At 43.6% G+C, this 72,089-nt stretch overlaps 4 protein-coding genes across 4 annotated transcripts in view; 2 read left to right on the top strand and 2 right to left on the bottom strand.

Annotated features, from left to right (window-relative positions):
• The window catches only part of msrab (methionine sulfoxide reductase Ab), a 31,235-nt gene extending 16,880 nt beyond the window's left edge, over positions 1-14,355 (bottom strand). The window contains exons 1-4 of the mRNA XM_071910202.2: positions 14,216-14,355; positions 6,373-6,441; positions 5,956-6,075; positions 2,607-2,711 (exon numbers count right to left, since the gene is read on the bottom strand). Of these exons, the coding sequence (XP_071766303.2) occupies positions 2,607-2,711; positions 5,956-6,075; positions 6,373-6,441; positions 14,216-14,288 (367 nt within the window). The 5' untranslated portion in view covers positions 14,289-14,355. The remainder of the gene's footprint in view (positions 1-2,606; positions 2,712-5,955; positions 6,076-6,372; positions 6,442-14,215) is intronic.
• Positions 14,356-34,042: 19,687 nt separating this feature from the next.
• Positions 34,043-43,314, bottom strand: ythdf2 (YTH N6-methyladenosine RNA binding protein F2). Its single transcript, XM_071910199.2, has 6 exons — positions 43,163-43,314; positions 42,914-42,938; positions 41,514-41,593; positions 38,256-39,953; positions 36,041-36,106; positions 34,043-35,646 (listed from the first exon to the last, which is right to left on the bottom strand). Exons 1-6 carry the CDS (start codon positions 43,187-43,189, stop codon positions 35,623-35,625), a joined length of 1,920 nt encoding a protein of 639 aa, XP_071766300.2. The 5' UTR covers positions 43,190-43,314; the 3' UTR covers positions 34,043-35,622.
• Positions 43,315-50,688: 7,374 nt separating this feature from the next.
• vgll2b (vestigial-like family member 2b) lies at positions 50,689-55,338 on the top strand. The gene is made up of 4 exons (XM_071910217.2): positions 50,689-50,775; positions 51,274-51,616; positions 54,135-54,581; positions 55,295-55,338. The coding sequence occupies exons 1-4, from the start codon at positions 50,689-50,691 to the stop codon at positions 55,336-55,338; spliced, it is 921 nt and encodes a 306-aa protein (XP_071766318.2).
• A 5,587-nt stretch (positions 55,339-60,925) lies between these two features.
• On the top strand, positions 60,926-65,532 carry ctsl.1 (cathepsin L.1). Its single transcript, XM_071910204.2, has 9 exons — positions 60,926-60,997; positions 61,323-61,431; positions 61,758-61,900; positions 62,204-62,401; positions 62,604-62,795; positions 63,897-64,062; positions 64,235-64,340; positions 64,727-64,830; positions 65,305-65,532. The coding sequence occupies exons 2-8, from the start codon at positions 61,332-61,334 to the stop codon at positions 64,824-64,826; spliced, it is 1,005 nt and encodes a 334-aa protein (XP_071766305.1). The 5' UTR covers positions 60,926-60,997; positions 61,323-61,331; the 3' UTR covers positions 64,827-64,830; positions 65,305-65,532.
• The last annotated feature ends 6,557 nt before the right edge of the window (positions 65,533-72,089 follow it).

Below are 72,089 nucleotides of genomic sequence, written 5' to 3'. Positions count from 1 at the left end.
GGGTCTTTATGCAACATCCCAGGGAAGCCAGCAGATTGAGACTAGTGTTGCTGAATATGGAAAGAGGGCACACAGCAAAGGCTGCTGGGAGTTTCTGATTGGCTGCTAATGTTGCTATCCAGGCCGGGATTGGTGGAGCTGACGCAGCCCGACATCACGTTGTCGGGACTAAACCCTTTTGAACTGAGGCAAAGCAGAGAGGCACAGATCTCAAAACACATACACACACATACACACACACGTGCACACACACACACCCCACATATACGCATAAAGGGAAGAATTGCATGCAATTGAATATGCATCTTTACGTGATATTTCCACACGTACTCCAACATATATATAAACTAGGATGGGCTGTGTGTGTGTGTATGTGCGGAGAGACACAGAATGCTAATATGTCTGGGCTCGTCTCCATATACGAAGAGCTCTCGTGAATCTGTGCAGTTGCAAAAAAAAAAAAAAAATATAGAGTGAACCTCCTTAATTTCTCCATTCTCTTTTAAGCCCGGCTCAAAGGTGGACAGAATAAATTGGAGCTTAAGCACGCGTGAAGGCACAGCCAGCGGGCCTGTTTCCACCACTCCACGCCACATTTGTCAAATCAGAGGAATTTCTGCTACACGTGAACCCAGAGTCAGAGTCAGAGAAGAGAGAAAAACGGCAGGGATTCACATTTAAGTCAGGCGAAGGAGTAACACTACCGGAAAAAAAAAAAACTTCTGGGGGGGAAAAATGTAGAATTGAGTAAGGTTATTTTTGAATATGTCGTCTGTTTTTAAGTGTAACAAAAAAAAACAGAAAAGAAACGCACACCGACAACTAGAGGAGTGCATAGACAATAAGCTGCATGCTATTAATAAAACATGAGATGAGACAAGGCAGTGAGTCAGGGGAAATGCATGACTACTCTTTTGGCCTCAGTGCCTTTGCCCCGTGGCGTGTCGGCTCCACTCTGCCTGTGCCTTTGCCCGTAGTAAGACGTGTCCCTGCCCTTGCCTACGGTGAGCAGGAGGATCTAGTCCGATTGGGACGATGTGGTTCACGGGCGAATCTCGATACTCAATAGTTTCCCCTTCCCCTGCCTCCACTGCCTCCGCTGGTGTGAGGATATGAACAGGTGACATGAAAGATGGAGAAACGTATGAAAAATGTGCGGTCGGATGCAGGAGGAGCCGAGACTATACAGCATGGTATAGTAGTGGTACATGCACTAACATGGGTGACATTTATATTTAGGTCACACACCAGTGAGTGTATGAGAGAGCGATCATGACTGATGCAAAAGAGATGACGGAATCGAGGCGGGCAACGTCACTGTGTGTGTGTGTGTGTGTGTGTGTGTGTGTGCATGCCTGTGTAAAGGCTGAAGGTCGGGCCTATGAATCTTTGATCCATCTCTTCCCAAATCACCCTCATCCAACTTGTCATGCCCCTCCCTGTTCTATGTGAGTGAGCAGAGTACCTCTTTGCCCGTCCTCTCTCTCTCTCTCTCTCTCGCACACCCTGTTCCTCGTTCCCTCACTCTCTCTATCTCTCTCACCCCCCCACCCACCCCTCCATGCCCTCCCGGTGCATTAATGCTCTTACATCACCTCCTCCAGTGAGCAGAGAAAACAAGAAGAGATGGAGAGATGGAGTGAGGAGGGTGTGTGTGTGTGTGTGTGTGTGTATGTGTGTGAATGGAATAGAACTATAAAAGTTGAGATTTTATTGAAATTAAGAGATTTTATTGAAATTAAGTGCTGCTTGGTGAATCACTTGTATGCCGAATTTTCCAATTGCTCCTCATAAGTAACAAGTAAATGCTGTAGATGTTGTACAAAGTGTGTGTCATTTGGTGATAAATAAGAAAACATTAACTTGTCAGACTTTTTATAGAGCTTGGCGAAATGTTCTCTCCATGAAAATGAAATGTATTGGTCCAGTAGCCTGCCAACTTTTAACTAACCGAATCCAATATGGATATCTTATGATAAATTCTTAAAGGTGATAAAACATAGTATCTCAATGGGAATCACAAGTTGGACAACCTTACAAAAACTTTACAGCTCTCGCCTTGCAATGTCTTGAAGCCACAGGTCTGCAAATCACTTTTTGAAACTTTTGAAATTCCCTGCAAAACATGAGAGCGCGCAGATTCATCATTTGTAGCTTCTATTCCATTCATTCATATATTGACTTGCCCATTCAGAAATCTTTTCTGTGAATTCAACTTTAGGACGCAGCAGTGTAAATTCCAACATGCACGTTCTCAGGTGTTCTGCTGCTACAGTACCTTCATTTAGATTCCTCCACTGCTTTACAACAGACGGACTATAGAGTACATGCCACGCACATGCTCTAACACAGAGAGGGATTTTTTCAGTTGGGGCTTGAACACGCACCACACTGGTGTGTCTCTCCATGGATGGCTGGATCTCAGACACATTAACACTGTCTGGCATTGGCTTACACCCATGAGACCTCCCCCACCACGACGCACACACAGGCACACGTCTGGGCATCATCCTTCTGCTCTAATACACCCTGTGCCCCTCGGGACGGGTCTTGTGTGTGTCTGTGTGTGTGTGTGTGTGTGTGTGTCTGTGTGTGTGTGTTGCTACCTTGCGTAGGGTCGTGGCTCTCCCAGAAGCGCTTGAGCAGTTGCTCCAGGCTGATGTCTTCAGGAGAGAAGACCACCCTCACCACCTCAGTGTGACCCGTCAGACCTAATGGAGCCACATATACACACACACACACACACACACACACACTTGTGTTAATCAACATTAAATCAAGTGGTCTGTTAGTTTCGCTTATGATATCGGCTTGACTCATCGCTCCCCCTCCTCACTCCACTCTTTAATTTATATTTTCATGGTAAATGCTGCATAATGTTTGACGTAACAGTTAACACCAAAATTAACATAATTATGGCTGCACATTTTATCAAATCGTCAAAAATATTTAGCATGAAAGAGACTCAAAAAGCCATAATTAACAGCACTGCAAATGAGACATTATGAACAGTGTGTGTGTGTGTGTGTGTGTGTGTGTGTGTGTGTGCATGTGCCATGGGTAGCAGACGTTCAGGTTGAATCCACTGAGAGCTATGTTATTGCTCACGGCACCATGGGGGAGAGAGACAGAGAGAGATTCAGATAAAGAGAGAGAGAGAGAGAGAGAGAGAGAGAGGGAGAGAGAGAGAGAGAGAGAGAGAGAGAGAGGGAGAGAGAGAGAGAGAGAGAGAGAGAGAGAGGGAGAGATAGAGGGCACAGTAAATGTTTGGAGCTTATGGTGGAAGTTGCCAAAAGCACACAGGCACGGTGAGGGGCGCCTCTCTCCTGCCTGCAGCTGCCAGGACCCCAAAGCTTCAACAAGCTGCCTGCAGGCATTTTGAGACTGGGGGCTGCTTAAGGTTTCACACACGCGCGCGCACACACACACACACACACACACACACACACACTCAATAGAAAGGATAGGCTCACACATATATCACACATACACACCTATGCCAAATCTACACGTATGCCAAATGTAAATACTGAGGCGGGTTAGCTGAGGCTTGTATCAGTAATAGTGACCCAGGTGTGAACCATCCCCTTCTCTCATTCACACACACATACATGCATGCGCAGTTCTTACACAGACACACGCACACATGCGCATGCACACACACACACACACACACACACACACACACACACACACACACACAAACACATAGGTGTATCAGGTGTGTTGCAGACAATAGGAGAAGCGATGCCAATTTCATGCATCTGGCTGGAGACCCACTTTCAGCCTCTAACTGACACGCTCACTCCTCCAAAGGACGATCTCATGCCAAGTGAAAATGGAAGATATCAGCTACTTGAACAGTTGTTACCTAAATAAAGAATGGGAACACGTCAGTGGATATTGGTAGTTTGGCAAGAGTGAACAGCGAAAAGTCAGTGTGTGCGGGAACTATTAAAGCTGCAACATGCAACTTTGTTTATATTAAAATAACAATAAATAAATAGGATATATTAGACATTATTAGTCTGTGCCTATCTGTAACCCTGTGTGTATATGCCTAAATCTCCCCATTTAGGACGTTTTGGGCCATATACCATTTTTGTGGCATTTTTGTGGTTGTGGTTAATAAGGTGAGGCTAGCAGCTACAGTGCAGGGAAGTCATAGCAACAACAATAATGGCAGAAAGCATTAAGAACAGATAGAAAAGGCCTGTTCAAAACCACTGGTGAACATGGTAGGGATTCAGTGTCTTGCTAAAGGACACTTCAATATGGCGGACGGTTGAAGGACAGTCTCCCAACTCACTATGCCAGAACTTTTTTTCTGCTGTTGGATACAAAATGCCAAGCGCACGAGCATGTGGATTTATCTGCACGTGGCATATACTTTCCTATACACTCCTTCAACTCTACTCTTGATTAGACCTTTCGTACTGCAAATGTGTGCACACGTTGGTGCAGTGGGCTTATGCTGTGCTGTGAATTAGTTAGGGTGGAATATGTTCGGGGCTGAAAAACATGTCTCCTTCCCTCCATCTCCCATACGGAACTGTCTACATGTCTGTCCTCTCAAGATAGGACGTTGACTGCCTATTCTATTTCTGTCTGTCAGTCCATCCGTCTGTCTGTTTGTCCCTCCATCCTCCCCTGGCTCTGTTGACAGTTCCATCAGCCCCTTGCTTCCTTCCTTCTGTCTGTCTGTCTGTCTCTCTGTCTGTCCAGCCGTTTGTCTGTCTCTCTGTCCTGCCCTGGCTGTGTTGACAGCTCCTCGGTCTCATACCGTCGCAGTGTTCTGCTCCGTCATGGCCAATGGAGCGACGCCTGCACTCTCTCAGCCGATGGACAGACAACCCTCCTCTCTCGCACTTTTTCCTTGGATTTTCTTTCCCCTCAAAAGTTTTTTTTTTTTCCCCTCCCGTTCCCTCACTTGCTGCAGCTCTCAATCTGTCTGTCTCTCTTCTGTCATCTGTCTCCATCTCCCTCCTCCTCTCCTCCATTCTCCACAGTTCCCCATCTTGTTGTTGGGGGGCTGACAGAGAGAGAGAGAGAGAGAAAGAGAGAGAGAGAGAGAGAGAGAGAGAGAGGGAGGGAGAGACTTAGACAGATATAGAGAGACAGGGAACATACAATCCCTTGAAGGGCTCAGCTCAGAAAGTCTGCCAGCCAAGCCAGAAGCGTCCTTCCCCTCCTCTTCTAGTCCTCCCATGCTGTGCCTGCGCCTAAACTCCTTCCCAGCTTGCATTCCTATGCCCTCAGCAATGGAGAAACCCCAACTTAACAGCTCAAGACTCCTAAAACACAAAGGAGATATGTAGGGAGCAAGAGAGAGCTAGATATCTTTCTCAATATATCATCACCCGAAATCCAGCAATTGGAATCTCATGCTGAGGAAAAGGGAAGAGAGCGATACAGAGACACAGACAGACACACAGATAGACAGACAGACAGAGATATTCAAATTCTTTGACTGGAAATGAGCACAATTCAAGCATCTCTAGCGTAATGTTCGCCAGACCTCAGTCTCGGGGAGAGAAGTCCATTTATGGCGCTTCATACACGGTAACCTCTGTAGTCAAAAAACGCCGCAGTACAGCGCAGTACAGCACAGTACAGAGCCCAATCCTTACAAGTAGGTCATGGGAAGGGGAGGGGGGGGGATTGCAGCCCATCTGGAGCAGTGCATTCTGAGTAGTTGACTGCAGATGAAGGGAAGGCGGCTGGAGGATGAGAGAGCTGTACTTAAAAAACACCCTCTCTATCTCTAGAGTTTCTCTCTATCTCAATTTCTTTGTGTTTTTGGGTCTCTCGCACCCTGACTGATCTCACTGTGAAAGGTCCTGCCGACTCACTTCGCCTCCGCACAGGAAGGGAGCCTGATTGGTGTATACTGTGTGTAGCAAAGTGGAGAGGGTGCGCATATGTGCAAATGTGTGCATACAGGGTGTGTAGTACCTGAGCAGACCTCCTCGTAGCTGGGGTTGGGTGTGAAGCCGCCGGCGTAGCCCACCTGTGTGGAGAAGACTCCTGACAGCCGCCAGAAAAGCCTCTCGACTCCCCAGAAACAGCCCATACCTGGAGACTCACAAACACAGCACGCAAATGCATGCACACACACACACGCATGCAAGCACGCAAGCACGCAAGCATGCACACACGCAAACACACACACACACACACACACACACACACACACCATGAATGCTTCTGTACTTTCTTACCATCTACAGAGTCTCCAGCATTTTGCCAAAATGTGTCCATGACCAAAAACTGGTAATACAAGATTAGGGTTCAGATTTGGGTTATTTCCCATGAAAAGACTCAGTATGACTATGAAATAAATCTTTCTGCAGTGTGGTTATGGGGTCTCACCAAACATGATGGTCTCCATGCCTTCTGGGAAGGGCTCCACTGTGGGGTTTCCATTGACTGCATGCTTCTCTGGGAGGGGAAACAAGGTGAAATGAGTTCAGACCCTGAATCATAACAGTGTGTTTCAACATTAAAAAGCATGCAAGTCTAAAGGCCCATTAGCAGCTTCAGCTAGGCTTCACAGGCCTGCACTTGGCTACAGGCTGACCTAAACCAGCGGATCAGAGCCAGAGGCTTCTGTGCTGGAAGACACTTAGGAGATTACAAGGCTTTGACCGCCATTCTATCCCTGCTGTCCTCTCTTCAATGCCCACAATTAAACACAATCAAATAGTTATTATCTGATCTGTCCCTATCTCTTTGAATGTGTGTGTGTTTAGCGCTAGGCTTGGCACCATCTGGTGTCCACAAAGCAAAACAATAACAACACACCAAGCAGGTCAGGGGCGCCCTCCTGTATGACCCCGCTAGCTGGGAATGGCCCGGCAACTCGACCCAGGGCCGCCCTAATCTGTGCCATGTTAAAAATACCCAATAAGTAAAACAAACTGTACGCATACTGGATTGGTGAGAGGTGGCGGGGGGGGGGGGGGGGGGGGGGGGGGGGGGGGGGGCACTCTGCTGCCAACTGTGCTGTGTGGAATTAGAGCGCTAAAAAGGAAAGAAGTGTGCGTGTGTGTGTGTGTGTGTGTGTGTGTAGCCCACAGATGTGAGAGGTGGATTAGTGCTTAAGAAGACTGAGGTGACTTAGCGTGTAAATCTCCACTGAGCAAGGCTGGTTTGCACTGCAACCACTAATATTAGTCTACGGATAAAAAGGCCACGGGGTACAGTATGAACACACACACACCACACACACACACACACACACATGCACAGCTTAGACACATACCAATAATGCACGCTTGCTAAAAGTTCAATGTGTGGTTTCTCTCTGGTCAGTCAGTGCTGTGATGTGTCACATTGACCTTAATACAAAACAATCTCTAAATTGATATAGACATAATATTTTATTACCTATAGCCCTAGGCCTGAGTGATGGATGAAACCCAGAGTCACATGCAGTTTATTGCAGTTGATTTGGAGCAATCATTGTAAAGCCAGTTAGTAATGAAGCAACACTCTGACAAGCCAAAGGTTTTTGATAACAGACAAAACTGTTGGTTTTTTTTATGGATTAACAGACTGCAGTAGCATGAAGGTGTCACAGAGGCCTTGCTGCCCTCAGGCAGTCCCTTCCTGCCCTCCTATTGTGTGCCAATTCTGTCTTTGTACAAGCAGGTTGCTTGGCACTGCCAGGTCATGTTCACGGGCACAGAGTCAACTGCAATCAAAGTATATTTGTGTCAGTGGCTGTACTGGGTAAATATTCTCAGTCCATAAGGGAGAGAGAGAGAGAGAGAGAGAGGGAGGCTTGGGAACTGCAGAAATCTTCATCTCTCCCTCTCTCCTTATCGTTCTGTGAATCTTGTTTTGTCTCTATCCTTTGCTCGCTTTCATTCTCTTGTCCTCTCTTTCTGCCCATAGCGATAAACAGTACTGAAGTTGCCAAAGGACAGAGAGAGAGAGAGAGAGAGAGAGAGAGAGAGAGAGAGAGAGAGAACGAGCGAGCGAGCGAGAGACAGTTAGTGTGCGATAGAGGGGGAGGAGGAGGAGGAGAGATCAGACTGCCAAAAGAAGAAAAGGAGTAAATAGCCAGTGAGAAGCAACAGATGAGGGTAGCAGAAAGGCAGCAAAGGATTCTTTTGGCTTTCAGACCACCATGCCTTCGGGCGCTAAATGAAAAGACCAGGCACTCCATCCAAGACGGAACACAGAGAAAACAAACAAACAAATAAACAAATAAACAAGAAAAAAAAAAGAGAAAATGAAGAGAGCCAAGAACACGCCGACACAGCGCTGTCCAGAGAAACTTACTGTGAGCCAAACCTCCCCACCCTCTTTTCTCTCTATCAGCTGTTCTCCATCTTCACCTCACACTTTCCTCACACCATCTTCCCATCATCCCTCGCTCTCTCTTTTTTTTTTTTTTCCAAATGTGTGCACGCACGCGCGCACGTAAGCACACGATCACTCACACACACCAACCTCTGCTGTGGGTATTTCTCCCATGGAGCAGCTGGCAGAGGTCCAGGCAGTGCCAGGCTGGCTCCTTTCACTGTGCCTAGCCCAGCATTCCCCCCTGCCAGCCCAGCGCCCACACCCCACTCTGCCAGAATTACCCCACCTAACACACACAGCCACCAAGAAAGAACTGGCTGAATACCCTCACTACGCTGCCTCACTACGCCAGCAAAAGAAAGAAGAGAGGACGACAAAAAAACAAGCAGGGAGGGTGACTGACTGAGCTTACAAAGGAGGAAAACAGGCTGAATATGGGGGAAGGATTCGTGTGAAAAGGATTTTTTTTTTCAACTTGGATGAAATATGGGCGTATTTTCTTTTGTGCGCCTTTGTTTTCGAGGATATCTGAAAAGCGCAGTGCAGGCTATACAGTACGGCGGGACTGAAGCGGAATACTTTGGTCACCTTTTGTTGCTTTTAGCATGGTGGCTGCAGGCGGCTGGACCAGCACCAAAACATCGGACCCTGCGCCCTACCACTCTGCTTTTATCATTGTCACCATCGGTCAAGGGCACGGCTATCTATTTGTTGCTTAGCGGATAATAACGTCCAGTTTGGCTTGGTTCGGTGGGTATTTAGTCTTTGTTACCCTCCGGTTCTGCCCGTGGTCCCGCGTTTCTCACCCGCAAAACAGAAGTCCAAGCGCTGCTGCCCCCTCATGCAGAGACACGGGAGAGACACCGTCCCTGGACGCCAAAACTGGTGACGGAAAGGTCGAATTCCAGGCTGCTCTGTTTATTTCCTTCCAAAAACCATTCTCTCCCTTTCCCTCTCTCTTCCTCTTCCCCCCTCTCTCTCTCTCTATTCCTCTTCCTAGCTTCACACAGGTTGGCAGAGAGTCAGGCACGAGTCGTCGGAGGAGGCTGATGCTTTATAGTGGTGCCAACTACCCTCTGCTGTATGGGAGGATGGGTAGGGGCGAGAAAGAGTGGGGCAAAGGAGGGGAGGGGAGGGAAGAGGCAAGGCTGGTGGGAGGTGGTCTGTTTTTAAGGACAGAGTCAGGGGTAAGTAAAAGAAAGAAGTGTGTGCTACAAAGCCAACGGCTGCTGTGGCCTTAAAACAATCAACCAAACTTGGCATTATCACAGCTGTGCTTCATATATATTTACAGCTTTATCTATTCAGGGTGGGGGAGACAGTCTAGACTCCGGAGAGTAGAACCTCCAAGCCATCCATGCATTCCATACATACTGTATCCTAGCAACGGAAACAGTTGCTATGGAGAAGACCTACTATAGCACCGCCCCCATCAGCCCCTTCCAGCAAGATGGAGGAACATCCTGTTTGGGCCTGCTCAAATATCTGCACTCCAAGGCTGATTTGAGGGGGAACAAAGGGGGATAGCATCCATCTTGCCAGCACAAATGATTAAATGCATCGTCTTTTTAACTATAGATTAAAGGAGATTTGTACAAGAAACACAATTTTCCTGCTCACCATCCCCCTGCATGTGTGCATGAGCACATATCTTCTTCTCTCTACCAAGTATCCTCTCTTTGTCTCTTTCATTTGCATTCGTTCTTTCTCCCTTCAAAGAGGTAAATTGAGCTCAATGCAAAAGGCAAACCTGCGAGGGCATTTGGAGACAGGAAACCGCCAAGAAATAATGCCAGCAATATATCTTCGCAATGAAACTGCTTTTAAGAGTTATAGTCAACCATGTTACAAAGATTGATTTTGGTCAGCTGACCTCCCCCATCGTGTTTGGAAGAAATATTGGCAGTCTATCCTGCACTGACTCAAAATAATAGCTCCTGTGCCCCTACCATGTAGCAATCTGCCACTGGATCACTCTCACCAAGGTCAGAGAGTACATTACAGACTGGAGAGGGGAAGGGAGCGGTGCAGGACCAGGACGTCTTAACAAGGAACAAGGAGCTTCTTTTAGTGGGGCTAGAGGGCCTGAAGCAACTTCCAAATCATTGCAGCGATCATCACAGTAGAGAGGGACATTGTGTGCACACATAGGCACACGCACACACACACACAGGCTGGGACTACACAGGGCAAACATAGAGTCGGTCCTTGCAATTTCTAAATTAAACATTCTTACTGGCCCAAACACAGAAGCATACTATTCCAACGCAAAACACACACAAATACACACATACACACACACACACACACACACTCTAAACCAAACCCATCCCCACCTAAGCTGCCCCCCGCGGTGAAAGGGGTGGAACAGATTTCCGCCATGCGGTGTCTCCGAGCTGCTTCGACAGACGGAGCAGGAATTTACGACGGGGCGGAGCCTTCATGCGCATAATGCCCAGATGGGCCCCTGGACGCTGCAGCACCGCTACCTCCCATACGCGCACACTCAGCTCCCACAATGCACTGCGTGGCCACTCCAGGCAGAGTGGGTGATGATTGGGAGCACCAGGTTCAAATCTCACCATGTTTCTCCTCTGCCGCGCACTTCTACGAACCCTCCTGTCCCAAAATAGTATAATGAACAGCTGAATGAAAGGATGAGCAGAAGAGAGACAGGCTGAGACGAGATGGAGAGGTTTAATTCTGATACAAAGTGATACAAAGTGGGGACGATTGAAATGATAAATAGGGAAGGGAAGGAAGGTGGAGGATAGCGTCTTCTTAGCAGTGAACAGATTTAGCCCAATCCATGTTAATCTCTATCCACAGGTGCTAGAGGTGAAAAGGCTAACATAACAGAAACATATGTTTCAGATTTAACAATATAATTTAAACTGAGAAAATAGAAAAATCTAATACAATAAAATAAAATCGTCACTCTAGACTAACAACTGAAGCCTGTTAATAACAGCAGTAACTTAAACGCTGTATTTTCTGTAAGTACTGGTAAGTCTCAGTCTCTGCTCTGACTTGATCCTTACAGATTTGCTTTATCCTGGTTTAATCATGAACTATTTGCACCAAGATCCTACAACATCCCAGTGGGCTTTTGCTGCCACTCCAGGTTCTGTTGAGTGTATGATTGACTCAGTGATTGCATTAATGTCCACAATTTTACCAGGGTGAACATACTGCAAAGGTGCAAGAATGTGGACATTTAGGCAATCATTGAGACAACCAGATATTCAACAACACATTCGCGTACGGTGGCTTGACCTGGGTGTGAGAGTTAAAGTCCACTGTGATATATTATAGCAGCTGATTAAAGATTAAATGAGTCTGTGAGATTGAAGTGCTCAAAGTACTGTGGGAGACTTATTAGCACTTATAGAAAATGCAGAGTTTTCGTTATTGCCATTATTCTTATATATTTTAGTAGTTACTGAAGTCTAATTTGTCTGCAGCCATTTTTTCAATATTGTCAGTTTAAACGGTATTCTTAAATTTAAATGCAGTTCAGAGAAATAGGAAATCATCAGTAAAACTGCAAGAGATGCCAATAGGTCTTACCACATTTTTTTTAAATAAATTAAATAGAGCAATAATTAACTTCATTGATTGAAAAGAGGTGAATTATGATTGAGAATAACTTTCTTTTTAGTTTCCCCATTCTGGCACAACAAAAAGTGTGGCGAAACAAACATGACAAACTCACATGAAGCAAATACTAGAGAATTTTAAAGAGCTTGGAGGAACTGTTTACTAACTAAAGCAGCCAGGCTGTCATTACAGGGGCGTGTGTAGGGCTGGTTGAAAATTATAGTGCTTATCTAAATATAACTTTCTTCAATATCAAAGTCAGTGCCACACACTACTCTGAAGGTTGGTGTTAAGTAGATTGGCAAGTAAGATTATCAAAATGAATGTCCCTCACAACAAAAGTTCAGGTGACATTAAACGAAGAGACATCCCCATGGCCACTTTAGCTCAAATGAGGAAATATCACCGATGAGGGAAGTCAATTTTGATGGTGTGGAAATATTTTGGCTACTTAAAGTCTGACAAGAGCCAGAAAGGCATGTGCAACAAAGTTACATAATACTCTGAACCCATTTCAGGTTTTTAGACTGTATCATCATTTACAGCACAGAGAACAGAATAACTGCAGTCCCAAACGAGTGCTGGAAGTCGATCCCCAAGAACCAGTGATCTACTCTGTGCAACTAACACTCTACTTCTCAGCAGCAGCAGCCACAAACACCTCACAAATGCAATAGTGTATTGCATTGTAAAGACATGGTGCCAGTTGTGTAAGTGTGGTTTGGAGAGAAGACCTATTTATCATGTTCTCATAATAAAGAATACTTTAAACTACAATTAACCTTCTGATTCTTCGGTTTTCACTCAGGAGCCAACAACAACAATATTTGTATACTGTGATAATTATCATTATCAATCGATATGAAAAAAATGTATTTGTGATCATATCTTTGGCCATATCTACCAGCACTGGGTGTATCCAACAGATAGGCCGACTACACCTTATGACACTGGTGTCTGGATCAACTCTCATTGGACAAGAGAGCAGTGTTAAGATGACTATTCATTAGGTCAAGGATTTCCAAACTTTTTCATGTCAAGGACCCCCAAAGTAGACTACAGACACCCATTTGAAAAAGGTCTTTCCTGCAGGTGGGGAACTATCAGTGGAGAGCGTGAAACCTCTGATCAAATTAGTCATATCCATATCCATTCTCTCATTGTTTCTAAAGAAAAGAAGTAACTCCAAAAGAAGTAACGCTGAAATGGAACTAATCCACATTTTGTTGGAGGCCCAGTGGAGTCTCGCCCCCACTGCCCTTGGCCCTGTTATTTGGGCAAAAGCGCATCAACTAGATTATCCTCAGGGCGTAGCTAGGAATTATGGGCCTTATGTACAGGAGGGGACTGTGGGCCCCCCTCCACTTTCCTCTCGCCCGCACACCGCCATTATTCCATCTATGACAAACATCTGTGTCTACCCATCCACAACCCCAACACATCTCCACACATTCATTTACTGATCAATTATCAAACACATCCCTAATTGAAATTATGGGTTTTGGGCGCTACTGTGATGCCGCTGATCGGCTGTCGTAATCACACTTTCAGCAGTCGTCCCCTATTCAGAATCTGTCTAGGGAGGACAATTTAGTTTTATTCTGCACAGGAAAAAACCTTGCCAAATTTTATTCCTGCTTGCTCTCAGATAATACAACAGTTGCTGTGTCACATTTTCGAGACAGTATTATTTCTTTGCGGTGTTGTAGATTTCAGCCAAACCCTGTTTCAAAACCAGAGTGGTGTGAAATAAAATTATAAATATTCATAACTGTAGCCTGCACTTGAGGTCTACAAAAAGCATTTTAGTCCAGACACTTTACAGGGGCCCTGGGTAGTCAGTACCCCTATTCCCTTACCACAGCGCCCCAATTTATCCTACAACTTCCAACAGCTCTATCCAAACCATCTGGTTTTGATGCAGGTCTGTACTATTACTGCCCATAACACTCCTTTATTTAAGCCTCTGTAAAATGAAAGAACGCAAATGTTCAGTCAGTCTTTGATATTAGTCTTCCTCCAAGCATTATAAGTGTTGAACAGTAGCTAAACAAAGTGGTTGCTATAGAATACACGAGTACCAGTATGAGTGGTGATTTTCGGTTAGCGCATTAATATTTACATTAGGCCTACTTGTTATGCGGTCAGAGGAACTGCGCGTTTACGACAGTTTCAAACGTGACTCAAGCACGTAGACAGTTTACCTGGTGGCGTCAGCACGTAACGACGCTGTTGTTTTGTATTACACTTGGTAGGTAGGCTACGGTCCTCGAGGGCCGGTGTGATACTGCATGTCATTTACCTGCCACGACCATTTTCTCCTCTCTTCCCTTCAGAGCGCGATCTTTGGTTGGCATTTGGGTCTTATCTGCCATTGTAGCAGCGACAACGAGCGACACAGAGACTAGAAGATGCCAAGCGGTCTGTGTATGTGCTTGGGAGAATAACTGTAAACATGGTTGAGTCTTCCGGACAGCCTCCATTGCGCCACGCTGTTGCGTTGCATCGGGGAGGGGAGAGGAGGAGTGAGGAGGCGACGGCGAATCGCCATCAGTATGAATATTCATCGTGCGTGGGCAACGTCGTGCACTGCATATTAACTAGTCAGGGGGTTAATATGACTTTGGCACAAAAGCCTACATTGCACCCTGTGCGGGAACGAAATTAAATTTAAATAAATATCCACATTAAGAACGCCGTTCAGCATGCAAATGAGCTCTTACCGTTCTCCATCAACTCTCATTCTGTGGGAGGCGCCTCTGGTAGCTCAGGCTGCAAAGAGGCTGGGTAGGTTTCCCTTTGTGGTTAATTTCAAATCAAGCAATGCATGTTTGGGGTTAATCCTGGGAGTAACAGCTTCAGGAGTCCACCACTAATAGCCTTCAAATGGCTCCAATGGTGTGTGCAGGATAGGCTAGACCTTTATGGATAGGCTGCATCATCCTTTATACAAATGTTATAAAGCATCTCTAAAGAAAAATCACTGTCATGTTCCTATATGGACTTGTAGTGTATCTGTGGTACTCAACAGTGACCTTACCATAGGCTACTTTATATTTTTTTTAATCTCCTATGGGATCTCTATAATATTTCTATAGTTTTGCTGTGATATTTGTACAGTATCCTCCTAAAACCTATCATATAATTACTATAGTTCTTTCCTATTAGAGATTCAAACACACCTGCAAAATATTCTAGTGACTATTGCATATACGGTGTATTTTCCTCCATACTACAGCGGGACATGGTTAATAGACATGTCTGTTTGTGATTTGGCCTTTCCAAGTCAAGACATGCTTGCCTTGAACTGCATCCATCATCTGGATAATAGCTGTACTGTAGCCTGCAATGTTAAATGCCCAAGAATTGTCTCAGTAATGCAAAGCTGGACCTGGCTTCCTTTCTGTTCTAGAGGGAAAACCCATGGAAAACCCCCCAGACAGCACCGAGGGTTACAGGCCCGGACTGGTCAGTTCACACCAATGGCGGTTCACACGCAGAAAATCATTTCATTGCTCTCTGTGTTTTCACTGCGCCCTGACCGAGTGATGTGATAGTAACGAGGGTGATTATTTATGTGTGGGAACTTAAGCATTCTTGTGTACGCTCTGAACCATCAATCTGTCAGTAACAAGGTAAGAATTCAGGGCATTATTCCTATATCCTGCAAGCCAGAATAACATCACACCCTGCTGCAACCCCGCTTTCTCTCTCTCTCTCTCTCTCTCTCTGTCTCTCCCTCTCTCTCTCTCTCTCTCTCTCTCTCTCTCTCTCTCTCTCTCTCTCTTATCTGCTGTGGAAATGAAGCTCAATCACCTGCGGAGGAGCTGAGGGCGGCACAGGGGACTTTGCAATGCAAATGCCAGGTAATTACCCGAAAGCTAGGAGAGTGGAAGCACACGGATGAAAATAGAGCAGGCAGAGAGAGGGAGAGAAATAGATGAACCGAACGCTGGGTTCACATGCCTGTTGATGCAGGATGATTGGGGTACTCGGAAGGGATGTAGGGAGAGGAAAGGAGAGAGGGAAGAAGAGGAGGAAAAGGAGGGGTGTACTACAGGGATGAGAACCACATCCATACAGAGAGCCCACGGTGTGTGTTAATTTCCTCCCTGTGTGTGTGTGTGTGTTTGCGTCTGTATGCCGGTGTGTGTGTGTATGAATGTGTGTGTGTGTGTGTGTCTTCTTCTTAAAAATAATCAATCCATTTAGGATTTTCCCCAGTCTCCGGAAAGATCCCCTCATGGCTGTATGCTTCACGTGATGGATGAAGGATCTACTTTAATTCAGAACAACATCTATGGAGAATAAAACCTGTTTTTTTGCATGAGTGCTGTAGCAGTGTGTGTGTGTATTTGTGTGTGTACTTGTATGCATATGTGTGTGCGTCTGGGTGCTTGTGTGCACACATTGTACCAGTCAAAAGTTTGAGTACACTTGCTGGAAACTAGATTGTGTTCATAATTGACAATGTCATCGTATAAGTTTCTGTAAATACTTGAAAATACTTGAGAAAGAGAACACATCTAAATCTTAGATTCCTCAAATAGCCACCGTTTGCCTTAATAACAGCCTCACAAACACGAAGCGGCAAATTCGGCTAACAATTTCAGCAGGAAATCACCAGCTCTTCTGCAGCAATTCCCAGAGACGTAGGGGACTTGCGGGTTGCTTTGCTTTGACTCTTCTGTCCAGTTCGTCCCATGCAAGTTCTATGGGTTTGAGGTCTGGAGATTGGGCAGGCCAGGTCATTAGTTTGAGTTCTCCTTCACTTTCCTTCCTCGCCAGGTAGTTCTTGCACAGCTTTGTGGTGTGTTTCAGGTGGTTATCTTGCTGAAGAATTAAGGACTGCCCAACTCGCCGTAATCTTAATGGAATGGCATGCCTCTGAAGTATGCTATGACAGCCATGCTGGTTGAAATTGCCATGGACTTGGTAAAGATCACCAACAAAACAACCCCAGACCATGACACTGCTTGACAGTGGAAGCCACACATGCAGAACTCATACGCTCACCCTCTCTGCCTCTTACAAATACTCGGCGGTTGGACCCAAATACTTAGGATTTTGACTCATCAGTCCATGAGACCAACTTCCACTCCTCAAACGTCCAGTTTCTGTGTTTTTTTGGCCCATGCAAGTCTCATCCTCTTATTCTGCATTCTTAACAATGGTTTCTTCCAGTTAGGCCAGCTCCTAATGCAATCTCTTCTGACCAGCTGATGTTGAAACATCTGGACTTCTAGTAGCATTTAGCTGAGCTTGTATTTCAGAGGCAGTTAATCACCGGTTTCGCAGACTTGTGACTCAAATGAACTTGTTCTCTGATTCTGAGGTCATCTTTGGCTTGGCTGACATTGTTCGCTCCTCATGAGTGCCAGTTCCTTCGAATCGTTTGATGGTCTTGGCCACAGCAGTTGCAAAGCTCTTGCGATTTGTCTGCAATATTGACCTTTAATTCTTAAAGTAATTAGAGACTGTCTTTTTTACTTTGCTTAGTGTATTTTGTCATTTTCTGCTCCCTTACATTCAATAATGACAAACTAATGCTACGTATTTTTGTAGTAATCATGGACCAACACCTGTTAACCATAATTGGTGACAAAAGGTTAAAGGAGAACACTTTAATACTTAGACCAGTGTTCTAACACTGTATTATACACATTTCCGATTTTTAACTGGCTTGGGCTTCAGACTGAAATCCTCTTGCTTTGTATGACCATTTTGTTAAAATTTACAAGATTTCCATTTTCATCTAAAACTTTAATTTTTAAATGCAACTGACTTATGATTATCTGCATATATAAGTACAAAGCAGGTGTACTCAAACGTATGACTGGTACTGTACGCATGTATGTATATGTGCTTGTGTATACATATGTGTGCGTGCACTGTAATGGGTGTTTCTGTGCATGTGGTGGGTGTTTGTGTATGTACGTGTGTGTGTGTGTGTGTGTGTGTGTGTGTGTGTGTGGGGCTTGTGTGTTCTACCGGAGGATTTAGTGGGTATGCCAGCTTGCAGCTGTTTGATTGTCAGTGAGTGAGAGCGAAGAGACGTGCAGATGTGAGCGAGTATCAAAGAGATTATGAAATGACCTGGAATTAAACACCGCAGTAGTTTTGAACTGGGTAGTGTGGCACATTAAGCCTCCTGTTTGACTGAGAGGTCGGTTACACCGCTTGGAAAGCTATACATTGCAAACCCGGTTTAGACAATAGAAATGTGTCTACTTTTCAACGCAGTTTGGCGCAATTTTATTTAATGAACAAACTTACAGTTATGTTTATTTGAGGTACATTTAGGATTCAAGACAGGCTTCTAGCGTTGGGTTTGTTTGTTTGATTGTCTGTTTGTGTTTTTGTGGTAGATATTACCAACTAATAGTGTGACTCACAAGCAGTTTGCACCTCGATTCAATAGCTGCCTCTGATTAACATCTGAACAGAACAGGAGCCAGCCAACCAGAAAACTGTTTTGGCGATTTAGTGTAATTGTGGCTTTGCTAAAGTCTCACTTCGCCTAATTAGAATAATAAATCACGCCGCCTCGTTGTTTTCAAAGGGCCCTCCATCGTCTCGCCGAAGCAGGTGGGATTGTGGGATGGTGTGAAAAAAACAAAGGGTTTGATTGCTCTGCTGAAGCTACAGTTAGATAAAAGCAGTGTGGCGCTCTCCAGGGGATTCATATTCAAAACTAAACCGTATCAATTCATAGACGTGAGTGGGAAAAGCCAACTTGACAAATTTTGATTCATACCCTGGCGCACGCTTGACTTCACTTGACATAAATCACTTTGCTCATTGGAAAATGGAGAGAAGAGACAGGGGTTTTGTTTGAATGACATGAAAGGTTGAGGGGAGATTGCATGTTAGTACCTTTCCAGGGTGGTTGATGTGTCTTAACACTCATTCAGTTACTTTGTCCAAGGAAGTAAGTACACATAATATACAGGCCATAATGTAGTACCAGGGCACCTTGCAAGGTGACCTCTGTCTCTCTCTCTCTCTCTCTCTCTCTCTCTCTCTCTCTCTCTCTCTCTCCTCTCAAATCATTTGGCCTTGCTCATGAGTGGCTTTACCAATGTCTTTGCAAATTTCAGAGAGCCAGGCAGAACGTCTGCAATCGGTCTAGGACACTTTTATGCAGCTCATCTTAGATACAAAGAGACAGGGATAGAGAGAAAGAGATAGAGAAAAAGAAAGCGCGAGAAAAAAGAGAGAGAGAGATGGTTGTAGCTAGCTGAGTGCAGCTAGTGCCAGTCCACTTCCCCTCCCTCTGGCTCTACGCTGGTGCTCCACCCGTGCTAAGAGTGGCTGGGCTAAGCCACTCTTGCCCTACATACAGCCTAAACAGCAGATTACGCCCTGACTGTCCCTCTAATCCCATGCACCGGGGCATGTGCCACTGTCACCATGCACCAACCACCCAATCACCCTGCAGCCACCGTCATACTGCCTGCTGTTCTGCTGCCCGTACCCCCATTCCCATAACATTCATACATTCATAACAGTTATTTGGGATTTTTATTTCTATTTGGATAAAGCATACTGGAAGTATAGATATTGAAATATTTATCTGTTGGCCTACACTACACCTCTCTCTCTCTCTCTCTCTCTCTCTCTCTCTGTCTTCCCTAGCAACACCCTGTCCCATCCTCCCCCAGTGCCCCCCACCCACCACCCCCTCCTCTTTCTAGTTTTAACTACCTCATGACCACCTGGCATGGGATAGCTTCCTCCAGTCCCTCAGCCTCACCTAAACCACCAGGCCTGAGATTAGGGTTAATCTGGACCTTGTGTCATCCTATATCTATCCACCACCCCCACAGCCCATTCTTCCCTCCCTCCCTCGCTCCCTCCCTCCTCTTCGCCAAAGAGGCTTTGGTTTTGAAATCCTTTATAGTGAACCCCCTCTCCTCTCGCACAGCCTCTCTGCCTGCTGCCAACTCCAACTTTTCCTCCCGCACCACATCCTTAGCCAATCCTTGAACAGATACTGGTACAACCTGTCCCCAAGCTATGTTGGTTATGGGATGTGGAGTGAAGGTTTCTTTTTTCCTTTTCTTTAAAAAAAAAATACATTTCCCCTTTTGAATTACTAAGGACTATTAAAGTCTGCACATGCAGTGGTAACGTGGTTAAATTTATCCTAAAATGAAATGCTTGGTGTGTGTGTGTGTGTGTGTGCATGTGTTCATTCATATATGCGTGTGCATGTGTTTGCTTGAGCATGCACTTATACATGACTATAGTTAGCGAGTGCGCATATGTGAGGACTTGCTGTAATCGTGTGTGTGCGGCTGTTTGTGCACGCATCCGTGAGTCCATGTCTGTTTGAGAGTGCTTGTGCAATTCATATGGACAAGGGATTTAGATGAGAGTCTAGAGAAATCATCCTCCACTCCGCTGTCCCAATCACCCAACCCCCAGCGCATTTAGCCAGCCATGCTCGCATACTCTCTCGGTCCTCTCACCCCAAGGACAGAGACGAAGGCACGGAGGCCTGAGCTGGATGAAGAGATGCCACAATGCTGCGGAGAGCAAAGACACAGAGAGAGCGAAGACAAAAAAAAAAAGGGGAAAAGATACAAAGTGCTACAGCCCCTTTTCATTTTTGTCTCCGGAAATAAATGGCAAATTCTCCCTCGAGCAAAGCCTCCTTTCTTGAGTTGAAAAGCCAGGAAGAAGCACTTGGCAGACAGAAACTAGTAAAATGGAGAGAGAGAGAGAGAGAGAGAGAGAGAGAGAGAGAGAGAGAGAGACAGAGAGAGAGAGATGTAGGCCAACAATAAAGTGTTCTCTCTTAAGGTGCAGAGAGAAAGACCCTTGAGCATGAAAACCTGCATGAGTTGGATGATTTAGTGAAAAAACTACATGGAGGAATTTTTGAATTTTTGAAACAATCACAGGATGCTGATCTCATTATGTTAATGTAAAATTCCCTGTCCAATCATAATTATCCAAATGTGAAACACTGTTCAATGCTTTCATATTAAATAGATAGTCATTTATTATTAAAAAGACTAAGTGCATATAGCTCAACAGTGTGATTATTTATACAGGTCACTCATGGTTCAATCATATAATGTCCATCCAGCAGATGCATAAGAGGTTCCTCAAGCCTCCAAGACACGCACACACACGTGCACACACACACACACACACACACACACACACGACCTTGATGACATCATGGTTTATGTAGCAGACTGTAATGTAGAGCGGTGGGATGGGATGGACAAGATGCTCCGTAAATGGATTAGAAATATGGAATCCCAGTACCTCGAGGAAAATGTGCAGCGGTGAGGTGAGAGTGACCGATAGATAGATAGAGAGAGAGACCGACTGACGAAGGGAGAGAGAGTGACAGAACATGCTGAGAGAGGAAAAAGAAGTAGGAGAGCGAGGGAGAACGGGGAATGTTCAAAGTGATTGTGCGAGAGTGGAAAATGTCCACAGAGAACAAGAAAGAGGGAGAGAGCTATGTAGTTAATGGATGTAAATTAATTGCTGTCATGTGGATTCTGATCCCAATAAATCAGGGTCAGTGTGGTCTCCTGTGCCCTCTCTGCACGGCTGGGAAAAGGCTCTGTACAGGGAGCCTTGATCTGTTACACACATACACACACACACACACACTGTTATTCTCATGTTATAAAGCATGTGAACCTACACCATGAACAAGTGTTTTTATCAAGAAATGTGATAAATTCCTGTAGGAGAATTGCGATAATATACAAACAACCACTAAACACATTCGCTGAAATGGAATCTATGGAACCAGAAAAATGTGTGTATTACATGTAATAAAATGTGGATAAATGTAACGTAAAATAAAAGTCTCTGCAGCATTTCCTAACACTTGCTGCTGTATAACCTGCCCGCTGATGCACTGGGATCCCGTGTGCTGTGGCATAAGATACCAGGCACCGTGATGAGCTTTTTAAAAATGCACCTCAAGTCCAAACAGAATGCCGGATGCCAACTAGTGCAGACCTAACTGGGTTATAAATGCTATGTGGTCCACTGAATTAGCCATGCCTATTACTGAAAATTACCACTGTGCTTTCTGCTTAACTAGGCTGCAAAATTGATTTACCTTATTTCCCCAGTCTATGACCATCACAAAGACATCCTGTTATTATTAGGGCTATGAGTATTATTGTATGTGTTAATCAGAAAATACGTGAACCATGTATTTTAATTACAAATCATACAAGGGCAATTTTAAAAACAAAAGCCTTTTGAAAAACTCATAACGTGTTGCCCACACATTAAAAGAAGCCGCCACACTGCAACAACACCAAATCATAATTTGACAAAAAAAAAAAAAAAAAAGTCTTGGCACATCACTGCCAGTGCTGATGTTAATGTTTCTACATTTTTTAAACACATTTCATTCATTACACTTTACCGTACAGTATGCCCCATATATATATATATATATATACACAATGTTTTCTTTGATACTGTATGCCCCAAAGCAAATCTCTCATGTTCAAACAATAATATCTGAACATGAGAGAAATGGTGCAAAATGGGAAGTAGGTCACGTAGCAATTTATTTGACAAAAAGGGATGGGGGTGGGGAACTGGGGCACGGTGTACGCAGAGGCAGCAGCAAAAGGGAAGGTTTTTGGGAACGCAGATCAGATGGTGTGTGTTTGCGTGTGCGCTTGTGTGAGAGAGAGTGTGTGTGTGTGTGAGTGTGTGTGTATGCACGTATGTGTCGGACCTGGAACTAAAGTTAGGAGCTGTTGAAGGCTCTTTCAAGAACTGTTTGTTCAGTAGAATTCATGAAATTAATTAAATAAATGCAGGCCCAAGGAAACACGATCGCGTACACGTACCTTTCTCAGTATTTAGTAAATATTACAAACCACACACACACACACACACACACACAAACATGCACAAACACACACACACACACACTCCATCAGTGGCTCCACTGCCCAGTCTAATGAAATTGAAACTGATATTCCGGTCATTGGACCATATCAGCACATCTGACCCAGAGAGTGTCAGGGGCATTGATCAGTTGTCAATGAAATGCTCCCCCCTCACCCACCCAAACACACACACACACACACACAAACATGACACCGTGTTCTACCACTGATATTTACAGAACACCCAAATACACAGGCAGCCATAACCTACTGTAAATATGTATTCCCCCTGTGCAAAGACCCACATACACATGAGCTGTATGCCTGCCTCTCGGTCCTGTTTAAATCCCATCACCACCTCACATCACAGCTGTATGATATGCAAGTGCATGAAGGCCATATACCTCTGTGTTCTCCAGTGACCTATAGCACTAACAGCCAGGGCTTATCTAGGAGCGCAGTGATGCACAGTGCCTGTGCACGCGCTCAGACTCTGAAGTGTCGATAAAGCTTACTGTATTTGGAATTCAGTCTTCAGGTTCGGATTCCACCAGGCCAGAATACTGAGTCATCGCTGAAAACTTCGATGATGTTATTTTGGGGAAGAAAAAAAAACGTTTCAATAAAAATGCAAAATAGTGTTTTACATAACAATAAATTCCAAAGGCAGGTGTTGAATTACAAAGTAAAAATCTAAATTATTTTGAAATATTTTCCCCGGAATAATTGTGAAGTGCTGATTATGTGAATTTCACACGATGCGTAAATCTCAAGCGAAGCAAAAAATATGAAATTAGATTTATATTAATTTGTTTCGCTCACTGATTGATGTTTTGCTCAAGTTAATATTTTGGAGTTGTTAACAAGGGACATTTCTGTGTGAGACACTGAATTCATTTCTGTGCTGCAGTAAACCCCTCTGCAGAGCTGCAATACAGATTTTCATGAAAACTAGAATTAAAAAAGAATTGCCACAAATAAGATTCCTCTCTGCTATTACAAAAGGCAATTTTAGAATTATTTTTATTCATCAAATGATGAAATGGAACATCCAGCATACAGACGGGTGTATTTCATATACCACCTAAACAAATACACATACTTATGAACAAATCCACTCATGGAGTATTAGGTTTATGTGTTTAAATCACAGTCCCTATTTGCATATCCAGAGTCTATCTATGTACTCTGTACACAATCTAGACAATCTGTGCAGACTGCACTGAGGATCTGTAAAGCCACATTAACACATGAGAGAGGCTCTGGAGCACCAGTCTTTTCTAATGACTCGATAATCCGACCCAAATGCTGCCTGCCTGCTAATCTCTCCATCAGATTACCAACCTAGGGACGAGCACTGTCTATTTGTCTCTGCCTGTCTCTCTCTCTCTTCCTGCCTGTCTGTCCTTCGGCCTAGCTGTCTGTCTCTCCCGCAGCTTGTCTCCTTGTATAACCGCCTGCCCGTTTCCCTACCAGTCTCCGCACTGGTCCGCATGATAAAAATTCCTTGCTTGTTTCTCTGTCTGTCTAGCTAGCTGTCTGCTCAGTAGGCTTGTGTGCTTGTCTCTGTCTCTCCGCCCGCTCTCTTGCCCAGCTTTTAAAATGGAGGATGGGGTAGTGGGACATCAGTGCAGCCAAAGATCTCCTCCTTCTCTCATCAACATATCATAAGCATGCACATGGGTAAACATTCTTAAACATATCTGCATATATGCATGTAATTTATGGTCATATTAAAATATAAGCAGTCTCTCAGTTTTAGCCTTAGCCCAGAAATACACAAAAACACCTAGTATCTTTGACACAAATTGCAGGAGCAATAAAGTGGAGTCCCATTCCACGAAAAGGAATAAAGGAAAAATTCAAACTGTCCTCTCTCACATTCTCTCTCCAAATCCATCTCCATATCCCTCAGAAATGGAAAGGCAAGCTGTCTCCATCGTTCCACTCCAAAGCTCTGGTGCAACGTTATTGTGCATTTCATGTAAACAGATCTAAACTAATGTCCTATTTGTCACAGATAGACCATGTCTGATTCTATATATTCACTATAAAACACCGCCGCTGTTTCCTGCCTGCAAGGCCCTACAAAATGTCTCTTTGATTTTACAGAAGTCATTCTGTGTGTGCCTGTATGTGTATGGTTGTGTGTTTGAATGCGCATATATGTGTATGCACGTGTGTGTGTGTGTTTGTGTGTGTGTGTGTGTATGTGTCTTCATGTGTATGTGTGTGTGTGTGTGTGATAGCGCTCTCTCTCTTATAGCTCCAACTCCTGTTGACAGTCTGCTGAAACACATAGTGCTACTATATGACATTTAGCTTTTCACAAAAAATAACACTTGACGCAACCAATTCTAAGTGAACATGTCGGTGTATTATCCCTAAATACCTGCCAGTTTGTGCAGTTTTAGTGACAGACTAGTGACAGATCATATTTTCCATGAAAACTGCACAAAAATAATGCATTAAATTGTAGGCCATTTTACACCGTCAAAATATGTAATTCTGCGCGATACTGAAAGAGATATTTTACCCCTTTCCTAAAATGGAGATCAAAGGGTGCGTGTGTGAATGTGTGTCAAATTGCTACGGGCAGAAACCCAGCCGTTTAGCCTACACAGTCTTGGTAATGCCTAACAAATATCACACTACCACCAATGACCAAAAACCAGACAGTTCAAACTACCAGAATCACTCCTAACCATTAGAGATAAACTGTGCATAATGTACAAAAATGATCAGAATCGTTCTGTACTGAAGAAAGCAAAACAGAGGTAGCAGGCTATTTGACATTACTAAAAAGGGTAATCATCTCAACAGCCAATGTGTTTTCCCTAAAATGTGCTTTGAGTGTCCATGTTCAGACGGAAAATTAAATCGATAAACAGTTACTGCACACATTTTTGAACACATTTCAAGCACAGAAATGTATTTGATATTTGTGTTGAAGAGATGATTTCATTTGAATTATACTAAAATGTAATTGCTTTAATTACAATAAATCTGACTGTGAGATCTAATATGTAGTATGGTATTAGTATGGCAAAAGGCCAAATTAGTTCTGGAAAAATTGGCAAAACTAAGACTGTTAGCCAATATAAGTAAAATTTCTTGAATAGAGTGGGATCAGTCAAAACATGTACATGTAAAAAAAATCCACTCATACAAAATGGATCTATTCCTACAGAGATATGACAGTTCTAGGTGTCGACACAATTCAAAATAATGGCAATGGTTAGGAACGGCGATATCGGGATGAGCTAAGTGGTGAAGTGAAGCATGAGACGGGAAAGAGCGATGGAGGGCTGGAGGTAGCGAGGGATGGAAAAGGAGGGGTGAAAGGCGAGGTGAGGTGCGCCCCGGTATAGATTCGGCGGTGCTAGTGGACGGGAGTGCGTGTGCGTGTGCGTGTGTATGAGTGTGTATGTGTGTATGTGTGTGTGTGTGTGTGTGTGTTAGAAGAGGGGAGGGGGTGCTGCTGCGGCTGTCCATTTCCCGGGATCAGCTGATGGCCGTGGATGATGGAGCGGAGAGGGGTCAAGGGTCAAAGCCTTGCATTGTCAGCCGAGCCCCGCTGTCCCGTGGGGTTCCCTCCCTCTCTCTGCCCCCTCCTCCATCCATCCCCCACCGCCTCCTGCACATTTACATACATTTATCAGCGCTGCTCGTCACCCTGGCTCGCCGCGCCGAGGATGCACCGCACGCTTTACTGGCTGCCTGCCCCTGCAATCGGAGCCACTGCAGCCTATGCATTCGCTACGCCTCCGTATCTGTAAGCATTTTTATATTGTATGCAGTCATGGCTGCATGGTACATGCATGTGCATCCGCATGGCATGCGTGTGTGTATGTTTTATATATACGTGAATGAAAGTGTGTGTAGTCTATATGCATATCTGTGCGTATGTGTGTGTGTGTGTGTGTGTGTGTGTGTGTGTGTGTGTTCGAGTGTGTACATGTGTGCAGGACAGGATAGGGTCTCCCCTCCCCCCAGCATTAGGCCTACCCGTCCCCCCCCCCCCCACATATCCCCCCCCCCTCTCTCCCCCCTCCCCCCTTGCCTGTGTAATCCCTGCCAGCTGGCCCCGTTGGCTAATCCCTCTGCACTGATCAGCTGGGCCACGCATCCAGTACGGGACAGGACAGGGACAGGGGCATATAGGGGCGGGACGCTCTGTGTGTGTGTGTGTGTGTGTGTCTGCATGTGTGTGTGCGTGCGTGTGTGTGTGAGGTGGGGGGTGGTGTCGACCAGAAAGCATAAATTGAAGCCCGTGCCTTTGCCTCGGCGCAGTGTGTCTGTGTGTGAGCCAGTTGCCTGTTCTCCTCCGTCCGTCCATCCCTCTCTCTCTCCTTCTCCTCCTCTCCCTGGATCCTTATACATATATACCTACCCGGCTTATATATGTATATTTTACATTTTGGGCTTTTTTTTTCCCTTCCTTTTTTTGGGTTTGTCTTGAGCAGATTCAAATGGATTTTTTTTTTTCAATGGGGGTGATTGGGGAGAATTTAGCTGAGTTTTTTTTTTTCCGCTACCCTCTCTCCTCTTTCCCCTGACTGCATGCGTGACACCTGCCTGCCTCCCGTCCCTCCAGCCCCTTGTCCGCCATCCCACTACCCCCTGTGTGCCTGCTCCCCTGCTCTTCCCAACCCACAAGGACCTTCACAGGATGGAGCTGCGCAGTCACAGCTACAACTACAGCAACAACAATAACAACACCAGGACCGAGGACCTGAAGGAGGAAATACTCTGCAGCTCCTCTCTGCTATTTTTTTTCCTCTTCTATAGAACAAGGATATATTTGATCTGAACAAACCCTATTCTGCCCGTGCTACTGTAGTATTCTATAAGCAAATAATATAAGGGAGTCAAGCGCAGTGGTCAAGATTTTAAAAGGAAAGGGATTTTAAAATGTAACTATTGCAGTTTTTCTGGATGTGAGAGTCTTGCGTAATCGCACAGAGGCTAATCCTTCCTCTTATGTTTTATCTTTGTGTCATACATCTGTATTTACTGCTTGTTAAATTCCTCATCTGTGCATGTAGTTATTACCCACAGGATGGAGATCCTTGTTATTTAGGTTCTGTTTTTCAGTCTGTACATGGCTATAGTTACATGCGCAAATACAGAGTGCACAGGGAGAGAGAGAGAGAGAGAGAGAGAGAGAGAGAACAGTAGAGAAGAGATGGAGAGTAGGAGGGAGGGAGGGAGGGAGGGAGGGTTAGGGGAGAGATAACGACACAGCTTTACCAACTGTAATGAAGAACTGCTTGGTCTGGTTAAACCGCACCGAGCTCTTAACCAGGAGCAGCGGAGGCAGTGGTATGGTGAGGATAAGGCACAGCGGCGCAGCTCAGCGTGCAGTCATACATATCTAGTCGTCATCCTTTGTTTTGCTCTGAGGGGAAGATGGTCTGCAGGAATGGTAGCAATCAGGTAGCTGGGCTGCTGCTCTCTTTATGGTGCAACAAAGGTAGCTTCATCTGTCTCTCTCTCTCTCTCCCTCGCTCGCTCTCTCTCCCTCCCTCTTTCTCTGTGCTCTCCTCTCTCTGTGGTGCTTTTTTAATGATGTGCTGTAGCATGTGTATACACAGATTGCCTTAATGGTGCGAATGCTGCTTTTGATGATCACTAGATGTGTTGTTTTTATTTCTGTTCACATATTGTTGCTGGAAGCCCTTTCTGACACACACACACACACATACACACACACACGCACACGCATGCATGCATTTACACACGGGCACCGCTCAGCCAGAGGAATCACAATATCATGATATCATGTATGCTGTTTCTGTGTTCTGTGCATGCATGTATTTGAATGTTGAAAGTCTGTGTTTTCATGGTAAGGAGGGGGAAACGCATGTTGGTGTGGGATTAGCATGCAATGTACTTTGACGTGTGAAAGGACCGCATAGCCGCCTGTGAGCCTGCAGGGAGGAGAGATCACAGGTGAGGAAAGAGGAATGAGAAAGTCAAACGGTGGGACGTGCGTGGACGGACTGACAAAAAGGATAGGGTGCACTCCTGAGATTAGGACAGTGACAGCGATTACGACCTGTGTACATGGTGACAAAATGAGGTTCAACGATAATCAAGGGATGGAAAGGAAGAGGAATAAAGAAAGAGTTGGCGTGATGATGCACTGGCCGAGCGAGGGAGAGTGTTGCTGAACGCAGGGCAAGTGAAAGAGGAAGAAGACAGGATATGCAAAGGATGGGAGGTGAGGCGGGTTTGGAAGTTTGGGTTTGAGCTCTTTGTGTTCACAGTGGACCTTGATTTAATTTCAATACAATTAAGGCACGCGGTGAATGCCAAGAGAGAAGCCACAGTCGTCGCTCACCTGAGAGAACAGCACATAGCCTCTATAGGACAGGAGAACGGTACTGGTAACCACACAGATGGATACTCTTGTACTCTATATGTCTGACACTGGAGAGTATGAGATTAACAAGCGGTGACATTGGATCGTTTTAGAGAACCATGAGAACAGGCGTTAGGCAAAGAGGTTATAGAGTAGTAGTGAGCGAAAACAGGTGTACAGATCAGTTAATTCTAGCCGGAGAAATCAAGGTAAGGAGATTCATACCAGAGGGAAATATCCCACAATCATCGTGCACCAGTCTAATAACTTACTAGGTCCCATAATGTCAGAACAGACAGAGCCGTAGGCAGCCTACCAGTGTCAGTCCTGTGGCCAAATGGACAGAGGGATCACACCGGGGGGATTTGCCATGTGGTGACAGAGGGCCACTTCAAAGGTCTGTGTGTTTACGCATGAGCGTGCACGTGCCCGATCTGAGAGAGGGAGATGGGAAGAGAGAGGGAGAGAATGCTGTCAGAGCATGATGTGCTGTTTTAGGAAAATTATTCAGGTTTATTTATATATTTATTTTTTGGACTGCGTTCTGCCATAGGCCTATCACCGAAGGCAATAACCTCTTCATTCTCATGCATGCTTTTTATTTTCTAAGTCATATGTCAATTGAGCATATTTCCACGACCATCTCCACTCTGAAAATATGGCCTTGCACTTTTTTAATTGAACAATCTTTTTCATTTATGAATGATTTCAATATCAGGCTTTTGTTTGTGGTTTTTGTTATGTGCAAAAAAGTCTCAATAAAGAAGTCATTTCATGGACTACATTTCTATTTGTACAATCTAGTATTTCTTTTCAAAGTAAAAAGGCCCAAAGCACATCAAGTAATTTAAATAATGAGCTTCATTTCTACTCCTATAATCTCAGCGCTGTATCAAACGATGCAAGCTCTGTAAGTCGCTGTAGGCGATACAGATGTGAGTTGACCTACATCTCAAATGATGGAGGCGGAATAAGCAAAAAATGAAATGGTGGATTTCTACACAGATCCTTTCCGATCTAGATGCCATTTTCACTTAGGCTGCTACTGGGAGCTTTAACGCTAGAGATATTTAACATGAAGGACATATAGGTCTAGCTTACATTTAAGACTCAATGTGCCATTTGGAGAAAGAATGGACGAATTCATCACTGAAAAAATCATGCGTCATAGTTACAAGTAAAATATATATATATATAAGTAAGATTATAAGCACATACAAATGCAAAACGCATTTATTTTCCAAAATACGATCACATCTATATAATAATTCTTTATGTTTTCATACGCAACTGGATGACATTTTATTCCAGTCTATGGCCCCGCGTCATCTCCCCAGAATTAGACCGCGCAGAGGGAAAGTGTGCCACATATGCTGAGACAGAGGTCATCAACTGTTTTAAGACCCCCACGTCTGTCTACACATTATGCATTTTCAAAACTCTCAATAGAATTGGGACAATAGGAGAAATGAAGGGGTGATGCTCAATATGTCAGTAGTGCGCAACCCCTCGGCATGGTAAGCAGGTGACCGCATGTAGGCCCACCCACCGGATAAAAACATTCATCATCCCATGACATTTTTCTCATTTTAGCCTATATTAAAAACATTTTGAACTGCAAAGGCTAGCTGCAGCTTTTGATGCAAAATAATGCCGCGATATTAGTGCCAGGTGTGGAATTTTACAATCTAGGAAGGTCAATTTTTTATTGTTCCATGTTAAAAGGTTAAAAAAAAAACCCTTGTGGACTGTTGTGCATAATTTTTTCATTGAAATTTGGGAAATTTTGAGATTATGATAAAGAGGGAACTCTATTATTCACATTACCCTTTATGGCCTTTAAAATTTCATCAAGGCTTCGTGCGAAATATCTTAAATCTAGCTAAAAACTGGCACCCCTCCCTTCTCTCTTATATTTCTCCTCAAAGGAAGCCTTCATAGAAAAAGACAAAATCACCTAAATCATATAGCCTAATGAGATTGACAAATGCAGATAACCAAAATTAAACATCGATGATTTTAGAAATTGCCTAAAAATAAAACTGCGCATAACTCTAGTCCCCATTGCTGCTATTTTGGCTGTAGATTTTTTTTTTCTTGCTCTATATGGCTGTTGGTAGAGGCAGCCTTTCCAAAATAAAACGCACGAGAAGAGAGAAGAAATCTAATTTAGTCATGTAAATAGAGGTCGGGTTAGACATGGCGAAGCGTCACTAATGGAAGAAAGAGATGGATGCCTTATGATAATCAGGGGAAATAAAGCAGAACCATGACCTTGCAGTGTAATATAGACCCACAGACACCACGCATTTAACGTGCATTTCTCTATTTGAAGGATTAAATATATTTTTAATGTTTTCCATTTGAATTGGACCTATATGACATGATCTATTTATGAACCACTAGGCTATGATATTGATTGCCAATTTACATCATTTAGGATCACTCAACAAAGTAAGAGTCAATGTCCAAATAATAAAGAAATATATTTGTGAATTTATTCCTACTATTTTTCTCTTTCTTTTCTATTTGTTCATTTAGTCTGAAGATGAAGCCTGCTCACATGTTACTGGAGTCAGCGAAGGAGATTTTTTTTTTTACTCATAATGGGAAGCCTACATGATGCAGACATTACGGCGGATTATCACTGATATGATAATTCGAGTGCCTCTCATGTGTTTAGTGAACGGTATCTACGTTCTGCACATGAAACAAATAATTAAGCTTAAAAGTTCCCCCCTTAAACGCACGTGCACAGTCCGCACACGGGCACGCACGCACACTCACACACACACACACACACACACACTACACCGCCGTCATCATATTTTGCCTCTCACCACAGGGCAAGTTTTTTTTTGTTTCTTTCCTTCTCTTCCATCCATTCAGCTCTAAGATGTGAGCGCTGACCTCCTCCCCTCCCCTCCTCTCCTCTCCTCTCCTTCAACCCCCCACTTTCTCCCTATGGTCCCATTTCCTTTCTTCTCCTCCATCGTCTCGGTGGCTGTATCTGTCTCTCTGTTACGGCCTTTCATTTGCATCCCAGGAGGGGCTAAAGGCGTCCCCAGAGACGCGCAGATAAGGGTCACTGGAGATCCCCTCAGGCGGCATGTTTTCCACGCACCCAAACGCAGACAGGGCACGTGCCGTCGACCCCCACCCCTTTATACCCCCCCCCCCCCCCCCCCCAACACACACACACACACACATACACACACACACACACACACACACTCATTCCACCCCATCCCTCTCAAAACCCTCTCTTATTCCCTCACCCCATTCCCCCAAAAGGCCCTCTAGTCTCCCCATTATATCCCACAGTTCTCCTGTTCCCACTCAACCAGACCTTGAGCACCCTGTCTACACAGTCAGCACCGCCACCCCACCTCTAACCCCCAAGTGTTTATCTAGAACAAGCAAATATAATAAAATAGGCAACCTGCATGACCTTCCATCGCTGCCTTTTCATCACCCCGGGCGAGCCAACAGCACCAATCAACTCCACACTTTGCAAACCTGTCAGTGAAATTAGACTATTATTATTATTATTATAGTAGCTCCTCAGTGAGACCAGCGCATGTTATTCTGTAGTTTTATCTAATGCAGCCTATTGTGCACGCATGGCTTCATCAGTTTTATCCGCCTTTAAAGTAATAGCCCAGGCCCGCACCTCACTGCTCTAGAGAGAGAATGGATGAGAGACTAGAGAGAAGGGTGCAGAGAGAAATAAGACCTCGGACCGCAACTTCCACTCATAAAAATGGCCAACGGTCAAACTTTTTAATATCATAATGTAAACTAATGGAAACCAATTTCCTGCTTCAGATGAAGACCACCTCATTGATTGCGGATATTTTTTTTCCACAGCAGTGTTGCCTATCTATTGAGAACTTCCATGTGACAATTAATCTGAAATGCTATATTCCCATGTGTTTATTTCCCAACAAAATGTCTTGGCGGTGTATCTGCGTCTTCTTTGGGAGTTTAGAAATAGCCTGTAAGGGTTTCCAATGTTTTTATATGAAGGACCTCCAGATCAATATGCTTTGGACCAAATACTCCCGTAAGGTTTTGTCCCGGGGACTCCCATATAAAACATTTTTAATCTGTTTCGATAATCGGTGGGGAGAGTGATCAGAAAATTAATCAATAATCAAAACTGAAATTGAACTAGAGCATATTTTGCTGGAGGACCTCTGCTTGGGAACCACTGCTCTAGCGCATGAACACCCGGCTCTTTTTAGAACCCATCTTCCTGTCAGGATGGAAAGTGAACAGCGATAAATAATGGCATGTCGCCCTCGTGTGGCCGTTTCGTTCTGTACACCCGCATTGCCCAGGATAGAAAATGGCGGATTGTAGTTCATTTCCTATAGCCTGCAGGGGCTTGTGTGCAGCACTGATACATGGAACATAACAATATTTCCGCAGGACATCACATTCTCACAACTTTCACATCGGTTTCAGCTGTGCACAACAGTATCTGGCATTCACACAGCAGCAATGATTGAGTGCATTAATATATTTGCTTACCATTCAAGTGTGAAATCCCTTTGAAATCCAATAAATCAGGCCTGACTCAGAAAACCATTGTGTAAGTCAACACATCCCGGCCTGGTGTGACCTCATTTCCAAAGGATGCTGCATGTCCAGAGAGTACAGGTTATACTCCCTTACACAAAAAACAACTATGACAATTCTATAACAAATTTTAGAGGGATATATACAGTACATACTGGTATACTGCAGCAAAATGACCAGATATCACATAGTTCCTTTAGGTAAAAAAAAAATTGCCATAGAAGCTTCTATAGTAGCCCAATACAACATAAAAAACATCCAAATATTATAAGGTCACCTTTTATTCATTATTGTGTAGTAACTCCCAATAGGAATATTATTTTTGTTAGGGTTCAGTCAGCTGTAGGCAAAAGAAAGATCAAAACAAGCAGTCAGATACAGCAGGGTCATCTGTGTCAATAAGGACAAAAAAAACCCACACTTCACTTTGTGGAGCATCTTTATTATGCCACAGATAAAAGCCAGTAGTTTTGAAAGAGGACCTTGCGTTTTTTTTTTTTTTTTTCACCAACAATGACATTCTGAGAGAATGGTGGAGGCTGTGATTGTGATATTATAGTATGGTTGGCTGAGCAGTCAGAAATGGGAGGATGGGAGTGCGGGGGAGAAGGGGGGGTGGGGGGGTAAGTAGAGTGGTTAGAAGTGCAGAGGAGATTGGTGAGAATCAAGTCAGGTTGGGGAGTGGGTGGGTTGAGTATGTAGGTTACCAGGAAATTAAACGTTCATTCATATACCCTTTTTGGGAAAAAAAAGAAAAAAAGAAGACAAAAAAGAATGCAGACACACGGCATGACAAAACTGCTTTACACAGTTAAACAAGGGGAATGCACACCAGTTCTGCTGAATATACCACATTTATTACTTTTGAACTGATTAATAGAAAGAGTGGGGGCAAGGCCACTCGCGTCGCTGTCTTTAGAAAACGGAGGAAGGAGAAAAAACAAAAAACAAGAAAGCAGCTCATAGCAACAATGAATGAACTTGTCCAAGAGAAAGAAAAAGAGGGTAAATAAGTCCAATAAAGACTGTTAACAGAGGGCCCCAATTTGTACACCATAAAAATTATACACTGAGCAAGGCTCATCAACTTAACATTTCTTCTGCTTTCAAACTCATGACTCCCTTCCCTACTCTTCCTCTCCCCCTCCACCAGACCCTACCTTCGACACACACACACACTCCGCCCAACACACGCAAAAAGACAAAAAAAAAAAAGCAGAGGGCCATTCTGAATATCTGTAGTCCTCTTTGTAACCGAAAGATGGCAAGCATGTAAGAAACAAATTCTTGAGCGAGTGCTGTTGACACCCGCCTACGATGAACATCCACTGAGGAGGAAACTCCACTGGGTCCTGGCTGGAAGATTTGAGCTCTCTCAGAAGACAGGGAGTTGAGGGTTTACAAAGAAAAGGAGACAAACTGCCCATTCTTGACTTTGGGACACTACTGTAAGCCAACACTACAAATTTCTATTGGATTTGTGTGTTTGTGTGAGAATTACAGACTTGCTCTTGGACTGTAAAAACAGAGGATGATCCTTTCATAAAAAAAAAGGAAAAGAAAAAAGAGGCATACAAGGAAAGAAAAAAAAAAGCATATGTAGTGGAACGGGGTGGGGCAAAAAAGATTTCACCTAAGGATGCTATGCATTTAGTTGTAGTCCTATGAATATTCGTTTCCTTTTCTTTTTACTACAAGTTCGAAGTAAGTCTTTAAAGTCAAAAGAAATCAAGAAAGTCTTCATTTAGTTTTTTTTGTCCTTGGTTAATTCTTCACCCCTATTAGAATTTCTTAGAGATCTGGATGTGATGGGGTGGACAGGGGGTAAGGGGGGCCATTGCAGTCTTTTGCCCAAAGCGCTGACTGTTACTTGACACGTCCTTGGCGCTCCTAGAACAGACACACACACACACACACACACACACACAGAAACAGATAAACAATAAGTTATATACTGTACAAAATGACAACATCCAACATATTTGCAGACTACAGCTTCCCTGGATCCTTACAAGCTCTGCTTCCAATGAGTCAACTGTGCATAGCTCCCCCTAGCTTCTACTTTATTTACACTTTCTCATAAACAGGGCCTAACAGCTCTTGCCCTGCTGTAAAAAGCAATTGCAGAAAAATAGATATAGATGTTTGATTTCTACACAACATTCTGAGTGAGAATCAAGCCCTGAGTCTATCTAAAAAGGATTTCAAACAGCACTCTCCCCATAGATATTAAATAATAATATATGGATTCCTTCAGGATATGGCCAGGCATGAGGTGAGTTACCTGAAGCCTGTAATGACTCCTGTTGCTTGGGTTGCTGGGATATGGCTCGCTGCCTTGGACCTCCACCTGCCACACAAGAAACGGTGAGAACTGAGTGTGGGCTGAACCATTAAGGATTTATGAAAAACAAAACAAATGTTCCACAAGTGTAGGCCTAAAAACAATACACATAGAGCAGTCTACACTTTGCAGTTGCAGAGGGTATTGATCAAGGTATGACAATCTCATATTAACCACACCTGGTCACAACCGAAAAATTAAGCTACAGTTCTGCCTACAGATGTCATCATACAGACATTTGTAAAAACACCAACAGCCTTTACATACACACAATTATTGAACTAAATCTGAGTATATTTGATTACATTTGTGTGCAGTGAAAGAAAAAAGTAATTTTTTTGGGGAATATCACATACTGAGATGCAGAGTTAATCCGCACCTATATGCTATAAACGAAGCCAACCATTTCATTGTTGTGAGTAACTTTTCTGCACGTTATCCATTGCTTAGACTTGAGGTGTGAAGGCTGGGTGTAAATAAGGAAACTGGTTCTAAACATCAGCAATTTCACAACTTAAATACCAAGTTGGGCAAGAGGAGCAACTCCTGAAAACTGATGGGTTTACTTGGACAATGCATATACATGTTTGTGCAAGCCTCTGAAAAATGTGACTAAAAAGCACAGTATTCCACATCTCAAAAGCAAAATAAACTATTTGATTACAACTTTGAAGTTCAATAATTAGCCGTTAGTAATTAATTAGATTAAGGTATTTACATGACCAATATCTCAATTGTGGTATAATCATAGCTGCATTGTCACCATATTGGTTTGCTTACAAACACACTGTTTAGTGTCATTCAGTAAGCAAGCAAAAAAAGATAAACCATGTATTCCCTATGAAATCTGTAGCCATACATAAAACACTTAAAATGTCTTTCAGGATACCGGCCAAGCCACTTTTTCCCTCTTCTCATGCTCAAGTACGCTGGCTTTCAGGCACTCAACAGTAACCTTTCAGTAGCACAATTTATGGCTTTAACATGCTATATATTTTTTCCTTCTACTGCATACCTCCAACAGATAAAGACACATTGGAGTCAATATGGAGTTCCAACTAAACGACTGAAAAATTCTTTGGACAAACCTGTTTAACTGGAAACACATTTTCAGATGTATAAACTTTTATCTACAATCTGTTGTAGAACTTGTTCTCACTCCAATACCAAGTAGGCAAATGTGACCATTTTCAGAAGATTAACATATGTTGTTGAGGTTAGAAAGACAGCTAACCAATTTTAATTTGTCTTAGCCTACTTTTTACCTGTATAGAGGGACAAATTAAGGAAAGGGTGGCAGAATGTGTAATACAGGTGTGCATGACATCACTGTGCCAATGTTAATCAGTAACTGTTCCCAACTAGACAAAGCTTTCACTTCGGCCCATTAAAAATTCATGAGCAATGCAAACAAGCATCACTTGCATTCAATGTGTTGTGCAGTACAGACTTGTTCTTACTTTCTTTATTCCTTTGGTTGATGCTTAAAGTTCAACATGAAAATAAACCAAGCCTTTTCATTTAAAACCACAGCTTTGAGGTTGCACATTGCAGTGTATTGTAAGTCGTATTGTAAGGCATGAAAAATAATTTCCACATAGCTTCAGTAGGCTGCACAACTGATTATATTATAAAGATATGACCCATACCCCTGAACAATAGAGGCTATCAAACTGTATCAACAAGCAAACCAATCAGCAAATATGTTCTCATGTATTACATTGAATATTACCAATAGAGGATTTTCATCTTATGAGTATTAGCTTTGAGTGAATATCAAAATCAAAATGATTTTCTGGTGTTACTCAACTCTCCAGTCAGGGGACATTCTATTTTATAGCAGGGCAATACATGTAAGATTTCTACAACATGGAAGAAAAATAAACACCACAATAATGAACTGATGAGGAAAAAATATCATACCCTACTTTGTACAATCATGCTGAGTTCTGAAAAAGTGCTCTCAATTCAACTGTAATCCCTAGAGATCCTCCTGTATTCCTTAGTAATGTGAATAGCAACAATGTGCGCACAAATCACAACAGGCTTCATATAGTGCATTTCTTTCAACACAAGTTTCCAAAGCAGATAAAGTTTGGTTTTTCATTGCTTTATTTTATCACTCACTTCATTCAAGACAATAATTTGTTGTTACCTTTTTCACACACTCCTCCTCCTCCTGGCGCTTCTCGTAGTGAGAGAAGTCGTCGAAGATGGAGGTGGTGTGTTTGTATCCAGCGATGATCTTCAGCACCTGCCTGGCCTTGTCCAATGGCACCTCCTGCGTGTCCCGAGAGTTGGTCACTGGCTTGTTCTCGTTGTTCTCCAGTCGGATGTGCCTCAGCTGGCTGTTGGGAACGTCCTTAACGAAGATCCAGCGCACATCAAAGCGACCCTTCCACTTGTCCTGCGACCACACGCCGGCACATGTGTTGTAGTCCACGGGTGAGCGCATCTCTGCGACGCCACAGAAGTGGCCACTCCCATTGACGCTGAAAAGGAGATAAAGCGGGCCTTTGCCACCCAGTGAACGGTAAGCCGTATCGAGCCTCTTGTTGCCGTGCTCCGTGCTGCACCAGATGTTGTACTTGATGGAGCGGTGGATGTCGTCCTCAGAGTAGCTCTTGATGATGAACACGCGGCCCTGCTTGGGATTCCAGTCAAAGTCCTTGGGGTTGTAGTTGTTGACCATTCGCAACTTCTCCAAGACTGGGTGAGGCTCCGAGGGGACCCCCGGAACCACTCCCACACCTGAAGAGGTGGGAGGCGACTGGCCTGTACTGCCCCCACCGGCATCCCCAAACCCATTGGCCCGGTTCCGCGGAGGGACCCAGCGAGTGGGTTGAGAGGGTTGCTGCTGTTGGGTTGGGGGAGGAGGGGGACCCTGGGAGAGAGGAGGTGGGGGCATCTGAGCCATCCCTGGCTGCCCATTGGGTGGAAGCTGATGCTGCCCCATCTGGGCAACAGGAGGGCCCAACTGTCCATTGCTGAGGGGCAGTTGTGGGGTCCCCCCAGCAGTAGCTCCGGGCTGGGGGGAGGCCTGATTGGGCGGCTGCCCGTTGGTGGGGATAGCGGGCACCTGCTGAGGGGTGGCAGCTTTAGGCATGGTACCCTTGTTGTCCCATGTGCCGATGTCCATGTTGTGTTTGATGGGCGGAGGAGGCAAATTGGCACCGGCCATGCCGCCCTTGGTTTTCAGCTTGGGTTGAGGCTTGGCTGGCTTGCTGGCAATATCTGCCCATGAGGCAGGCTTGGCAGGGGCAATAGAGACGGGGGGCATGCTGGGGGGTCCTACAGATGATACAGGGCCAAGGGGACCCCCACCAGGTAAGCCAGAGCCGACGACCTTAGGAGCCATGTCCCCACTACCACCAGGGGCAGCACCGCCAATCTTAAGCCCTGCCATGCCCTGGTCAAGGCTGTTCATACCAGGTGCCTTGTTGAGGGGCTCATTGGCAGCAGGGGCAAATGGGGACTGTCCATCGATCATGGCACCCCCGAGCGAGCTGGGGGCATAGGCATAGCTGCTGCTGTAGCCAGAGCTCTGCGGTGTCCCCGACTGTCCCTGAGAGCTGCTATTGCCCCATGCCGAGAAGTCGATGCCACTGGGGAAGAAGTTGAAGCCGTGCTGGCCCAGGAAAGGGTTGCTCCCCAGGGGGCCTGGCTGGCCAAACATAGCGTCCGGGAGGTAGTGGGGCTCCCCATTGCTCAGCTGTCCATAGGAGGCCAGGTAAGGCATAGGAGGGTCCCCACCTGTGGACCATGCTGCCTCATTCAGGGAGTAGGAAAATCCTATGGAGGGGCTGTAGTAGCTGGGCATGTACGAGTCCGACATGGCCGTATAGGCATTGCTCTAGATAGAAAGAGATCATGTTTTAGTGACAAGTTTGAAAAAAAAAAACAGTTCTTAAGAACAAGTAGATACAGCTTCCTAAAACAGATCAACTGTTAACAGATAAGCTGCTGTCTGATAAGTATGGAAAAAGTCAGACCAAGTTAACAGATGGACATAGATATCAGCTCATTTTAATACGCAAAAAAAAAAAAATTCACCACACCACAATGCATCTAAAAAAGATGTGGCTTCCCCAGCCTCGTCACACTTTTCTCCCTTAAACCTCTAAATGCACAACACTGAACTGAAGTATGGGGAAACCAGTGACATGGTCTCTTGAACAAAAGGATGCTGCATTCTTTTGACTGGAGGAGCATACGGGCTCCATTCTTTTCTTCTACAACCCACTTCTCAGACAGCAAGTCCATTACTACAGCAGGGCAACCCCATCTACCGCACAGTTAAGAGGCAACAATCAAAGGCCATTAAACAAAATAGTTTAAAAGTGTGCCTATTAATCTTCTGGCAGAGAAATTTCCTTCAGTTGTTAAAAAAGCCAGACCAACAAATCCCTTGAGGGCAAACCATCTGTAATTAACTTCAAGGCTTATTGGAATTGAATGATGAACTTCTGTTCAACATTCTGGCATAAAGAACTACTGAAGCTGGTCAAAAAATCTTTGGGGGTATTGTCTTGCACTGATTGAGTGTGTTTACATGCACATTAATATTCCATTTGTATTTGGGATATTCAAACATTCCATTTATGAGTTAGACACCATATGCCGATTACAATAACCAGGATAAGCCCATATCCTGAATATGCTAGCTGGGATATGACGATATTAGTATATTCTGGCATGTAAACACCATATCCCATTTATTACTGGGTTTAGCAATGGAGTCACTAGCATCAAAATAACGTGCCACTAATGGACACAGCTGAAAACAGTGTGGTACTAAAAGGGAAACCCCACTGACCTGGCACTTGAGGTTGACTAAAAAACTGAAGAAGACTGAGAAACTGAGAAGTATTTCAAATAATTATTTGACCCATGTCTGCTCAGGAACTCTAAATAACACTATTAACTGTGAAAGCTGTTCAACAGGATCGGCATCTTATTCTCCAGTATCCCATTACTGGAATTACCAACTAGGTAAGAACATAACAATAAAACCCCCTCAATAGTTTAGGACTTTGAGCAACACTACAAGTACAACTGCACAGGTGCTACTGATTTGAAGAACTAAGCTTTTGTGTTGATTTACCTAAAATAATTGTACATAAAAATAGATCCACATACTTTTCATATAAAAAGAGTGAACAGGTGAAATCAAGGTGTGAGTTACGATACCATATTAATTTCACCTATCAACTCCGCTTCAATCGTGAGTGAGATGAAGGGGAGACTGGCTTAAAAAGAGCAAGTAAAATATTAGGAAAGATGTCCTAATAACTTTTCAGTGGATGATTTAAAGTTGTAGAATCCTTTGTTTAGTTATGAGAGTACATCAGTCATTGATGAATTGTAAGAAAAGACTGCCACCTGTATGCACAGTCGAGTTGATAAATCTTACCTGTCTGGCCTGAGTATTCAGGTAAGGCTCGAACTCATCATCATTCAAAGTATCCTTTTGGGTCACAGCTCCGTTTTGCACTGAAAGAGAAATACAGTGATGTGAACAGAGGCATAAAAGTTTGTATGATACCAGAGATGAAGTGGTGAGATACATAATGTTGGTGCATTATCTAGTCATTCTTCATCATCATCACCCATTACATAATCATCACTACCACTCCCTGCAATTATTTATGAGTTTTCACAGGAAAAGCCAGAAAGCTAAGAATGATAAGACATCACACACTACAACTGGTCAACGTGCTAATTACACAGCGTGAACTTACACAATAAGATGAATCAGCCCCTGACATATCAACTTTCCGTGGCATTGGTTAGATAGTGGCAGCAATTCTCATATGAAAAGATATTCACAGCGGGCGCCCTCCAAAAACTAGATAAAGTACCATGTAGCATAGCTGAGTTGATCTACAGAGGAGGTTACTGTTAAATATAGCTTAAATTAAGTCTTAAGTGTCTTGTGAAGAGTGATCAGGAGTTCAGGAGTGTCCTCGGGTATATTGTTATGAATGACATGAGGTTCGTTCAAAGCTTTTCGGATAAGGCAACGTTGGGCAGCCTCATTTAAGTTCACACAGGCAGCAAACAACAGTGAAGCATGTTTATGAGCTACCCGATCTGAACGGCAAGTTAACGAGTAAGCAAGAGTCTCATTTGGATACAGGAAAAGCATGTCGGAAGACGTGTCATTTTCAGGTTAGGGTAGCAACCAGCTAACGTTAGCACGCTAGCTAGCTGGTTAGCTGCATGCAATGCGCAGCGTCTCCATGTTAACGAGCGCCAAGAGTCCTTTCATCATGACGGACTTGGCTAACGTTAGCTGAGTAACCAGCTTGCTAAGCTGGTATCTGTAAAATGTATGTTTTTAGCGTAGCATTGTAAGAATGTTTCAGAGTGGCCAATATAAAGAGACTTTAAGTGATGGGAGTTTACTGTCGAACCTGTCAGTGCAGTATAAAACGTTGCAAATAAAACCAGGAAAAGGATGCTGGCGTGTATCATGTTGCCATCTAACGTTAGCTAGCCAACTGTTAGCTAACAGAGATCCTCACCTCACGAGAGCCATTTCAGGGCTGTAAAGGAAGCTCACGAGCAGTAGGTAAAGGGTTGAAAAATAGTAGAATACAACGTAAAAGCACATAATGTGGTGCCTTGGTTCAGCGCGGGAGCAATTAACGGCGAAAATAGTTAAATATAGCTAGCAATAGATTCGCCTGTTTGCTAACAAGCTAGGATACTATCGCATCAGAGCACGCAAGATTTTCAAAGCGCACCGCACGCAAAATATCCGCATTCACTCAACACAAGTCGATAATGTTAGCTAAGATTTGTTCTTACCTTTATTTGCTTGGCCTTTCGGTCTCTGGATTGGGTCCAGGTGATTCATGAAGGTTTGATTTATGAGAAGAGAGGAAGGGGAAAAAATAGATGAAGAGATATATTTTCACCAGTCAGTCCCTTTAGCAGGTGGTCAGGCCTACTGCACTATGAGCCAGAGCCGCTGCCTCTGTGCTAAGCTATCCTCGCTAGCCGTCGCGATGCTGAGAATTTGGCCCTCGTAAATGTTCAGAAAGTGCCTCTCTTTACCTGTTCAAGAAGGCGGCTGGCTGACATGTCTTTCCCCCCCTGGAGCCTGTGTAACTATATTTGCTTCTAAATAAAAGCGGCAGGGTGTAGAAATTATCTAGCTATTGAAGAGTTTAACCAAGTGCCCCTATCTCTCTACAGAGCCTGGTTTCTACACAATGGCGGGCTGCAATTTGCTTGACAGACTCCTCAACATGGCTGGGCGGCCCTCGTCAACCCACGATGGCATTTATTTACAACGGACATGCGCCCCCCAGTGGCGTGGAGGAACCAAGTTTACTAGTTGGGTATTTTTAACAGCAGTATCTAAGTCAGTGTATGATATCCATGTTAAATTAAAACAAAAACCTCGTCAGCATCCCATTAACTGCTCTATAATATTGATACCTTTTATCGTTTTTTTATAACTTTTTTGAGCTATTTGAAGTTTATTAAATAGTAGTGGTAACACTTTTTAACAAGAAAATGTAACCCCATATCCCCAGAAAATCATCTGTGTGCTAACACAATCACATTTTAGTAGTTTAAATCTTTTTTATTGTTATTTTTTTCTTTTATTGTTATTGCTACAATCACATTTCTATGCTTTCCAATTCATTGTCAGTGGAGCTCTGCATGGCGAGGCATCACAAATGACAAAACTCTTCTCCTCTGTGTCTGGCAGTAAGGGAAAATACAGTAAGGTAGGCTATATGAAAACAAATTTGAATACCAGGTATTTCCCATTAGACAGAGAGCAGGTGTTTGAGACAGCATTCTTGCCTAATTGGCAGCATGTTTCCTTTCAGCGTGCCATTTCATGCCCATGCCACAAGGTGGACTCCTCGTCACTGTCATGAATTTATGAGTGAAGTCAGGTCAAGAGTAGAGTGTGCCTCTGTGTGATGTGCAATTATCACACATGACCATTCAGGACTTTCTCATTTATCTTATTTTGAATCATTCTAAAAGGAATTCTAGCACTTTACACACACACACACACACACACACACAACCAAACAAACAAACACACACACACACACACACACACACACGCACACACACACAAACAAACACACACACACATTGAAAGACATCTCATTAGCAGATCCTCTCATGGGTGTTAAATTGTGATTTATAAGCTATTCATTTGTGAAATGCTGTTGTCACCTATATCCAACCAAGCGTTGGCCATTCTGAGGCTAATGAGAAGTGTCTTATATCTTCTTAGTTTGAGTCAGCCTTTATAAACCATACCTCCTCATTCAAAATCCCTGCTAACATCAAAACAGAATATATTAGATTTTCTATGTCTATCATTTCTTTTGTCTGACAAGACTTTTGGATGTCTTTGTAAACAGAGGCAATTAGGCAGATTTTCACTATTAGCATTTTGTTCATGCCTACTGAAAGCTATCAACAATAAAAATATGTACTGACACCTCAACTAATCATATATTTTAATGTGTTTCTTTAATCAACACTTCCATCTTGTATCTGGGGCAGTGGTATTGTTTGCTGTCATTCTTTTCCCTCTTCACCAGTTTACAGTTCCCCAAACGGGCCTATCAGAATGTTAAGAGCTGACATCATGCAGGGCCGGGGGGTTATATGATGATCCCCCTCCGGCTACTTATCGTTTTTCAGGGCCAAGGGTTGGTCAGATGGCATGTGACCGAATGGCACCTAAGAACACAGGACACAGGGCCAGGAATAACCCCACCCTTGGACACACATACACACACACACACACACACACACACACACACTGAAACCCCTTGGGGGAGGACATGGAAGCGGAGCATAGTGTAGATCATGAGGCTGCTTCAACAGGTGGGTATTATATTTAAAATTCATGTGCACAACTTCCAAAGTGTGTCCTCCTGAGTGACGCTACTAGAACCACAGAACAAGACATAGAAGTGTGTATAAGAGTGAGATTTTAATTATGGGGTGAACATGGTGGAATGTGCTCAGTGGATGCACCCAGTATGTGACTAACACTGGCAAATAGGGGATGGCAAAGCAGTAGCAGCGACAAGACATCTAACTTGTGAAACATGCCCAGGACAGTAGCATGGCATGCATGTATCATATTCCTCCTTTCAACTCTCAATCATTTTTGGGTGCTTGACTTTTTTCCCAGGGGCTTGTTGACTGGAGCGGATTGGACAGGTGGCGTAGCGTGGAGAAGAGCTGGCCGTTTACCAGCCAATAAAAATAGCTGTGGTCTCCATGATGTCACCGGTGAGTAAATCATGGCTCCCCGACTGTAGAGGGAGAAATAAAGAGAGAGAAAGAAGGGGGTCTGTCTTGTTTTTTTTTTGCAGTTTCAATGATTGTCCCTGATCTGTTTTGCTCCTGCATCCATATCTTTTTTTATTTGTTAAACTAATCCCACCCCAAGTCTCTATCAGTTCGAGTATGTCTCTCTCTGCCACTGTTCCCTCCTTTTTTCCCTTGAACACGGTACTTCTCCCCTCTCACTCATGTCTCACTATAGCCTTGCCAGCATTTGCTGAAACGCTAGACTCTGCATGTACATTTGCATGCACGCCATGAGAAGGCTACCCTGGAGATTCAGAGCCATCTAAATCCACACACCCAGGAAGATGTAAAAGGCCAGAGAAAGAACGGCCGTGTCCCCCTCACCAACCACCGATGACACCGCCATCTTCAGCCAGCCACAGTGGGCGCAGTTGCCAGAAAGGGTGTACGAACTAAAGCTGGAGTCTGATCTCACTCCCATACCTGACATTCTGAGGCCACAACACCATGCGGCCGATGTGGAACCTGATCAGTCGTAAATCTTCCCTGTTTGACCATGTGACATGCCAAATTTGTGATTCTGCCCTCCATCCACCCTCCGCCTCTCTTTTTGCTCCACCCGCTGCCACCCATAGTGCCCTTCTAACCTTCCAGCACAGCCCCCTCTGGCACACCGGAGGAGGAATGTCAGGCGGGAAGGTGACAATCTCTCATGCCTAGATCAGTGTTTCTGCATGCGTCTTTTATGAGTTTGTACGTGTTCGTTTGACTGTACATTTGTGTGTGTGCGTATGCGTGTTTGTATGTGTGTGTGTGTGTGTGTGTGTGTGTGTGTGTGTGAATTTGTGATTGTGTGTATATAACTCCGGTGACCCAGCAGCAGTGTGGCGGCAGGATACTCTCAGTAATAGGATGTTAGGAATGTAGCACTTGTCAGCCTCTCAGAGGATGCTGTTAATTCACATTCTGTCCGTTTCAGAGGGTTAGCCTTTAATAAACAGTGGCCAATGAGTGTATTTACCTGTGAGGCTCAGTGTGTGTGTGTGTGTGTGTGTGGGTATGACTTAAGTCACTTTCAGGGACACACACCAGACTTAAGACCAGTTGATTGGGGACGGCTTGTGCAATTGGGGACAAAAGCTGATTTTTGGGTCAGTGGTTAAGGTTAGGGTTAGGTTAAGGTTAGGGTAAGGGTTAGGTTTAGGCAAGTAGTGGTTATGGTTAGGGTTAGGGTAAGTCTCCAGGAAATGAATGTAAGTCTATGTAAATACCCCAAAAGTGACTTAAGTAAGACTGTGTGTGTGTGTGTGTGTGTGTGTGTGTGTGTGTGTGTGTGTGTGGTATGGTCCAGTGTGTGTAAGTTGTTTCCTTTTAATAATGACAGTTGAGATTGCTGAGATTTGTTGCTGCTCTGTTTCATTCTTCCTAGATGTCTTGCCTCACTTAAAGCTTCCATATAAGAACCCAGAGAAACTTGTATTATTTTATTTTCTAAGCAAAATCTAACGATCCAGTGTAATGATTTTTTTGATGGTTAGATGGTACAAAGCTTGTAGGACTGAATGAGAGTCTAACCTTCCACTGCATGACAATATTTCTATCTTTGGGAAACAAATATCCAGTGTTCTTCGGCACCCAGCGACAATGGAGGCACAGAGATTTTGGCTAGTTTGGCAAGTAGCTGGCTGGCTATTGTCTGACAGACTATATGGACAGACTATATGGGGCATCTCATTAACTATGCTGTCAACCAATCAGAACAATCTTTAAAACTTGTGTGGAGGTGACATCCTTTTGATTTTGTTGACGACCGGAGGGAAAGAGTCCTTTGTTAATTTATACCATGAAATAGAGACCTGCAATTCTCATTGCACTGGACCTTTAAATTCTTCAATTCTTAGAATTCTTCTTAGATTCTTTAGAATTTAAATGTTATTTCACTGAGTTCTAGATTCAAGTTTCTAGAATCCTGAGGTCCTGGTGGTCTATGTGGACAATGAGTGAGTTGTTTTAGGAAGAAAATAGCCGCACACTTGCACATTCTATCACAGAGGATTTATCACCAACATTTGTGTAGAGGGATGAATGAGCCAGACCTGTCCATATGTGGGCCTTTGTGTGTGTGTGTGTGTGTCAGATGACACTTAGTGATGATTTTGAACAGCTGAGATGAGTTTGTGTGGAACTGGACAACGGGGCAGCTGTACATCTCTGTCCAAGACATATACACACACACGCACACACGCACACACACACACACACACACACATCGAGGCATATAAACAACAGTGGAATCCTGGGGTCCGACCCCCTTGGGACCAAGCCAGACTGAGACCTTAATAAAGGCCTTGTTGTTTCAGGAGGTAGCTTAAACGGTTTCGGGTTTATATCCCAACAAGCCCCACGTTATGGACCACCACCATATGCTTAGTGATCACATTCTGAAACATATGCTCTGATTTGCATTTAGATACTTGGTTCTTTGTTCACATCTTTTTTTTTTTTTTTTACAATAACAGTTTTACCTTGATGGTCATTTAAAAGGGATAAATTCACTTGGGTGCAGCTACTTACTTATTTAATGTCCTCATAGGTATTTCTAGCATAGAGTATAAACTATTCATGGTGGTGTTGCAATGTGAATAGTGGTCTAAATAAAACCGGGTTGCCATTATTACCTCAACTGGCCTGCAACATCCCAGCCAATGAGAGAGTTTGTCTGGTCAGACCTCTTTTAAGAGGGGCGGGGCCTAGATGTGCTGCAGGGTCACAGGGAGTGATGTAACCTGTGTTTATTTTCAGCATATACACGTAAATGTAGACACACAGACACACACACGCACATATGCGCGCGCACACACACACACACACACACACACACACACACACACAAGAGCAACTGTAGACTGCTGCACATACTGTTCTTCACATGCAAAGATTTTAGCATGCACAGTACAGTATCATTGACTAGACAAACACAGATCCACTGACTGATTTGGGTTTGGACTCTGGTTGGATCTCTGTTGTGTTTCTGTTAGCCGGTCGTCCCTCTTGCCCTCTTCCTAGTTTGGTCACTCGACAGCAAGTGTTGCAGTGTGTACATGCGCACAAACCATCAGCAGCACACACACACATTCACACATGCGCACATACACACAGACACACACACAAATGACAGTAGAGGGTGGCCGTTCCAGGGGGAGGACAGGGTGGTTAAGGAGAGAAGAGGTGCATGTATCACTGGGGAAGACAAGGGGGAGAGAGGGAAAGAGAGAGAGAGAGAGAGAGAGAGAGAGAGGGAGGGAGAGAGAGAAGGGAAGGAGAGAGGAAGGGAGCGAGAGAGACAGAGAGGGAGAGACAGACAGAGAGAAATTTAGTCATGGCCATTAATACTAATAGTGGTTTCCCTTCCCTTCCGTCAGCTGCAGCTGTTGATCACGCTGGTGTAACTGTGAGCTTTCCAGCATTGCATCACTCTCTATCTCCCCTGACTGCCTGACTGCCCTGCATTACCCTGTATGTATATAGCTCTACTAGCCCATAATGCACATCATGCAACAAGGGCAATATGGACTGAAGTAATGTTGGCCCCCAAAAAATCTGGAAATATTTACTCTGTGTTGATGTGAGCTCCTAAGATTGATCCATTTGTAAAGTGCATTTACAAAGTGCAATCTATCCAAAATATTTGAGATCTGATGATAGTTTGAGAAACTGGCAATATATATTTTACAGTATGCCATCAGCATGCGTAAATCTTTATCAAAACATTGATGCAAGAGTAGGGCAGAACAAGTGGGAGCAAACGCATCACATGTCACTTTCATCCACTGCTATTTAAGAGCATGTTTGATTCATTAACATGCCAATAGCTACTAGTTATTCATACTATGTGTGATGTATGCATAGCGAGATGTTGGTCATGTTCTCCATCCAGAGAACGTAGCAGAGGGACGATGTAACTTCCCAGGGAGCTCGTCCGCTCACATACATCAGAGACATTCCACCTCATCTGACACTCGTCCATGGAATTCTGCAAATTTTCCACACTATTCTCCCAGGCGTTCTAAAGTGCCTGTCAAAAAGACTGGCATGCCCAAACAACAAGCACCTGTAAACTCTTAAAACAAGAAACATAGGCTACACCTTAATGGAGATTGCATCTTACTGGGTGTTGTTATCATGGCTTAATCTTTTAGAGGATACGTTCTCAGTCGTTGTTGTACGCAGACGCATGATGAGTTCCTGCATGTACCTGTGGTGTGTGTGATTGTGCATGTAGGTATGTTTGTGTGTGTGTGTGAAAATATCTTTTTGTTTGCGCTACTGATAGGTGATAATTTGTCATGGATTTGTGCAGAGTCCCTTTCTCCCCGATGCTGGTATGACCAGTGTATGCAACCTATAGTTGACACCTATGTGTCACTCTGGGAACACACTAAATACTTCAGATGACTTGAAGGTTTACTTGGCAACCGATGGCTGTTTTAAGACCATGGATACACTTTCAGCTTGGACTGAGCTCAAAGTTTTCAAGTATCTACAGTACATGGATAGAAATAAAAAATCATTGAATCACTTGCATCATGTGTTCATCGTTGTGTGGCTGTTAATAAAGCTCAATGACTTCATCCAAATCTATTTGGAACTGGATGTGTAGAGCCTAGATTTGCCTGACATTCTATAACCTTTAATATATACCAAGTTATAGACCATATAGATACATAAGTACTAATCAAGTTGCCTCCAGCCTTGCCAGAAAATAGTAAATGCTTGTAGAAATTTAGTATTTCAGACTATATTCTCTTGACAACTAACATGCACTGTCAGACCATTTTAATCTAGCCTATATGTTAGGCTATGTAATTTTATATGGGCTGGTAGGCAATCATCAGTCTGCTTGTGTGTGATCAATAATGGCTAGTTGTAGTTTTTGTAATGGTGGTGGTGGTAGTGGGAGTGTTGGTGGTGGTTTGGGGGGTGTGGGGTGGGGGGTTGTTAAAGGTGGGAGGGGTTGACAGAGAGATGTACAGGACAGGACACCCTCATGCCTGCTCCATAAACCTCACCACATTTTGCTACCGCAGCTGTCGTGGCGCATACAGAGAGCAGAGAGGTGCGCTCTTTCTGGGGGGACTATGTCGAGTCTGGCACGGGCTTTTTCGCATTGACCAGTGACCACCGAGCCCATTTCTCTGCGGGAAATAAACGGAATGTTGTCGCTGTCTCTCTCGGCAAGGTCGGTTTCCACAGAACAGTGAGGACGCCGCTCATTTACCATGAGCTGTTTGGATGTTATGTACCCAGCCTATGGACATTACGCACCGTACGCACCGACTGCTCCTGCTTTTATCAATAGCTTACAGGTAGGGAGTGAATAATTTTTCAAATGTTTTCCTATTATTTTTGCTGTTATTATTGTTATTCCGACTCTTAGCGTTAAAGTGGGGGTGATGGTTATAGTTGGGGGATTTTTTAGTTTATGTAAGGAACGCTGCCTGTGCGTAAAAGCAAATAACCAGACGTAAAATTCGTTATAGAAAGAAATTCCATGTGGTCTTGTTGGGTTAATGATATTTTCTTTCTTTTTTCTTTTCTTTCTTTTTTTGTTACCGTGCTGTTGCTTAATCTATGGAATTCATGTTTGCTCCATACCAAGCAAAGAACACTTGTAGGCTACCCACAAAACTCTTACCCTCATACGTACACGTACACATGCACGGACGGACGCACGCACATACAAACACGCTGCCACACACAAAGAAAAACATTATGTCAATATGTCTCACAGACAGCTCCTGATCTGTCCTCTGCAACACCTGTCTTAACCCCGTACCCCCTCCTCCTCCTCCCTCCCCCGGCAGGCACCCATCGGTCTGAGCAGCGCTTCTTCTCACTGCCGGGACTTTATGGACGCTCCCAGGGGTCCCGAGGGGGTGTCTGGGGGCCCGGGCGCTGGAGGATCAACCTCTTCCTCTTCATCCTCCTCTTCCTCTTCTTCCTACACGCCTGCGGCTTCGCGGCCAGAGGAGGGCCCCAAGGAGAAGCAGGAGGCCCCCGAGGCAGAGTACCTGACGTCGCGCTGCGTCCTCTTCACCTACTACCAGGGAGACATCAGCAGCGTGGTGGACGAGCACTTCTCCAGGGCGCTCAGCTCCTACATGGATGGAGAGGGCAAACGGCGGGCAGCAGACCATCAGGGCACAGGTACAGCAGGGAGCGCGCGCGCGCGCGCGCACACACACACACACACACACACACACACACACACACACACACACACACACACACGCACGCATGGATGCACATCAAACACACACACACATTATTCATACAAAAACAGGTGTGCACCCTGGCATACACAAACACACACTTGGACTTCTAAATTGCTTTTCGTTTCCATATTCATAGAAATATGCATTTAAATTGTCTGTGCACAATGCATTTTAATGGAGAGCTTTACCATAATGCTATATGGGTTAGATACAGTACATGTAGTGGTAAATAAAAATTTGAGTAAACAATAGAATAGAATAGAATAGAATAGAACTTTATTGTCCACAAAAAACAACACAAAAACATAGTTGGATATACAATAGAAACATACAATAAATATATGTAGTGATGTAGTGGTAAATTAAAATGTGAGTAAACTATAGAATAGAATAGAATAGAATAGAATAGAATAGAATAGAAGAGGACTTTATTGTCCACAAAAAACAACACAAAAACATTGTTAAATATACAATAGAAACATACAATAAGACAAATTAAAAAACATTAGTGTCAGGCATTAGAAAGATGTGACCAGTCTGTAACCATCATAAGGAAAAAAAAACCACCAACATAAAAAAACAATTCTATTGTCATAAAAGCAGAGACCCTCTCCTGATGTTACTCACACCAGTTAATCCTACCTTGTATGATGTATACAATGAATTTATGTTACGAGGATTCATATCAGCATAAAAAAGGTGGGTAAACTCAGTTTAGGTGACTTTACCCTCCACTACATCCCTGCTTGCATATATTCCATTCATTTAAGTAAGCATAGGTGCCACAGTTGTCTGTCTGGTGTCCTGCGCTTGCTTTCGAGGCCACACAGGGTGAGGTGACAGTTCTGCAGAGCACAGCAGAGCGGCAGACAGGTGATGTGATCAGGTGACAGGACTGAAGGGCTGCCTGGTGGAACTGTTGTCTCTGGAGAGGTCAGGGCGTAGGGGTCAGAGGTCAGGAAGGTCAGGAGCTGTTAGCAGTCAAAAAGGACTTCCATGACTGTGGTAAAGGTAAAACTTTAAAGTCAAGCCACAGTGTGCATACACACTCTTTTGTATGGTTAGGAGTAAGTTTTTTGGAAAAAAAAAAAAATCATTCATCCAAAAATGATAGCCAGCTTTGGATATCTAGGCTGGAGGTATAGACATTACATTACTCTATGTAGTATGTGGCTTGGTAACCTTACCAGCACAAACACTATGGGATTAATAATCCAATGTCAATCATGAAGGAGGTTTGTAAATTTGCTTAATGACCCCCCAAAAAAACATGTAATTATTAATCTCAAATGCTTCAAATCCAGTTTAAAATTAGCAATATGATTTTAAGATGTGCTTTTTGCTTGCAATCTTTACAATTACACCAAAACACAAAGTCAAACATTTATTGTTTTGAAGTGTCACTCTGCCAGCAGCCTGCTGATGTCCCTAGTATATCCATGTAGGGCCTATAGCCTCTACTCTTTTTCTTTCTCTGTCCGTCTCTTTCCTAGTCCAGTTGCACGTCTTCATTTCGGCACCCAGACACGCTTCCTGCCTCACAACAGATACTATGTTTATACATGGCCGTAAGCGCACAGCCTCGCCGGCATATCCCCTTCAAACGGCTCCGCGGCTGCCATTCTGACTCTGGCTCCAGCTCTTGCCCCACAATGGTTGCTCAGTCGCTCGCCTGCCTGCCGCTCTGATTTATATATGCTGTGGTCTGTGTGATACGGGGTAGAAGGCAACACAACCGCTCAGGGTGCCGGACGGTGTCTTTTTTCAGTGGAATATCTAAATATAAAAGTATACTGCTAAAAACATAAAATGGCTCGCTGACATTCTGTCGAGGGCGAGGAGAGGGGGGAGCAGAGAAAACAACAGGTGGGGGGGCAGGAGACACAAGAGAGGGACAGCGGGTGCTAGCATAGGGCCAAAGTTGCGTGTGTGTGTGTGTGTGTGTGTGTGCATGAGTGTGTTGTGAGACTTGGGCTGACATGAGAGTGAGAGATGTCGCCACAACAAGTGATTTAAGGCACTGTGAGCCTGGTGCCCCACTCCAGGTCAAAGCTTCTGCCTTATATAGACTGCTAGGATATAGGGATGTCTCTCTTTCTACCTTTCTCTCTTCTTCTCTCTCCCTCCCTCCCTCCCTCTGTCTGTCTCTCTCTCTCTCTCTCTCTCTCTCTCTCTACTAGAACGCGGTTGTATTTATTTCTGTGTCTTGTTGGGGCTAGGACTGTTTGTCAGTATGATCCAATGGGGAAGATATCTGGGCCAGAGGGTGTAGCAGTCATGTGAGTGACATCTATGTTTTAGCATGAGTTGCTCCGCTCGCCCAGCTCCAGCCTTTCCATTTGTGTCTATAAATCAAGTGATTCACTGCACAGTTGTTACAATGGTGCGTGACTCGGCCTGAATTTGATCGTTGTTTACCCCCCTGCCCCCTCTCTCCCTCCCTCCATCAGATACCCCTTCACCTAGCAGTCGGCGAAGCTTCCCCCCTTCCTTCTGGGACAGTAACTACTCCTCGCCTCATAGTCGCTCCCACTGTGACACGGGAGCGCCCTCCTATTCCATGGACCCATATGCATCAGGGCTTCACCCCGGCCTGCCGCACCCGCACCCCCATCCTCACCCGCACGCCCACCCTCACTCCCACCCTCACGCGCCTGAGAGCTGGGGCTACCCCCAGGCGCAGGCCTACGGGCCCCCGAGGCCGCTCCACGAACTGTACTCACCCTCGGCCCTGGAGCCCCACTACGGGCCCCTGCTCATGCCTGCGGTGCGGCCCGCTCACCTGCAAGCCCTGCCTGGCCACTATGAGGTGAGCAAGCTGGAGCCCAGCCCCTCCTGGCCCGGCCTGCTGCCCCCGGGAGACGTCAGCCAGACCCTGGCCCTCAACATGGACGCAGGTACACAACCCAGCTTGACAGCTTTTGGCACTTTATGTATGGAGAGTACAAGTGTTTGCTCCACTAGAAATTTACAGTTTACAGGTTATTTGTAATCATTACAGATATGATCAGAAAAATTAAAAAAAACATTAACCAACTCTCAACAGCAGTGTAGACCAATGCAAATGGCAAGTTCAAATGCTTGTGGCAAAAGACATTCTGAACAGTGACGTTCATGAGGTGACATTGACATTCCTTGGATGACCGTGGAGCCCAGGGGAGGATTCTGTGACAGAAAAATGTCCCCCTGGTGCCTCGATCATTAAATATACAAGAAGAACAAGCTAAGAGCATGCTTGTCATGTGTCAGTGTGCTGATTTGCCCATTTAAAGTTAATTCATTGCTTTAACACATTACTCCAGGCATTCTGATTTATGAGTATTGATATTATTGCATCAAATATAATGCCCACATCACACACACATACACACACGCACACACACAGATGCACACAGACATAATTTCGACCACCACCCCCTCTCCACATACACTCATGCGCGCATACACACACACACACACACACACACACACACACATACATCATAATCATCACAGAAGGTCTCTTTCTTCTGCCTCTAACAGGATGTTTGGCAGAAGTAGGTTCCATGACAACCTGTGTTCCATTGTTTGCCATTGTCCTCCTCATTGTTTCCTTGTCCTTTTCTCTCAGGCCTCCAGCACCACAAGAAAGGCAAGGAGCTGTACTGGTTCTAACGAGCCCTTCAGTCACATTGACCAGCCATTACCAGATCCAATTAGTCTCTGGACCTGCTCCTCTATTGAAGCAGCGTGTCCCTTTATCCCCCCCCCCCCACCACCACCACCACCACCACCCCACCACCACCACCACCACACACACACTCCATCCCCATCTCTCCACCCCCCTCTCTCAGCTGCTGGCCTCCCCTGCCAGTATACAGCCTTGCTCCAGGTCGACGTGTGTGCACCATGGAGATAAAGGGGAGAGAGAGAGAGGGAGAGAGAGAGAGAGAGAGAGAGAAACAGAGAGAGTGTCACTGTCTATAACCTGTGCTGTTCCACTCTTTTCCTCATCTCCCCCACTCCCTCGCTATGTCTCTCTCCCTCTCTCTCCCTCTCTCTCTCTCTCTCTCACTGCCGGTGCAGCACAGACCTTGGCAAGGTGTGAGCCACTGTGACCTGTTTGGACTGGGAAAGACAGGATCACACAGCAGACTTTTGTAGAGGACAGAGAGATAGAGGGATGAATGGAGGGATAGAGGGATGAATGGTGGCGAGCGAGGCTTCCCTCCAACGTCCCTGGTTATCTCTGTCTCGTGCTCTTTGTTGGTACAGTGGTTGTCATCATCCACTTATCTGCATTTCACAAATGCAACATGCAGGGATAAACGGGACTAGCAATGATGGCTGTTTGTGCATTGTGACTGTCATTGTGATGCCTTTTTGGTTATTATATTATTTTGTTCTCTGGAAAAAAAAGTGTTTCTATTTATTTGTGTTTCTGTGAATTTCTAAAAATGGATGTTTGATTAGGCCAGTGTTCTGAAGATATTGTGGTTCAGTTTATTGTGTTTTCTAAAGAGAGGTGAAGGCGATGACCATAAATGTGTTTTTGATGGAGAATTCTGATCTATCTGTGAAGGAATCCTTTGCGGAGGTTAAAGATCATTTCTCAAACACATATCAAGTTTTGTTCAGTTCAACAATTATTCTTTTGTTCTGAATAGACTTTCATAATTTGATGATGTTCCATTTTAGTTCGCTAATTCTCAGTGTCATTTTTAGATGTTTTGAATTTGGACTTAGTATTTTGGGATGTTTTTCTGCGTGTCATTTCTCATTTCTGTGTCAAAGAAGATTGTGATGTCAATAAATATTTTTATGGTAAATTGTGCCATCTCTTGTTTGTTCGCCTTGAGTGTCATTAAGAGTTTCTGAGCTACAGTAATTTAAGTTTAAGTGTCGCTGGACACAAGATCCATAATAGCTCAACACTTTCCAAATGGCTGTTATCTTGAACAAATTAATACAGAGGAATATCACTTGGTAGAAAATATACCTGATACACCTTTTGCACACATCGCCTATTTTTAGACCAGTTTCTGATTTTATATACCGACTGATTCATAAAATGTGAGGAAGTGATAGTTTATACTCTTTATACACAGGAGCCCAGCCAGATGTGATCAAGGTTGAGCCATTCGACTCGTCTCAGTCTCAATTTGAAAGGCCTTCCATTTGAATTCCTCCTCGTATTTACACTTTGTCACCTATAAAGTGGGAACGAGTGGTGAATGCCAGCTATGTGTAACCAGAGGAGAAGCCAGCCATCCCAGCTATGCACCAAGTGTTGCTGTGTTATTGATCCGATAATCAGATTATGCGTCGAGGTATGCCAGTCTTGGCCACTGTCACAATTTAGCGGCTGTTATGTCTGACCCCCGCTAGAGAGCAGCCAACTATGTGATTGGCTCTAAGCTGAGGAAACATGTAGAGTAATGAAATTAGACAGAGTTTACCAGGGATAGCGTTCCTCTCAGTTTCCCATGCCAAGCATCTTACTGCCTTTTCACGCTAGTATTGTCACTGGCCCTGAGGGTTTCCTGTTCACACTGTCCCTCCAGCATCTTCTCTGCAGCTAAGATGTTCCCAGGCTGAAGCAGCTATTGTCACATGATATTGCTTAGTTGTCGATTAACTCTACATAGCATTAATAATAGCCATTTTAACCACCTGAGTGCAGCATGTGAAGAGAAAACATCTATATTCCCTCAGTCACCATTACCACATATTTATTGGCCATGGATATTGAGCTCTATAATGATATGAATTAATTGATGTAGCCTCTTAAATCAATTTGCAGCACAAAAAGCACTGCAGGTTTATTGTATTATCGACTTAGAATTGAATAAAAAGTGTGATGCAGTGACAAATGTTTTCCAGTGAGCAGAAATGCAGGTTAATGCTGCCCTCTGCTGGTGTGTTCATGTCATTGCAAAGGCCTGGTGATCTGGTGCTGAACTCATACTCTGCGTGTTCAAAGCCGGCTCATAAACTTTACTGCAAGCCACAGCAAATCCACCGCCAATCCACCCTACTTCTACCCTCCACTCTGTATTAGCTAATGAAGCAAAAATGCCTTGAACCAACCTTCAAAAATATATCTCAGATGATGAATATACCACAGTCATGTAGCATCGCTGTTTTTCTCATTGCACACCAGAGCAGCATGACTCTCGGTGGGTCATATGAGTGCTGAACCATGCCAAGTCAAGTGATACAGGATCACATGATACAGGATTCAGATTCAGAATCAAAAACATTTGTTTGATAATCATCCGGATCAAAACAAGGAGTCTAAACAGAAAAAAAACAAGAATCCTTTTCAGGAATCTTGGTTCTCACATTTGTTTTGTTTGAGTTATACTGGAAATTATTCAGATTCGAAAATCTTTATATTTTAAGATTTCAGATCATAAGATTTAACCTGTGCTTGACTTTATTTTAAACACAAATTGTTTATTCTCTTTCACGTTCCACAAAAGTCTTTGACAAACACCCCTACCTGTCTTTAAAATCTTTGATGTGCCTTTTTGAAAACTGTACGTATAGAAAACAAGGTTTTTCCTCTCAATGAGCATAGCCTGGCTTTATTTGCCTTAACCTTTATGAAATGTTACATAATTATATATCCTTTGCCCCACATTCCAGATAGTTAATTGTGAATTACAGCAAACATTGACAGGATATAACCTAATTGTCATGTGGAAGTTGAAAAGCCTCAAATAAAACACAGTGGCACGCAAATCATGAGCAATGTGGAAGTGGGTGTGGAATCTCAAAACTTCTTCTGTGTAATCATTCTGTTTAAGTCTTGCTCATGCAGAATCAAACAGCTCAGAATAATGTCACCCCTCACCCGCCCGACACACACTCATACACACACACGCACACACACATACGTATCCATATATACTGTATGTGTATATGTACTTAAATATATTCTGTATATACATATATACACATACGTGCTCATGTGCCCTACTCCAAGCCCATGCCCAAGGCCACAAACACACACACACACACACACACACACACACACACACACACACACACTCACTCACACTCAACCTTGATCTATGAACTGAGGAACTGTTTCTTCTGTATTTGTTATTGAGTTGACACATGACCTGATCTTGTCACTTGACTTGACTGCTGTTGTAAATTCTGGCTTTACAGTATGCAAGGAACATTATAAACTTTATACTTGGATAAAATACTTGTATAATTGAGTTCTCTCGCTTGCACTTGGCTTCTTGTTTTCACAAAGAAACATCATTTGCTACTGCGCTTTCATACTATGGAGCATTGACAGCATTGATAATGCTGAATTGCTATAATATATTGAATGCATCAGTTCTATATTTCTATTGTTTTCCATTGACCTAAATATAAATTTATGTTGTTAGCGGGCATACTTTTTGTTCACAATGTTCTTATATAGGACCCCAAGCATGTGCTACAAATGCTAATGATTACACCTGGGAGACATGGGACAGACTGAACAGACATACAGGCCTAAACACGACAGAAGCTTTAATGGGTTCAGTGACATCTGTAAATTTTTAGCTTAGCTCTCAATTTGATCTCAATTCACAGCTCCTTTATGGTCTGAAATATCGTTTTGACACGAAAGCCTTGTGACAGACAGATATATTGACAGACAAACAGCAGGCAGGCAGGCAGGGAGCCGGTTAAACAGTTCACAGTCTCAGTAGAGCGTGCCACTGAGTGGATCCTGCTTAGTCCTTATCTAGACAGTCATCTGGTCAAGAACTCACACTCTGGTAGCCGTCATAGTCATAATTTAAATAAATAATAAAATGAAAAAAAAAAAAGTGATAACTTTTAACTCAATCCTGGTTTCTGCTTACTCATACTTGTTCAGTCTCGTGTCTGTTACTGTAAACTGTTCACTAAATAATATTCACAGTCATGTGAACAACCAATGATGCTGACAGTGACAGAGAGGTACATTTTTCAGACTACACAAAAATTACAGGAAGGCTGAAAACAGGATGTTTGTGTTTTGGAGACAGAAAGGAAGTCCTATATGGTTGTCAATGGAAACAATTATGAATCATGAATCTCTCTGATATCAAATGGAAAAAGAGTTCAACCAAAAGTGTGTATGTGTGTGTGTGTGTGTGTGTGTGTGTGTGTGTGTGTGTGTGTGTGTGTCTGCCGTGCCCAAGTGTGCATTCCTTTTTAAATGCTGGTGATTGCAAGAGTAGACAATATTAATGAATAGCAGGTTCATCAGCATTACAAAAGCTCATTGGTTCACCACACAAAATAAGCCTCCACTCTGAAAACATTTTAACGTGTGGTGAAACAGTTTCAGATTCAGAGCACAATATGGTAACTCATGTAGTTTAATCTCAACAACAAGTTTTCTCAAGGTGTGTTACCGATAAAATGAAGAGAAGAAAATGCTTTTGTCAAATGCGGAGGAGTAATTCAAAGGAGGAAAGATGGGGCTGAACAAATTCAACTCAACCTTAAATTTGGTTGCAATTTGGTTGGTAGCTCAAGTGAGATGTTTTGGTAGTGATGGCTGCCTACATTTCCAAGAAATAAGAACATATATTGAGAATGCTGTAGTCAGCCACGCACATATTTTCCAGTATGATTCAGTAGCGTTACAACTAAAATGTGTGGGCAAGGGTACATTTGTATATGTGTGTGTGTGAGTGTGTGTCTCTTTGTTTTGTTCTTTATCTGACGCCATCCACAGACATCCGGTACCTGTTTAGAGGAATCCCCATTACTATGTGACTGAAATCCGAGTGTGCCATCTGGAGAGAGCACAAAAACCCTCCAGTGGTTTTTACAGAAAGGCAGGAGTACCTCAAAGACAGACCGTGTCTCTTCTTCTGGTGACAATACAATTATACTGAGCGACAATCCCACTAACAAAGAAAAACTTGAGTAAGTGATCTTGCCCTCAAAGAAAAGTCAGTATTTTAGAAAGGGTAATTCATGACTGTGATGTGCTTTTGATAGCTGAGGATGATGAAATATGTTTCCCAAGATTATGGCTTCATGCAAACTTCTCGTAATGTGTAACTCCCCCAATCCCTTTTTCAATAACTGCTGGTGAGTATTCTCTCTCTGTCTTTCTCTTCTCTCTCTCTCTCTCTCTCTCTCTCTCTCTCTCTCTCTCTCTCTCTGTGATCATCTGATGATGTTTATGAGGTGCTGACAGCCACCTGATTGGACATAACCCATAACTGCAGTCGGCTATATAAGAACGGCTCTCTGACAGCCTTCCATCACCTACAGGTGGATATACCTCAACCTTCATCTCACACACACACACGCATAGAGTCAGGTAAGCAGCAACTGTACATTCTTTTACACGCTTATACAATGAATGAAGACAAACAGACACACAAAGACACACACACACACACACACACACATATATACACACACACACTTCCGGTGTTGCAGGTGCATTTTTGCAAAGATGAAATAGAGACTGAGTAAGACAGATAGGAAGATAGGAAGAATAAAAGAAAGCGAGATATATGCATGTGACACACAATGTAATGACTGAAAATGTATGGGAAAGTCAGCTGAACCTCAAAGCCCCACCTGTGTGGTTTCCTGCCTGTCAGAGTGTTTCTCAGTGAATCTCTGTGTCTGTGTGTCAGTCATTCAGGATGAAGCTGCTGCTGGTTGCTGCTGCTCTTCTGGCTGCGGTCAGCGCTGCCAGCGTCTCACTGGAGGACCTGGAGTTCCACGCCTGGAAACTCAAGTTTGGTAAGACAAATATCATTTTTTCATTCATTCATCTTATCGGACTTTTCTTTGAATGTGATCTGCTATCAGATATCGTACATCTGTTTCCTGATTGAGGTTTTGGGCTTACTGTAAAGTGATCACATGTAAGGCCTAAATTTGGAGAGGAACGTGTGTTGATTCATACGTAACCATGCACCTACACCCCTAAAGCACAGCTGATTTTTAATCTATTTAAATGGAAAAAAAACGAAAATCACACAATTGGAAAAAGGGTTGATTGATTATCAGTTGGTTATTTCCCCTCCTACCTTTCTGATTCCTGTATCTCCTGCTTTGACCGGCAGAGAAGACCTACAGCTCTCCACTAGAGGAGGCCCACCGCAGGCAGGCCTGGCTCAACAACCGTAAACTGGTGCTGGTCCACAACATCATGGCCGATCAGGGCATCAAGTCCTACCGCCTTGGCATGACCTTCTTTGCTGACATGGTAAACACAGAAAAAAATGTCAGGGCCTCTCCTTTCACTCACATGGGGAAACGTGGCTGTCTCTGCCACAATTTAGTTTTTAGGTTTCACTATTTGTCATTTACCGACTCAAATGTACATTAATACTGCAGCAAAGTGGAAAAAGAGCAAATGAGTGCAAACCAAATAGTCAGCTTTTTGTAATTTACTTGCATTGATCTTGTGAGGATAAAATGGATGAAATTTTAACCTCAAACCTCAATAACTTACATGTACATCCAATATTTTCTTTAGTCACTTACACTGTGGTTCCGTTTTCAACAGGAAAACGAGGAGTACAAGCGTCTGATTTCCCAGGGCTGCCTGGGTGCCTTCAACGCCTCTCAGCCACGCAGCGGCTCCGCCTTCCTCCGACTGCCGCAAGGCGCTGATCTGCCCGACACCGTCGACTGGAGGGACAAGGGATACGTCACCGATGTCAAGGATCAGAAGGACTGTGGCTCCTGCTGGGCCTTCAGCACAGTATGTATCACCTTACATATGTGTGTGTGTGTGGACATTATACACTTTTTGACTTGTTCTGTAGCCCCAACCACTGTAGTAATGCAGGGTAGTTGGGGAACAACTATGACTGTATGTAACCTGCTTTTTAGTTCTGAACAGTGGCACTTGATGTGGCCTCACTGTGTATATTTTATTCACTCATCCCTTTCTCTTCCTCCAGACCGGCTCCCTGGAGGGCCAGACCTTCAGGAAGACGGGGAAGCTGGTGTCTCTGAGCGAGCAGCAACTGGTGGACTGCTCCGGACGCTTCGGCAACATGGGCTGCATGGGAGGCCTGATGGACCAGGCCTTCAAGTACATCAAGGCCAACGGAGGTGTGGACACAGAGGACTCCTACCCCTATGAGGCCCAGGTGAGCAGGAAGCAGTTTGGTTGAAAGAATATTGTATAGAATTGTATATGTACTGTATATTCATAGCACATACAAGTAAGGCATCCAATTTAAGACAGTCACTTGACCAGGGGTGGAAAGAGTACTTAAACATCCAACTCAAGTAAGACTGCTGTTAACTTGCTGAAATTTTACTTAAGTAGAAGTAAAATTACCTGTGTAAAAATCTACTGAAGTAAAAGTAAAAAGTAGCTCATTTAAAATGCACTCAGAGTAAAAGTTACTGAGTTACTTTTTTAGAAAAGAGAAAAGTGTTACATGTGATCTTTTCCATGCAGTACTAAAAGGATGAAAGGACAAAGTAGTTCAAAGTAGATTCTTTTAATTGGAAAAATTTGAAATTACAAAATAAAGTGTACAAACAAAGTAAAGCTAGATCACTCTTCTCAGCTTTGTTGACTGACTGTTCACTGTGAATGGCTCCACAATAGACTAATTTATGATTGTCCAGTTTCTGATGCTGATGGAGGGGACACAGTGCGAAGTACAATACTTCAGCAAAAATGTACTTGAGTAAAAGTAACATTACTGATTTAAAAAATGCTCATAAAAGTACAAGTACATAAAAAAGCTACTCAATAAGCTACAGTAACTGGAGTAAATGTAATTAGTAACAGTAAACAGTATTGGAACAAACACAGCCACTGTAAAGGTAAACTAAAACTAAAAGAAGGAAGTTATCTTTATTGCTGGGCCAGAAAATCTGGTATGCAAATTAAATAAAATCCTACAAGGTATTCAAGGTTGTGAAAATGATGTTCCTTCACTTGACAGAGGTAGAATACTGACATCTTGTGGCTATATTGCATTGTAGACCTGAACCATAAACCTAAACAGGCCTTCAGCACACAGCTGGTCTCCAATAACCTTTTCATAGACTATAAGGTTGAATATGTATCTTGCAATCCACCCCAGAGAATATAGTTCCTGGAAAAATATCTGTTCTCTGATGTACTCTTAATCACCACTGTCAGGATGGATAAGTATGGTAAAATAACCCTTGTTAGTAAATCGTAAAACAGTAAAGAATCCCAGTCTTATTTCTGTTTCTTCATCAATCAGGATGGAAAGTGCCGTTTCAACCCTAACACTATTGGAGCCACATGCACCGGCTACGTTGATGTGACAAGTGGTGATGAGAGCGCCCTGCAGGAGGCAGTGGCCACCGTGGGACCCGTGTCTGTAGCCATTGATGCTTCCCATTCATCCTTCCAGCTCTATGAATCAGGTAAACGGTTATAGACAATGTGAAGCTTCTTTTAAAAACGTATTCTTATTAAACACTTGAAGCAATCAGTAATCAATCTACTCTTATAAACTCAACTTCCTTGTGTGTGTGTGTGTGTGTGTGTGTGTGTGTGTGTGTGTGTGTGTGTGTGTGTGCGTGTGTGTGTGCACAGGAGTGTACGATGAGCAGGACTGCAGCAGCTCTGAGCTGGACCACGGTGTACTGGCTGTGGGTTATGGTTCTGACAACGGACAGGACTACTGGCTGGTCAAGAACAGGTTAACACCAATCTAATGCTCATATTTTAATTCATGGGCTGCTCTGCTGCTTACAGTCAATAGTGTTACTATGGGGACAGTGAGCTAAGTTGCTGTTTTAACAGTGGTAGACATAAAGACTCATAATCAATAGCTGCCAGACTGTTCCAGATGCGAAATTCACTGCACAAACTGTCTGTTGTGGCCTATTCTTAATAATACTCATATAACAATGAATATGTTTTGAAACAGATTTTCTTAAATTTCATGTCAATATGAATTACTACTGTACTCCTATCAGAAAAAAAAGGTTATTTTGTCTCTACACACAGTTGTAACTTATATTGTATCTATGCCTGTTTGCAGGCAGCAGCCTAATAATGTTGGTGATTCATGTGTTTCTCTAGCTGGGGTCTGAGCTGGGGAAACAAGGGCTACATCATGATGAGCAGGAACAAGCAAAACCAGTGTGGCATTGCTACTGCATCCAGCTATCCTCTGGTCTGAGCAGGTGAGGCAGCGAGGCTCTGTTCACAATCTTGGTAACACTTTATTTGGATAGTCTAATGGTGATGCCCAACTATCAGGTGACAAGTAGATGTTCAACAAAGTGTCACTTACCGACTACATAACCCAGACCCTGACCTTAGTCTAAATCTAAGCCTAAACCCCAACCCTAAAATGAACCCTAACCCAGACACTGAATATCTATAGACTACTTTTCACACAATTATGAGAAAATTGCAAAATCAGCAGACCTTTTAGTGACACATGATAGTCATTTGATAGGAAGTAGCAACACTGGACTATCCAAATAAACAAAACTAAACCATGTGACCAAAATCTTTCCTTCCTTCCTCTATCTATACAGGGTCTATACACACATACTGTATCTATGTATGTGTGTGTGTGTGTGTGTGTGTGTGTGTGTTTTGCAGTTTGTTGTCCATTAACTGGCTGTTGTTCATGTTTCTTGGGTTTACAGGTCCAGGAGGTCGTTCGGAGAGGAGGAGGAGAACACTGACACATGATTTACTTTAATTCCATAAAGAAACTGAGTTATGGCACATTTCGAAGCGTCCTTTTGTTTTTCCTTGGAAGTTAGCAGGGCACAAAACGTTCCTATGCCCTGGTATGCTTTTAAAAGAAGAACCTTTTATAAAAATTGTAAATAAATGTAAAAAAATAACATATTTTACATTGAGAGATGAAAATAAAGATTTATGAAAGTAAGTGCTTTTTGTGATTTCATTGGTTTTCATTGTCCAGAATCCGCATCAAATATTGTTGAGACTGTGCTGAGGTTTCGTGGCTTATAAATACTGCAGTGGTTTCCAGGTTTTTGGGCAAAGTAATGCTTACAGATGCAACCTCTTTTTCCACGACACAAAAATGGGAGCCTGTGCTAACTCAAAGACTGCTCAACACTGTACAATAAATCTAGTTGTAACCATTACATCATACTAGTTGGCTAGATATAGTCAGCAGGCCTTTGCTTCTTGTCCCATTAGCTAGCTGCTACAGCAGTATGCAAATGTACAGGATGAGTCTTGCAGCAAATGCTGGGAATTTATAGCTTTTCACAGCAGAAGTTATGAATCCCAGCCTACTCAAAGGTCAACATAAACTGTTTAAAGAGAAAATGTAATTATGAAAATGAAGAAATACCCTCCAACTCTCTTTCTCTCTCACTGTCTCATTCTCTCTCTTGCTGTCTCTCTGATGGTTAGTTCATTGTCCCCACTTGATCACTTTTCAAATTGTGCATTCACATGATTTATAAAAATGACTGGCTGAAAAAAATATGCACTTACAACGCTCATATATAAATTAGCTCCGCCTCAAGAAGTGTACATGAATTAGCTCCAGCTCCCTGCATTGTAAATCTCCTAAACTGTTTGCCCTCGATCAAAGCTGTATCTGTTTTGCACTGCGTTGTCCTATGTGCAAAATACATAAAAGGAGTCTTTAACATAATGAATATACTTGTGCTTGCTTCACGCTATTTTCAGATGTGTGCACATCAAGGCAGCTACCAGCTTTCTTTCTTTTTTTTCGAAAGACAAGTTTCATCATCATACCTTTTTAAATGGGGCTTTATTTCTGTCATAGCTGGATTCATTGCTTATACTAGTTTCGATTTGCATAAATTATTCACTAAAAGCAGCCCTGTTTGTTGTATAAAGGTCTGATGTTTAAACTCAGATGCCCCCTTTGATAATGGCCGCTGCTGTGGCCGCTGTGGCTTCCAAACCTCGGGCCAGAGATGAAAGCTGTGGGCAGGGAGTTTCAGAAGTGGAAAACTCATTTTGGTAAAGGAATATCTCCTCTCTGGTTTTTTTTCTGCTGCCCTTGTACTTTTTGTTGTCCTTTATAGCCGTTTCTTGTTTTATCTTCCGGGATACAATTTTACTTTGTCTAGCGTGCTGCGGTTTGTAAAAGGTTATCTCAGATGCATTCTTCATATCCAGGTAGGAACAGAAAAAGGTGAACATGAAAGGAGATCCGGCTGGCAAATGTGAATATATAGTGTGACACAATGACAGCGCCAGAGAGAGTCTGAAATTATACACTTTGCGGTTGAATCTCCTCTCTGATGTGGTAAGAAGCCAATACGGATTTTAGAGCAATATCTCTGTGTGAGGAAACTGTGTGGTATGTATTTTGACTTCTGTTACAATCAATATACTGTACAGTCTGTGTGTTTTGCTCCCAAGATCATCCTTTCCCCCTGTCACATCTTCCCATTGTGACACTTGATCCGCCCAATCCCTGAGTAATCGGTTTCCATATTCACTGAATAGCGCCTATGAAACTGAAGAGATGCACGAATGAAAGAAATGTATTTTTTATTCTCATTTTTCACAAACCACTAATGGAATACCAAAAGAACTTGACGTTTCTCCTGATGTGATTCTGGAGTATGGGGATGAGTCACAGGTAATGCCAGAACATTAAAAGCTCATCAGCTATGAACCAGATCATTGAATACAACCAGGCTTTCTTGGCCTGTACATATAATCAATTATAGATTTAGTTAAACAAGATGCTTATAATCTTGCCTCCCTGATTCTATATTGCTGTAGTAAGCTAAAATCATTTTCCAATATAACTGAATGTTTTTTGTTTTCTTTTTTCCCCCCACAATTCCATCATGGCCCTCACTCATTCCTTCCAGAAATAGTGGCTCATGGGTAAAACATAGAACTTTTTAATGACACTGATTGATTTCTCTTAGCAAGGTCAAGTTGATGCTTTGAAACTCGTTTCCAAGGTAACATGCACCAACTTTGGTTAGTTTTCCTTCACCACAGATTTGCAGCTCCCACACCAAATAAGCGAGTCTCGTCTCTTGTGTGTAAAGTAATCCCATAATGGAATCCGTCCTTCTTTCAACAGTAATTTGTAATGCTTAAGGGTTTTGTGTCTAATCCAACTAAACAGCAGTACTTAAGTCATTATTCTTACATCTCTCTATTGAACCTCATGCTGAGGAAGGTTGCTACACACATCATGTGTAATCCATAGAGTCGGCTACAAATAAACTCACAATGCTTCAAATGATTTTGTTCATTTGTCACGGGTTATTCAGCCTAACTGCATTTAATTTATAGCACACTATGCTGAGAGACTGAAAAAAGTTTGAACACACTGATTTGACTTGGCTTAGTAATAACTTACTGCAACAAATTATATTCCATTCTTGATCTGGCTTTAGACATTTCATAATTTGCCGAATAAAAAACTTTGACTTTCTCTAATAAAAGCCGTCGGTGGGAAAATGATTGTTCTTCTTTTCCCCTGAGATGGGTGACATCTGTTTTAATCATTCGCAATAGTTGCCCCGATGTAATTAATGAAATCGCATTAGGCACTTGTAATTTGCCCATCCTAAATGTCACATTAGGTCTGGCAGTGATAATATTTGGTGGGAGGTGGAGGAACAGAGATACAGAGAGAGGGAGAACATATTAGTGATTTAATCAGGTTGTGTGGCAAAATGTGACCTTAACGTCTTACTTTTTACTACCTCAATTGAAGCAGCAGCAGCAGCAGCAGCAGCGAGAACTGCAGTGTGGAAGCAAACAGGCTCCGCCAAACTAATTGAAAGAGAGATTTAAACTATCTTTTGTCTACTCTTTAAAAAGTAGACCTGGAAAAAAACCTCTTCCATTATAATATCTATGGATCAGCATTGCAGCATAACAGGATTTAGCCACTTGGGTCCCTTTGAATGATTGTTATCCAGTGACATTATCATCATCATCCTTTACATTTTGGGAAGAATGACGGAGGGACACGAGAAAGTGGGAAAAACAAACGATGAAAAGCTCCCAGACAGAGACAAAGGGAGACAGAAGGAGGGCGCGTAGAAGAGGTGAAGCAAATTAATTGGTTTTGCTAAATCCTCCTCAAACAGCAGAAGCCAATGTGGTTCCACAAAAGGCCATTACCGGTAATCAATTTAAATCTGTTTTACCCTTCCCAAGGAAACCAATTAGGCAATTTAATTTGGCTTTTTTGATTCACAGCATAACCACCGCAGAGGGTAGGACGTCCAATTCGCATCCTGCAGAGAGGGACAAGTGAAAACACTGGGAGGTGTTGCTGGAACAAACAAAGCTATTGATCTGAGGGAGGCTGAGAGAGCCAGGGAAGAGAGAGAAAGAGACAGAGAAAGCATGGGAGGATGATAAATTAATGAATCTGGGTTTTGTTAAGGCAAGATAACACACCAGTGGTCCCACTGTGTCTATTTAAGGCAGCCTTAAAGATTAAAGATTAAGGCAAGCTAACTTTTTAAGTGCAGTTTTTTAAGTTCAGCTTTCCACCAAATGGGCTTTAACCCTTTCGTTAACCGTTTGATGATCGCTGGCTGTAGTTTTGAAGGCATTTTGCTGTCAGATGAAGTTCTTTCTTGGTGCCACTAGATGGCAGCACCTGTCTGCTGATGAGACCATCCATTAACACCGCAGTTCGGGGTGTATTGGCCTGGCTGGAGTCATCCAAAGCACTGGTTCAAAGTCAAATATCTTCCCTTGAGTCTCTCTGCCACGTGTCCTTGGCATACATCCTCCTCTGGATTAGTAATGCACACACATACTTACAAACACCCATGAACACACACACACACACACACACACACACACACACACACACACTCACTGAGATGGCATACCCTGCATTTCCTTGCTTCAGTGCACCCGCCATAGCCGTACACCATGTCAACACACACGCCATACACTGAATGTCTGCTTAATCAACAATGTCACCGCACATTTTCAGTAGATTGGCTGTTTGGTTGGTATGGAGGAGGGTGTCAGTCAGCCGTGTCGCCCATCATACTGAACAAACGCTCTCTCCTATGGGGATACAGACGGGGCTGTGTTTCCTTGCCAATGTGATATTCAAACCCCTCCACCCCCACCCCCACATCATCCCTGTCTGTGTGTGTGTGTGTGTGAGTGGGTGAGTGGGTGTGTTTGTGTGTGTTTGTGGGGGAAATGGGATGTCAACTGGTTTGTCACGGTAATGGGGAACATGTGTGATTGTGACAGACAGGAGTTCTGGACGACGGCACACACCACTGCGCACACACACACACACACACACACACACACACACATTGGTCTAAAGCAGAAACAGAGCATGGCACATAGAGACAACACGTGAACAAGAGAATACAGAGAACAATCCTCAGTGAAAGAAATGGACAAAATTACTTTATAAATACTAAAATAAACCCAAACCCACAGAAAAGGCCGAGAATCCTTCCTCCTCCTCTCTCTCTCTCTAGCAGTCTATCCTTCCCTCGTTCTCTCTATCCCTTTCTCTATTCTTTCTTTGTCTGTCCATCCTCCTCCAGCCAGCTGCATTTCTTGGACGGGGCTCCTGGCTGCGGTCTGAGAGAGGCGAGTGAAGCTAACCGTTTGAGAAAAACAGCCCTGGCAAGGCCAATTACACCCAGACAAAGCACTTTGCATGTTATTGTGTTAGGGATTCATGCTTGATTGACTGAATGGGTTCTAATGAGACTGGGGAACGACACGGAGGAAAGGAAGAAACACTCTTTCATTTCCCTGATGGATTGATTCGCTCACGCACTTACACAAACATACAAACACATGCGCTAATGCAAAGTTACGGGGACGCGCAATCACATTGGCATGCACATGCGGGCACAATGAAGACAAACAAGCACAAACACGTATGCACACACACACACACACACACACACACATCAACACAATTGACAGCTCCCTGAACTCAATGCTGTCTTCCTAACATTACAACTACAACTACACAAAGTGTGTATGTGTGTGTGTGTGTGTGTGTGTGTGTGTGTGTGTAGTTTGTGGCAGATGAAGAGGTAGATATTACAGTGGAAAGGTAGCTTGCTGTATTGCCTCTGCAGATGCTCCTATGTGAAAGCTTCTCTCCCACTGGCATCCTTTTATAGTATCACTTCACTAGGTAGAGTTGGATATAGCAACAGATGGATTGGTAAAGCCTACAGCAGTGATAAAAAATGTCAGCCTTTATTCTTGTTGGGCCTCTGTAACAGATGTTAGCTTTATTTCTACGTTGTGTTGTGCGCTAGGCTTCAACTCTACTCTATTTCACATCTTTGAAATTTTATTCCTCTGTCTCAGCGGAATCAAAGTTGAAATGGATATTACTAGCCACAGGCAAATGAAAATAACGAATGATAGCCATGATGTTCACAAGATCGTCATCAACAAAATACAAATTGAAAATGAAATTAGCTAGCAACCTAGGTCCAACTCTATGAATTTTAAAAGGTGGGTATAAGCTCCGTCTCTGCAACATACAGAGTAACAGAGGGGGAAGTAAACAAACACACTAGTGAAGTTTGTGCAGACAAATTGCATTACACTTGCAAAATGTGCCACTGTATAATTTATTTTTCTCCATCTAGAAGCTGAATCATTAGTAAACCAGGCATATAGACGGTATCGCTTTATCTATATCATATGCAAATTTCATTGGAATTCCATACATTTCTTATGAGTGGCTCCAGCCCCATTATTAAGAAACTTGAAGGAAATAAAGACCCGTTGTTTCTTCTGAGAGATATTTAGCGTTTTCCTCCTTCTCCCTCTTCTTCTTTCCTCTTCCACGTCGCTCCTTTGGTATCATCCCCTCCACCCGCTCATCCCTTTCCGTTCCACATCCGTCCCATTCATCATTTCTTGCTGCTGCCCCTCCTCTCTCTCCCCTCTCTCCTCCACCTCGTCCTTCTCGCCTGTCCGGGCTGTGCTGGCGTACCGAGGTCAGGGTGAAGGGTCAATTGCCTGGGCGCACCACAGAGCCTGTTCTTGGAGGAGTAGTCATGTATCTACGCTCTGTCTTATCTTTGTGTTTTATATCGCCTGACAACTCTCTCCCGCTGGAGACGGCTCCACTTTTTGCCTGCAGTAACCTCTCATCATGTGTGTGTGTGTGTGCACATGTGTGTCTATGCGTGTGTGTGCGTACACGCTTCTCTGCGTCCTTCAGACCTTTGACCGCCCCTTTTGCCCTCTCTTGTTTATTTGCCCTGTTATCTTTCCTCCTCTCCGCCTCTCCACCTCTCTTCCTCGCCTGACCTCTTCCTCTCTCCGTCTTCCCTCCTCCATCGATAGCCAGAGCTAATAAGGCAATTAAAGCCTAATTAAAGGAGTCTTCAGAGAGAGGGAAGGTCTCAGGCAGCTTCTTGAGGGTAAGGGAGTGCTGTGTTTACTTCTGTCTCTTGCAAGCTCTCTCTCA

This window comes from Centroberyx gerrardi, chromosome 17 (genome assembly GCF_048128805.1).
Source record: "Centroberyx gerrardi isolate f3 chromosome 17, fCenGer3.hap1.cur.20231027, whole genome shotgun sequence".
Taxonomy (NCBI): Eukaryota; Metazoa; Chordata; class Actinopteri; order Beryciformes; family Berycidae; genus Centroberyx; species Centroberyx gerrardi.
Note: the sequence above shows the minus strand (reverse complement) of the source record. Positions and strands in the feature narration are given on the sequence as shown.

Bases quoted from the DNA above. Each gene is read 5' to 3' on its own strand.
- ythdf2 (XM_071910199.2), bottom strand. From the start codon at position 43,189: ATGTCAGCCAGCCGCCTTCTTGAACAG. The intron at 41,594-42,913 runs GTAAGAACAAAT...TTTCTCTTTCAG, and splicing joins GAAAGGCCAAGCAAATAAAG to TGCAAAACGGAGCTGTGACC. The intron at 35,647-36,040 runs GTAACTCACCTC...TGTCTGTTCTAG, and splicing joins GGAGTCATTACAGGCTTCAG to GAGCGCCAAGGACGTGTCAA.
- ctsl.1 (XM_071910204.2), top strand. From the start codon at position 61,332: ATGAAGCTGCTGCTGGTTGCTGCTGCTCTTCTGGCTGCGGTCAGCGCT. The intron at 61,432-61,757 runs GTAAGACAAATA...TTTGACCGGCAG, and splicing joins CGCCTGGAAACTCAAGTTTG to AGAAGACCTACAGCTCTCCA. The intron at 62,402-62,603 runs GTATGTATCACC...CTCTTCCTCCAG, and splicing joins CCTGCTGGGCCTTCAGCACA to ACCGGCTCCCTGGAGGGCCA.
- vgll2b (XM_071910217.2), top strand. From the start codon at position 50,689: ATGAGCTGTTTGGATGTTATGTACCCAGCCTATGGACATTACGCACCG. The intron at 50,776-51,273 runs GTAGGGAGTGAA...CTCCCCCGGCAG, and splicing joins CTTTTATCAATAGCTTACAG to GCACCCATCGGTCTGAGCAG. The intron at 51,617-54,134 runs GTACAGCAGGGA...TCCCTCCATCAG, and splicing joins AGCAGACCATCAGGGCACAG to ATACCCCTTCACCTAGCAGT.